At 38.4% G+C, this 55,222-nt stretch overlaps 4 protein-coding genes across 9 annotated transcripts; 1 reads left to right on the forward strand and 3 right to left on the reverse strand.

The window, feature by feature from the left end:
- Nucleotides 1–716: 716 nt before the first annotated feature.
- On the reverse strand, nt 717–5,886 carry LOC137605308 (UDP-glucuronosyltransferase-like). The gene is made up of 5 exons (XM_068329878.1): nt 4,811–5,886; nt 4,000–4,131; nt 3,828–3,915; nt 3,119–3,338; nt 717–2,090 (listed from the first exon to the last, which is right to left on the reverse strand). Exons 1-5 carry the CDS (start codon nt 5,669–5,671, stop codon nt 1,808–1,810), a joined length of 1,584 nt encoding a protein of 527 aa, XP_068185979.1. The 5' UTR covers nt 5,672–5,886; the 3' UTR covers nt 717–1,807.
- Nucleotides 5,887–10,913: 5,027 nt separating this feature from the next.
- Nucleotides 10,914–15,035, reverse strand: LOC137605382 (UDP-glucuronosyltransferase-like). 2 transcript variants are annotated; one of them, XM_068330038.1, is made up of 5 exons: nt 14,772–15,035; nt 13,607–13,738; nt 12,555–12,642; nt 12,235–12,454; nt 10,914–11,759 (listed from the first exon to the last, which is right to left on the reverse strand). In XM_068330038.1, exons 1-5 carry the CDS (start codon nt 15,006–15,008, stop codon nt 11,477–11,479), a joined length of 960 nt encoding a protein of 319 aa, XP_068186139.1. In that variant the 5' UTR covers nt 15,009–15,035; the 3' UTR covers nt 10,914–11,476. The 2 variants fall into 2 exon arrangements, with proteins under 2 accessions (XP_068186139.1, XP_068186138.1); XM_068330037.1 differs by having other exon boundaries at nt 10,915–11,759; nt 14,148–15,035.
- A 2,169-nt stretch (nt 15,036–17,204) lies between these two features.
- On the forward strand, nt 17,205–36,637 carry nxph2a (neurexophilin 2a). Of its 3 annotated transcripts, XM_068330040.1 has the most exons (4): nt 17,205–17,683; nt 17,811–17,960; nt 33,637–34,394; nt 36,615–36,637. In XM_068330040.1, exons 2-3 carry the CDS (start codon nt 17,916–17,918, stop codon nt 34,381–34,383), a joined length of 792 nt encoding a protein of 263 aa, XP_068186141.1. In that variant the 5' UTR covers nt 17,205–17,683; nt 17,811–17,915; the 3' UTR covers nt 34,384–34,394; nt 36,615–36,637. The 3 variants fall into 3 exon arrangements, with proteins under 3 accessions (XP_068186141.1, XP_068186140.1, XP_068186142.1); XM_068330039.1 differs by lacking the exon at nt 36,615–36,637 and having other exon boundaries at nt 33,637–36,379; XM_068330041.1 differs by lacking the exon at nt 36,615–36,637 and having other exon boundaries at nt 17,205–17,659; nt 33,637–36,379.
- A 1,315-nt stretch (nt 36,638–37,952) lies between these two features.
- spopla (speckle type BTB/POZ protein like a) lies at nt 37,953–49,270 on the reverse strand. Of its 3 annotated transcripts, none has more exons than XM_068330145.1 (12): nt 49,243–49,270; nt 47,835–47,917; nt 44,635–44,752; nt 44,110–44,231; nt 43,690–43,841; nt 43,432–43,559; nt 42,268–42,445; nt 41,750–41,805; nt 41,470–41,592; nt 40,159–40,301; nt 39,997–40,050; nt 37,953–39,493 (listed from the first exon to the last, which is right to left on the reverse strand). In XM_068330145.1, the coding sequence occupies exons 3-12, from the start codon at nt 44,710–44,712 to the stop codon at nt 39,349–39,351; spliced, it is 1,179 nt and encodes a 392-aa protein (XP_068186246.1). In that variant the 5' UTR covers nt 44,713–44,752; nt 47,835–47,917; nt 49,243–49,270; the 3' UTR covers nt 37,953–39,348. The 3 variants fall into 3 exon arrangements, with proteins under 3 accessions (XP_068186246.1, XP_068186243.1, XP_068186245.1); XM_068330142.1 differs by having other exon boundaries at nt 49,095–49,260; XM_068330144.1 differs by lacking the exon at nt 49,243–49,270 and adding an exon at nt 48,564–49,082.
- Between the last annotated feature and the right edge of the window lie 5,952 nt (nt 49,271–55,222).

Genomic DNA, 55,222 nt, shown 5'->3' on the forward strand with positions numbered 1-55,222 from the left:
CAAAGACCTTTTGCTGCGCTGCATTTATTTCCACTACTGCTGCATTGTGGGGAATGTAATGTAAACACCAGCAGGTGGATGTGGCCTGTGGGCCGTTCTAATAGTAATTAAAAATCATCCAGGGGGCCATAAATGAATCATCACGGGCCAGATCTGGCCCACGGGCCTTGACTTTGACATTTGTGCTTTAGACTCTAGAGTCTAGCGGTTAGGACTTGTGCCATGCTCCTACTTGGACTGTATATACTTATATGTATGTACTATATGGACTGCTTCACGCTTGTCCTGCTCTGTAAAGAGATCTGACTCATTCAGCACACTGGCAGAAATTATACTGTACATTTTGGCAGTGTGTGGCACACAGGATGTCACAGCTCTATCAACTTTTTCAATCTGGTGAATCAAGTGAAGTTGCATCTTTATTAGAAATGCCTCGTCCAATATAGGCATCTTTAAAGAGCATATATATTATAAAAATAAAATGAAAATTTAACGACCCTTCATTTCTTAAAGCTTAAACTGCTTTATTCAAGTAGAGTTTAGACATTAGAGTTATCTTACCAAGCACATACACATTCAGCCATATGCTGGAGATCTAAGTTGGAGTCACTTCCTGATGAGAAAAAGAATCAGCTGTTGAACTCATTCTGGACAGACAAACAAAAAAGATAATGCTCTGCTGTCATCTAGTGGTGAAAAGGACCAAACAGGTCAACTGAGATAAACTAAACTTCTGTTTTATTACAGATGCATCACACCATCGATTCAAACATATTTTGTTTTTGTTTTTTTCAATTATTATTATTATCAATCTGCGGGACAGAAAGGAAATTCATGTCAAAAAAGTCCCTTACACAACTATCTAGGTAGTATTGACACAGAACAAAACTTCACCAAGGCAGCTCAGTTTTACCACTGCACCTAAAAGCAGAGGTCACGTCATCATCTGATCATGGTGGTATCGTTATTACTTTTTCAGTTATTTAAGAGAAACACTAAGATGAACTAAACTCATTCAACTGCTGTCATAAAAACATAGATTTAAAAGGAAACAAAACAAGGAAGATGGGCCCAGTCCTTCAGGTTGGTCAATAAGTGGAGCCATCTCGCTGTGTGTGTGTGTGTGTGTGTGTGTGTGTGTGTGTGTGTGTGTGTGTGTGTGTGTGTGTGTGTGTGTGTGTGTGTGTGTGTGTGTGTGTGTGTGTGTGTGTGTGTGTGTGTGTGTCTGTGTGTGTGTCTGTGTGTCTGTGTGCATGTGTGTGTGTGTCCAATTGTCATGTCCTCTTGTGTGATTTACATACATAAAGAAATACATGATACATGAGTTCTGTGTTGTGAATTATGTACATTATTTATCATTCTTTATGGCTTTACTTTAAAGTGTTTCCAGACATACATCACATATTTTGTTTATTCTCATGAATTATATTGTTTACTATTATTGATTCAGGTACAAACCAAACAAATACACGCGTCCATCTCCAGGGAAAAGTTTAACATTACTTGACATCAGAGTTTAGTACCCAGACATCTACTCTTACTCTGGAGACTTTACAGTTACAAGGAATTACAGTTGTTTGTGTGCTTTTTTTAATAACCTTAAGGCATTTTAAGGTACGGTACTGTCTCATTGGTAAGTAGTTGTCACGCAATGGAACAAAAACTAGTAGGGCAAGCACTGACCTGCAAAACACCTGCAAAAGAAATAAATGCTAATATTTTCACTGAGATTATATAGGTCTCAGTATTTGTTTCGAACCAGCACAAAAACCACTTTTGCATTGTGGTGAATAGTGCAGTAGGATCACTACTCTCTCTTTTTCTTTGTAGTCTCCTTTCTATAACACCTTCGCTTGCAGAACAAAAAACACTTGAGTGTCAGCCACAGGACAGTTAGGAGAATGATGAATAAAAAGCCGAGGACATCCAGGGAATGGTACTGAACCCAGTTTAACTCATGTGCAGCTACTCGTAAGTGTGCCGCTCCTTTGTGTCTCATGACAAACTCAGTCCAGAAAACAGCCAGGTCCAAAGGCTCAACGGGACGGTCCAGGTGTTTCTGAGACAGCTCCAACATCTTCTCTTTGTAACTGGGAGTAAAAGTATTGTGATACACGATGAGTTGAAAAACTGATCAGACTACATTAATAAAACGGTTATGCTAATGAAATTAGTTTCTATAATGTGAAACGTTCATATCAGTATAAAAATAGATTAAACTGCAAAAGAAGAGTTATCCTGTCTTTAAGCAACAGCTTTCACATATTGTTAAACCTTCAAGTACAAGATACCCCATTAACAACTAAATGAGAATCGTTTGCCAATACAATGCAAGTAAATATCCAGAATCCAGTTCATATGGGTACAGCAACTGTTACATAACACATATAGAAAAATAAAGTATAAATTTTATTTTGCCTAACTTTGACATATTTTAGACTAAAAAACAATGCTATGTGTGCAGTCCAAAATTCAAATTAAAAGCCATTCTGTGGTGCAAACTGTTTTTCCACTGTAAATCTCAAAATTAGTCTACTACAGTCCATAATGGGCCGGTGTAGAAAATCTGAGTCTCATATTCTTTAGTTAGCTGCAAGATTTATAACACAACTAGCAATATACAGTAGATAACATTGACTATGTGGGTTACACTATTGGTTGTGCAGGACTGTGTGCAAGGATACGATCGCCATCTGCTGGCTGAACTCAAAATGTAATTATTAAAAAAAAAAGAAAAGAGTTGAGTCTGTCTATACAACTGAACACAACAGTAGCTAATGTTGCTTTTATTTTGCTAGAAATTTCCTCTGTCTATGATCCACAGACATTCTCACAGTCGCATCAGATACAGTCAGGCCTATAAAGGACTTGATAGATAAATAAGTACTGAAGACAAAACATTGCCTCATTTAAGCTATTGGTTTTTCTTTTTGTAGGTTTCTTGGATTTTATAAAATGATTTTTTCTCATATTGTTTATCAGGCATAAACATTTAACTGACATAACTTGAAATGTTAGAATGTGCTATCAAAAATAGGGAAGTATACATAAAAGCTAACTAAACATGAATGGATGAAAAAAGGAGAAAAAAGAAAGAATTCTATGATTTTCATCTTACCTTTTGTCATGGATGATTTTTTTTAGTGCATCTAGTAGCTTTTCAGTCGTCACATGATAAATATTAAGTTTCTCTGCAACACCGCGGGACACCATGCGATGCACGTTGTCCCCTTGATCCCCAAACAGTGGGAACATCAACATGGGAACAGCATTACAGATACTCTCATAGATGCCATGTGTACCTCCATGAGTGATGAAGACTTTAGCTTTGGGGTGAGCTGAGAAACATAAAAATCATAGTTACTTTCATTTTTTTAGATACTATATTAATCTCCGAAGGGAAATTATTTAGTTGCACACTCTTTCACACTGTTAGCTATGTCAGGCATATACAGTATATAGTGTGCAGGCCTGTAACACAAACACTTAGGGGGCCTGTGGACATGCAGTGTGGGGTAGGTGGAGTGGTGAGCCGCTCCTGCGTGGTGCCCCCTAATGAGCAACTTGTAAGGGGGATGACACCTTGCTCAAGGGCGCCTTGGCAGTGCTCGGGAGGTGAGCTGACACCTCCAACAGTCAGCTCTCAGTCCGAGGTTGCTGGGTGGGCGCGGGAATTGACCCGCCGATCTTGGCAACATTGGATGACCTGATCTACTGTTAAGCCATTGCTACCCAGGTCAAAGTGATTGTTAGCTGTATCATTAGAATACATTCTGAGTGATGAGGATGGTAATATTGCACCTCATACGTTTTCTGGATAAACCCACCTAGGAGGTCGTTCTGAGGTAACCATTCCATTAGTCTGACATTCTTGGGTGGTTCTTCAGGTGGGACTCCGGTGTACCTCCACACAACCTGACACACAAACCTCTTCATTTTTACTCCCTAATGTATAATGTATTGATTGATGAAATGAAGGTTTGCTAGGATTACTGTTACCCTCTGGGGCATTTGTCGAAAGGCATCAAAAAACTGTTTAGTCGTCTCTGCTGGCATATCGGGAACCACTGAACCAAAAGTTAAGACAATAAAGCCATAATCGCCTGACTCATTCACAAACTTCTCCAAATCCTGTAGAAAGAAGAGAAAAGACAAAAATGTAAGAAAGATTTATAATCCTGATTGACATTTACATCTGTAGTTATAGCTACCATATACTGGTCTAATAACAATGTGTAATATGTAACAGATGATAGATTTTAAAGTGGAATCACTGTCAATTCCTGTATATCAGGAAACTGTTACACACTACTTTACATGTAATGGGCAGATATCATTAAGCACAGATACTCAAAATGTTGTAATGCTACAAGCATGATACAGGTATATTAGCTTTTACAGATAATAGCACCAGGTTCCTTGTTTGAATTCTTATAGACTCTGCTGGTCAAAGTCCAAAAATATTTCTTGCTTATAGTTCACACCCCATCTCCGGGCAACTAAGTAAATGTAAGTCCCGTTTTCATTCTCCTTTGTTCGTCTGATTTGCTGCTAGATGATCCGCTGCTTGTGGTGGAATGTTTGCTGCTAGCTGTACAATCAAATGAGCTTGAGAACAAAAGCAATTGGAAGTTCTTACAACTAGATGAAAATTAATATACGGTCATTACAGTGAATACAAAACTAATGCTTAGGGTTTCTTTTATAGGATGCAGTATACTTTTTATTATTATTATTATTGTAACACAATTTAAATGGCCTCAGTGCAAAAAGAAGTATTTAGTTTGACATACTTTCTTTGAATACTTACCATAGGCAGAGGAGATTTCTTCGCACAGTTGATTCCTCCAATAAAAGCTGTGTTTGGCATGACTGGTTTGGGCCACTCAAAAACAAAATCATGTCTAAGCAGCCAGAAAGCACCATGACTGAGAAGTTCCTTGTATGTTAAAATGTCCCCTAAATACCTACTGACTAAATCATCAAAATGGTAATACATTAACCTGCACATGTAGGACTCCACAATAGACATAACCAAGTTTTTGACTCTCTGTGGGAAAGTCATGACATCTGTATTACTAGAAAAGAACACAGGAACATAGGAAGGAGGAGATGGACACTGGTTAGCTTTTGACACCAGGTCACATGGAAGTCCATGCAAGAAATAAACAGCTGGGATAGAAAACATTTGAGCCACAACTGGGCCACAAGGAAGGAAGGGGTCTGTAAGCACAATATCAAAGCCCTCCCCCCTCAGTCGACTCATTACAGGCTGGTTGTTCAGCAAACTCTCACAACCTTTCAGCTGCAGCGAAGTATAGTTCACCAAACGCTCCAAATCGACAAACATGTCTGTAATTCCTGGTGGTTTAAGGAACAATCCATTCATCATTGTTTTCATATTTCCACCCAGATCAGCTTTAGTGAACGGCACTTTGTAGATCTCAATCTTGTAGCTTCTGGAGCTTTTCATCAACATACTGTTTTCAGGCGCCAGCACCAACACTTCATGGCCCCTGTGGCTGAGCTCTTCAACCAGTATCTTCATGCTGAGCCAGTGGCTCCCGTCCACAGGCAGAACCAGTACCTTTCCACCCTGAACGGACCCCAGGCTACAGCAAAACAGCCACACCACCAGCCAGAGGATAGGAAAACACACCCTCCTGTTCATGTTTCCTGCCTGTGTTGTCAGTAGGGTTGCTGTAAAAGCCAGTTGCAGCTCCTGTTACACTGTGCCTTTAAGTCTAGCATGTGTGTTTAAATGTTGAGGTTGCGTGTGGGCGTAGTCTTCAAACATAACCAGAAGGGAGAGAGAGGGTGAAGCAGTCCAATGGAGCACCAGGAGACCTCCTATTCAGGGTTTGCTTCCAATCAATTATTTTCTCATCACACTTCCCCCTTATGTAATTTCTACTATATTTTGATTGAGATATTTTTTTTAAAAAAATGCAAGTGATGTCATGCAAATTTTAATTTTTGCAAGCAAAAAAAACAAAAATTTTGCAGGCAAAAAAAAATCATTGCTGGCAACATTTCTGTATGAGTGTTGTGTATATGATAATAAAGCCTGGATTGACTGATTGATGACTGATTAAAAAATAAGAAGATAAAAGAAATCCAACCAGTGTTTGCTGTAAATCCTTTCAAATATTATCTTGTGAACTAGACAATCAACACTTTTAGGCCCTGGTTGTGTTTGTGGCTTGTACTGTATATAGTTGAATTACAATGAGCAAAAAAGAAGCTGCCTTCATATGAGTCATTCATCGTGTTAGCTGTAAATTGTTACATCTGAAATCATTTTCTTAAGCAGTTAACAGTCATGGCAGCCCTGCCAATTTGTTTCGTGATGATAGGTATGAATTTTTCTGTTCAACCCGGGTGTTTATTTTGCCAACACCCTCCCTTTTACCATTGTTTTGATTTTAGGGTCTTAAGTGACACGCACACATGTACCAGTTCTCATTGTCAAGAGACCAGTGGCGTGCAAAGCCAAGATCAACACATTCCTCTATATAGATAACTTGAAACAGGTTTTGGTCGATGGATCAGGGTGCCTACTATGTTTTTTATGCAAACTCTTGCGTGACTAAAATTTTGCGCAGGTTCAGTTTGGTTTATCACTGTAAACTTGTTTTCTAACTCAATCTCAAGGACCTGGTAGATGCAAATCTATCAGGAATATATTTTTTTCATCTGGCTGATAACACATTTTTGCCAGTCCTCTGTTCCCGAGGTAGCTGATGGCTGGTCAGCTGTTGCGTACATTCTTGTGTGTTTGTCGCTCCCTGTTTCCTGCTTTCCAGAGAGCCAGTTTGACAGAATCAGTGCAAGGGGTCACACAGTGTATCATCCTTTTTTTCCCTTTCAAAGAACACTCATATTTGTTTGGTAAAGTTCTTTACACCGAATACCCTTCTTGCTGTAGCCTCCTGTTTATCCAGGCTTTGGACCAGCCTACTGCTGGCACTGGCTTATGCACCCATAGAGCTGCAGATGCCTGGAATTGAACCCTGGGCCTCATACATGCAAACCATGCACTCTAAATTTAATGACTGAGTGGAATACTTTATGCAATTTGCCATCATATCATGTTATTGCTGTCTGAAATTTTTGAAATACATACAGAAACAATGAAAGTATGACAATGGCACAAGAGGAGCAGTTCAACTTCAAAGTTTTAATCTACAAGTCCAGGAAGTTAGAACATCAGACAAATAAATCAAATAGGAAACAAGCAAATTTTTTACACGGAAACACAACAACAGGAATGATGAGGAAGAGACAAGTTACTGAGGATTCAGCAGAGTATGTGTAGGGCGAGACCTTTTGGGAGATGGGTTCCAGGTGGCTGCAGCAACACAGGTGACGGGAATGAACTGATTGAGTGGGAGCAAAGAGAAACAACACTGAGGCCCTCAGTGAGGGCAGGAGGGAGAATTGCATTTGAAAATTCAATGGGCCCGTTTCATAAAGGCAGAGTTAACAAACCCTGAGGTAAACCTGTGGTTCTGGGTTGACTTACCCTGAACTTGGAAAACCAGGGATTTCGATTTCACAAACAATGTTCAGGGTTAGTTTTGTTAACCCAGAGTAAGTTGACCTGCAGTTTAACAGGCGCCACAACTCGAAAAAAAACAAAAAAAAACATCCTCAATGGAGCACCGATTCAATGATAAACCATGATGACGGACGAGACGTGCACCGCATCGTTTACGGTAGTCGGAGTACAGATTTTAATTTATGCATATAAAGACCTTCAGGACATTTTCAGAACAAAGAGCAACAGCGATGCAGCTTTAAAGAAGAAGGAGATGTCGTGGGAGTGAATTACTGCTCGGGTTAATGCGTACGTTTAATCGTACAGTAGTCTTTTGCACTCACGGTAAAATTGCGTAGGTTAACGGCTTGAATAATAGTTTGTAAAAAATTTTAGGTGCAATCCAGTGCGTTGGAGAAGATCACATGTCAGCAGCTGAGAACAAAGTATAAAAAAATTATTCACACAGGTCAGACTTCTGCATCATCTCATTACTACTTCTGTTGGGTTTTAATCTCGGGCGATGCACCTAGTGCAAGTTTAAACTAAAATCTTCACTGGACTTTCCTGTATTGATACCTTTCCTCTGGTACCCAGAGGTGAGTAGAACCATTCATAGACTGTTCTTCCTAGTCACACTACATAGTTTTACATTGTTAAAGGTTTTTTGGGTTATTGAATTTCAATTTGCTATCACTTCCCCAGTTACTCTACTGTGAGGGGAAAAAATGATTTTTTTTTACATCTCTGAGGGAGCATCCGTGCCCCAGTGAATGCCTGTTTGTCCAAGTTTTATCTTGTTTGCAGGTCCAGCAATGAGGTCACTCATCCCACTTGGCATGTCAACATGGTGTGAGGCAAAACCCTGGCTTTGTGGTAGCATTTCATCCTCCATGGCGGAGGATGTAAAGAGTTTGTTAATGCTTGCCTCATCTATTTGCAATACAACAGCTCACACGTAGCGCCCTCTGGCCTCCTTCAACCGCTGCCTGTACCTCATTGCCCATAGCCCCACACGGTCCTGGACTTTGCCACTGGGTTGCTTATCTCTGAAAGTTATATGGTCATTCCCACGGTGACTGACTCGTTCTGGAAGCTGCTCACTCATACGGTGCATAAATTACCCTCAACTCAGGAAACTGCTTCCATGTAATTTTCCTGCATGGGCTCCCCTATGATGTGGCGTCTGATCAGGGGACCCAATTCATCTCACATTTTGTCCTGAGTTTTGTAGCCTCCTTGGAGCTAAGGTCAACTTGTCATCTGGTTTCCACCCACAATCTAATGAACGAGCTGAGAGAATAAACCAGGAGCTGAAGATGGGTTTTTATTTCTCTCAGCCCATCTTCCTGATCCAAACACCTTCTGTTTCATTTTTTTATATAGAGAAACAATTAGTTGGTGTTAAATAAGAGGATGCAGAAGACAGGGTTAGATGGAGGAAACTGTTTCGTTGTGGCGACCCCTGAAGGGAAAAGCCGAAAGGAGAAGATGATGAAGAAGAGAAACAATTATGTACAGTGACAGTAATGAATATTGTGAAATGTAAAATGTAATGTGAAAAAAAAAATCCCTTGATGTGTAGATTAAAGACATTGCAATTCATGACACACTTGACATATGCTGTGATTTTACCTGACATGTTAATATAATTTATGAATGCAAAAATGTGGGGTGGCTGTGGTAAGAATGTCATCCACTTGTCAGTGGTTCAAACCCCAACGTGCCTCCCAAGTGCTTGAAATGGTCTATTCACTGCTCCTCGGGGATGCTTCAAATGCAGAGAAAATGTTCTCTTCAGGGATCAATAAAAGTACTCAATTTTTTTTTTTTTAAAAATGATTGAATGTTGCAGCAAGCCAGTGACTCAAATAGTGGAGCGGTGAAATGCCAGGTGGACACGTGTGACCTGGGGGTACATGCAAACTACTGTTTACTTTTTCATTGTGGTACCAGAATAAACTGTAATTGCACATTTGCTTCAGTAGGTAGCAAGCTACATATGTGTGTTAACTTGAATTATTAGAGTGCTGAGGAATTATTAGCTCCTCTGCTATGGTGTGAGGTTTCTTGCAGTGACCACACACACACACACACACACACACACACACACACACACACACACATCAAAGAACATGCAAAGAATGGGAGGTGCAACATATTTTCTTCTTTCTGGGGAGGTTTAACAGGGAACATTTGAGAAGCACTGCAGTAACATCATTACTTTCTTTGTAGTCTTTTTTCTAAAGCACTTTTGTGTGCACAACAAGCAACATTTGAGTGTCAGCCACAGGACAGTAGGGAGAATGATGAACAAAAAGCCGAGGACATCCAGGGAATGGTACTGAACCCAGTTTAACTCATGTGCAGCTACTCTTAAGTGTGTTGCTCCTTTGTGTCTCACGACAAACTCAGTCCAGAAAACAGCCAGGTCCAAAGGCTCAACGAAAAGGCCCAGGTGTTTCTGAGACAGCTCCAACATCGTTTCTTTGTAACTGGGGAGCAGAAACATCGAGAAATTAATAGATGAAGAACTCAATGTATCCCCACAAATGGCTCCACCTTCTCTTTGTAACTCAGAGTACAAATATCAAGTAGTTGTAAAACTGTTTTCAAGGTAGTCTATTTGCTCAGAGAACAGCACATATAACATAGCCCCCCCTCCCGATTACATATTTACAATGACATTTGTCTGTGCACACATCAGGAGTCTCAGGTGCATCCACTGGCCAACAGATAGGCTGGATTAACACTGTGGCCCACTGGGACAGGTTGACTGATGACTGCTGCGTGCACACATCTGAAGATCATTTCAGCCATTAATAGCCTGTAACCTTTTGACATAGGGTATACTTTGGCAGATTTGTGTCCCTGGAGGGAAAGTCTTCTTTTCTCTGTAAACCATCATCTTGAAAATCAGGGGTTGGAGTGTTAGAATCCCACATAGAGCAATGTTACCTTAATCTTCCCCCAAAGTGACAGATAAAAGAAGTTGAGGAATAGTCAGGGGGAAAAGAATAATCACCCATTGAAGTTAAAACTGAACTTGTGTGCTGAAAACTGTATGTTGTAATGTACCTGGACTGAACCTTAGTTGTGCTTATACACCTTGTACTTGTACAATTATGATTTTTACAAATGACCTTATTCTTTTTTGCTTGTAATTCCTTTTCATAACAGCATGCACAGGTTGAGTTTACTTTGCATGATTTCAATAACTTTAAATAATATTTTTAAATGTTATACAGAAGGAAACTTATGTTGTATGATTTCTGTGTTACCTTTGGTCACAGATGATTTTATTGAGTGACCCTAATGACAGTTGTTCATTAGGATAGCCATGCCACTGAAGTACATACAGTGAGACATTTTATTTCACATAATTTCACATATTTCACATAAATCTACAAGCAGCAGTATTTGCTGACATACTATATCATCAGATATTTCTTTTTTAGCAAGACTAACTTGGAATTTATCTAAGGATTGCAAAATGACCATTCACAGTGATAAAAGGCCACAGGTTCCCTGGGACAGTTGGGATGGCTGTGATATTGACAAACTTCACTTTCCACTGCATTAATGATCTAAAGTGAGTTTGCTTGAGAGATGTGAAAAGCATGAGAAACAAGATATCTGAACAAAGATTTAGTCCTCCTGACTTAACTTCTGCTAAAGCTTAATTATGTTTTGCCCCATGTACTGTACATAATGGATAAAATGCATTTGAAACAAAGAATCTTCATATGAGCAAGACTAGCAAAGCATCTACTTTTTGAAATAATATCACAATAAGGAAGTATCTCAAGTCTATTTAAGATTTTTATGATTTATTTATTGTTAGTGAAATATTCACACAAGCACGCACAATCAGTGAAAAGTTAAAAAAAAAGTTTGCTGTTCACACATTAAACAGTCAATAGTGCTGTAGGATCACTACTCTCTCTTTTTCTTTGTAATATTCTCTCTAAAACATTTGTGTTTACAGAACAAACAGCATTTGGTTGTCAGCCACAGGACAGTGAGGAGAATGATGAACAAAAAGCCGAGGACATCCAGGGAATGGTACTGAACCCAGTTTAACTCATGTGCAGCTGCTCTGAGGTGTGCTGCTCCTTTGTGTCTCATGACAAACTCAGTCCAGAAAACAGCCAGGTCCAAAGGCTCAACGGGACGGTCCAGGTGTTTCTGAGACAGCTCCACCATCTTCTCTTTGTAACTGGGGACCAGAAACATCTTGAGAAATTAGGAGATTAAGAACTCAATGTATTCCCACAAACAACATTGGTAAAACTGTGAAACAGACCATAGATTTCTAAGATATAATGTGAATTACTTAACTGAGTTTAACGCATAGGGTAAACTAGCAAATACATACAGTGACCTGGGGCCTATACTACCGAGTAAGCTCTAACAAACACATACTTAAAATAAAGCATAGCCTGATATATAGCTCAGATATGTAAAGTCATTGAATTTCTTTTTCAATGTGCATGATGGAGATTTTACACCTAGAAACACACAGATGTGGCTCCAAACATTTATTTGTTGCAGGAATACAAGGAAAACAGGTTCGTCTTGACATCACAAATGAAGCAATGTGCCGGCAGAATCAGCATTTGACTATTCATATAAAAACCCATGAACCACCTTTACTTTAATATCAATGGAGTATTTCATAATTTCCCTGTTACCTTTGGTCATGGGTGATTTTATTTAATGAAGCCAGCAGTTTTTCAGTTGTCACGTCATAAATACTGAGTTTTTCGGCAACACCGCGGGACACCATTCGTTGTGCGTTATGCCTCTGATCCCCAAACAGTGGAAACATCAACATGGGAACAGCGTTACAGATACTTTCATAGATGCCATGGTTCCCTCCGTGAGTGATGAAGACTTTAGCTTTCGGGTGAGCTGAGAAACATAACAGCCACAATAAGAAGTTCAGTTGCTAGTGAATGGTATAATAAGTAGATAATACCAGCCAATCATTCATTTGTCTGGATAAACATACCTAGGAGGTCATTCTGAGGTAACCATTTCATAAGTTTTACATTTTTGGGTGTATCTCCAGGTCTTACTTCGGTGTATCTCCACACCACCTGAAACACAAACCTCTCAATTTTTATTTGTAATGTATTCATCAATGAAATGAAGGTATGGCATGTTTACAACAAGGTAAGGTAGGGATCGAAGTCCACTTGGTTCAAGGTGATTATAGATTTTACAGATATGCAGAGGTAGAAAATCTTTGGAAAATATTGTTAATGATTGTCGTACTTGTATATGTAGCATAGAAATTAAAGAATTGTATGTTTCACCTGAAGAGAAGAAAATATACTGAACAAGTAGTCCATAGAGTCCTTTGTAAAGTCTTGATGTACTGTATGTTATAGGATTGTGCCAGTGAATACATTTAGGACCATATGTCTTGCCCTGTGCCAAGCAATACGTATGGCGCTACTGCTATTTTCATGCAGAACCATTTCTGACCCCTGTCTGACCATGATCATGTTAATCTTAAAATGAGATGTGGTCATTGATTGACCAAAATCTGTCATAATGTAATGTCATAATGTAATGCCTGAGCAGTGGATATGTAGAATTTCCTCCGGGATTTATAACGTATTTATCTATCGGTCGGTCGGTCGGTCGGTCGGTCGGTCGGTGGGTGGGTGGGTCTGTCTGTCTGTCTGTCTGTCTGTCTGTCTGTCTGTCTGTCTGTCTGTCTGTCTGTCTGTCTGTCTGTCTGTCTGTCTGTCCGTCTGTCTATCTATAACATGGCATTTTCCCCAATATCTTAGATAAAGATTACTCTGAGGATGCACCTACAAACTGTATGTCCACAAACGTATGTACAGTTCATGGGGGCTTGTTAGCATGATGTCGTTTATGTCACTACAGCAAATATTGCTCAACATTTAAACAGCAAAACTAAAGCTGTAATAAATGTGACAGGACAGAGAAAGGTCTCTGATATATGTCCAGAGGGAGTTGGACGCAACATTTAAAATATGGACTGCATATCATTCCGACTAAGCCCTCAAACTGATAATATATTGTTACCCTTTGAGGTATTTGGTGAAAGGCATCAAAGAACTGCTTGGTCATCTTCTCAGGCATGTTGGGCACCATTGACCCCAGGGTAAAGACAATGAAGCCATCATCCCCTGAGCCATCTACAAACTCCTGCAAGTCCTGCAGGCAGGTTAGAAAAGATATGAAACATTACTCAACAATTACCGGTATGTGATGAAGATCTTCTTGCAGATTCTTTGTATTTTAGGATACTAATCATCATATCACTTTCATCTGGAGATAGTTGTTGTGGTCAAATTATTTCCAAGGATAATGAAGGGAATTCTTTTGATCAAAATTGTTTTCAGTCCAACTTTTGTTTACTAGTATGTTTGTCTAAATGATCTTTTAGAAAAAAAAATGCTAGCTGTTTTTCTGGTTTCTGGTTTTCAGTGCTGGGTTTTTATCAAATCAGTTTAAGGGGCGCCAAAACAAAGCAAGTGTGTATGATTGGGCTGAAGTATATTATGAAGTATATATGGAGTATACTGTATATTTTTATGGTGAGTCTGCATACTTTCTCACTCACTGTTGGCAGAGGAGATTTCTTTGCACAGTTGATTCCTCCAATAAAGGCAGTGTTTGGCATGACTGGTCTGGGCCACTCAAAAGCAAAGTCAAATTTGATCATCCAGAAAGCACCATGACTGAGAAGCTCCTTATATGTTAAAATGTCCCCTAAATACCTACTGACTAAATCATCAAAATGGAAATATGTTAACCTGCACATGTAAGATTCCACCATAAACATGACCGTGTTTCTGACTCTCTGGAAGAAATTCATGACATTTGGATAGTCAGAGTAGAACACAGGAACATAGGAAGGAGGAGATGGACACTGGTTAGCTTTTGAATCAAAGTCACATGGAAGTCCATGTGAGAAATAGATAGCTGGGATAGAAAACATGTGAGCCACAATTGAACCACAAGGAAGGAAGGGGTCTGTAAGCACAACATCAAAGCCCACCCCCCTCAGTCGACTCATTACAGGCTGGTTGTTCAGCAAACTCTCACAACCTTTCACCTGCAGAGAAGTATAGTTTACCAAACGCTCTGCTTCGATAAATATATCCCTGATTACTCGTGGCTTGACAAACAGTCCAACCTTCATCGTATTGAAAACCTTATCCAGTTCAGCTTTAGTGAACGGCACTTGGTAGATCTCCGTCTTGTAGTTTTGGGAGCCTTTCATCAACAGGCTGTTTTCAGGCACCAGAACCAACACCTCATGGCCCCTGTGGCTGAGCTCTTCGACCAGTATCTTCATGCTGAGCCAGTGGCTCCCGTCCACAGGCAGAACCAGTACCTTTCCACCCTGAACGGACACCAGGCTACAGCATAGCAGCCACATTACCCCCCCCAGAATAGGAAAACACAACCTCCTCTTCATGCTTCCTGTCTTTGCTGCAAGCTGGGTTGTTGTAAGAGCGGGTGGTGAATGAGTAAGTACTTTAATTCTCCCAGGGGTTAATGTTGGGATATTCGATAACCACAGTAAGAGTGTGTAACAAGTCCCAGTTGTCAGACTTTGTTCCCAGTTTGTCATGTGACTTAACTGAGTTTGTCTTTTCTTTGTTAATTTATTTATGTTCCTATTATTTCTTTCATCATGCAGTGGAAGTATAAATACTGTATGTTCATCCAGTGAACATACAGCAGTTAAATATTTTCTTGTGTCATTTATCTATTATGTTAGTGGAAATATTTTGTTTGATCTGAAAATTATTTCCTCCAGCAACACATGATGAGTAAATCAATTTTCTTTGTTTAATTTTACTTTTGAAAATGAGACACATGGTTAATGATTTAATGGATTCAACCTCTCTTTGGCTCATGGACTGTAAAGGGTTACCTCCTTCTCCAATCAGTTTGATTGATCAATACCAGAGAAGTAGGGGGCTCGATAGAGATTTAAAAAAAAACGGCCCAGGAAAGACTGTGAAGTAATGTGTAGGAAAAGAGGGATGATGTCAGTTTAGTGACATAGAAAAACAAGCTTTAGGACAGGACAGTCATGTGAGAAAGGACACAAACTAAAGGAATCCTCACATTGGGAACACTGTCAATTTATTTTCTATATATCTTTTTCCATTCAACTCTCATTGGACTTCGGAACACCACTTCATTTTTATTATTTGATGTGTAATGTATTCATATAATTAACTGAGGATTTGGCATGTTTACTATAAGATAAGGTAGGTAATAAAGTCCCATAGTTCAAACTGATTATTTCTTTATGCACTGCATGTGGAGAGTTTGGAAAGCTGTGGCTAATGTAACACATAGGTGTCATGTTTATAAGTAAACAGTAGAGATTTTATATGATTAATGTAGGTCGCATACTCAATCCTGGACAGGTTGGTTTGAAAATGAGAAGTGATTATGCATCAACGTCAGATAGCATTGGACAATTAAACAGCTGTTAACCGAAAACAGACAGAAAGCAACAAAATATTGCAATCTAAGAGTAAATCTGTTGTGTGAACAGCCCCTCTGACTGTTCACCTGTTTTTATTTTGACAATTGAATAATAATGCAACTGTCTGTAGTTTGACCTGTTCAGTCAGTTATTATAGATAGTAAAGCATTAATATTTGCTCTTTTTTTAATGTAAGTATAAACCTTCAAATGAAGTCAGAATAGAGTATCAAAATAGCAAGTTATTTCACAGAATAAGAGTCCTGTAAAAACATAAAGTGAAATGCTGTGTTTTTACTCCATCTTCAGGCTAAATGTAATCATTTCTAACTACCATGAATGCATCAAAGTTGACATGGTTGTGTTATGTGTAAGGATAAACAGTCAGACACATGTCTCTAAATAGTTGCTCTGATTACAGCATGTGAGAAGAATAAAGATTTGTACTGTCAAGCACAGCTAAGAAAGAAAGCAATAATAATAATAATAATAATAATAATAATAATAATGCATATTTAATTGAAAATGAATTTATATATATATATATATATATATATATATATATATATATATATATATATATATATATATATATATATATATATACATATATGCATATACATGAACGAGTGAAAAGATAATTCCCCTACTGAATGATCAATAAAGTGAATTTAATATTTAATGATTAATCTTAACCACACGATGGCGCCAAAGACCGATGGATCCAACTTCAGCGTCGTTCACCGCAGAAAATGTTGGCACCTCTGTGGAACCATCACCAAAACGCGTGACGGGTGGCTGTGTGCACTGTGGTCAGGACTGCAATTTACAATGAAAACTCACCGTGGAGTTTTTATTTTGCGACACAAACAGATAAACTTATTTCAAAAGTAAGTGTGTGTGTGTGTGTGTGTGCGTGTGTGTGTGTGTGCGTGTGTACATTCTTCAGACCATAAAGAACGTCTTACAGAGCATCCATAGCTACGATAAGTAATGAGACTGAATGAATTATCTATACCAAAAAGAAAAAAACAGTCAACCCATTTGCTGATAGAATGAGATCATGCTTGCAAACCCATGAAGGGTTAATCACGTGCACGTTTTGCTGAACAAAACCTGGTATCAGTGACATCAAGCCACTTACTTGTCTCAGACAGTGAGAGTAAGACATCAGAAGAAGACATTTAGTCCGTCGACGCAGATGCGCGCCGACTTTGGAGTCTCCAGACGAACAGCGGAGGATTTTGCGCACAGAAACAAGTCGAGCCGATCAGCGAGCGGACTGCTTGACTGACTGACTGACTGACTGACTGACTGACTGCAGTCCTGCCTCTGGGATACGGGATCATTTTGCGGTGCTTTACCACGCATATCAGCGTCGTGTAGTGCTGCTCGGGATCAAGTGGGGGAATTATTGCGCGCGGTTCGCAACTTACAGGAGCGTCGCTTCAAGTGAGCCACTGAATTTAGTCGTTTCAGTTTAGAGCAAAAAATCCAAGCATCTCAGCTGCAAAAGGAAAATTCACTCAATATCCACAAAGACGGAGACGTTTGAGAGGATTTTACTACTCTTTCTCTAAAGTGGATTGAACACGGATGATTCCAACCATTTTAGCAAATTAAGTGAGTTATTACATTTGCAGAACGGTAAGGGAAAGTTTTTTTCCCCCCTGCTTGAGACAATATTTCAATGTGTTTTACCGTTGAAGTCCCCTCAAATTTAATATACCGGGGTTTAAGTGATTTGCACCGTATGTGTCTACTTTTCGCGCAGGTGAACAAAGCAATGCTTCAACTGCATGTGCGTCTGTCCCTCTCCAAATCTTCAAGAGAGGATTTAAGCGCAGCTCAATTTGAATAAGTCGAGAAGTCTGTGAAGATGAGAGCTCTGCAAACACTCCTGTTCCTCCTCTTCCTCCACCAGGTGAGATATGAGACCAATAAATTAAAAAGTCTTAATGTATTGATATTTATCTGTCATTAAGGCTGTTAAGTGAAAGTTTTCGTGAGTGTGTCATTTTGACTGTTTTTTTATTGATGAATTTCAAGATTTTCATTTCTATCCTTATATATAGTTGTCTTTTTATTTATGTAACCTATTTCGTGCACTTCCTGTAACTTACATTATATCCTGCCAAATGATGAACACATTACGTTTGCGCGTGGGAATGCAAACCAACTATTAAGAAAATACCAAATAATAATGATGATATTTTTATTAAAGTTCGGACGATCTCGACAAATATGATGATACATTTATTTTTTGAACCCATTGAAAAATGTTAGAATTATAAATAGCCAAGTTGATTTGGTTTATCTCTACTCAAGTGAAGTCAGTTCTAAGTATGTCCATATCCATATTTCTTTGAAGTACTGAATATTAGTTCTCATTATACTACAGAGGATTTCGATTTTAAATTCTTGTGAACACAATTCTCATTAGTTTATAATAAATGATAGGGAAGTTTCATAATTTTGAAGCAGTGCTGTCAGCATTACTTCAAAATCCTACATCATATATATATATACATACATACATAAATCATATATATATATATATATATATATATATATATATATATATATATATATATATATATATATATATATATATCGGTCGAGGCCATAATATTATATATGAATGGTCCAACCGTTCCCATGGCGTAAAATGATGAAACTGATGTGTGTGTGTATATGTTTCATCAACAGATATATCTATATCTAACTATATCTGTATTCATAAATCTATCTATCTATCTGTCTGTCTGTCTGTCTGTCTGTCTGTCTGTCTGTCTGTGTGTGTGTGTGTGTGTGTGTGTGTGTGTGTGTGTGTGTGTGTGTGTGTGTGTGTGTGTGTGTGTGTGTGTGTGTGTGTGTATATGTAAATGTATATGTATATATATATGAATGTCATCATTTTACGCCATGGGGACGTTGGACCATTCATATATAACATTCTGGCCTTGGCGTCCTGTTCATGTCTCATGTGACTCAACAAACTCGAGAATACAAGCAGCCTCGTCATTTATTCAGCTATATCACGTGGATGCTAGTGTTTAGCAGTAATTATTATTCATTTTGCTTTCAGGCGTGAACAATGTTTGACCTCTGTTTTCATCTCTCATCTTCCTTATTGTGTCTTATTGTGTGAAAATGGAGGCCAGAGCTTGAAAAAGAGAAGGCAACGAATGACACTGAAAATTAGTTTTAAAGCTTGTAAAGTTCTTTCTTGGTTATCAAACAAAGCAATTTTATAATTCAGGACGCTGATTATCTTGATCTACTTCACATAATCTTTTCGAAGTATAAATCTGTTTTCATTGCAGGAATAAGCTCTTCAAAGAAAGATCGTAAGCTTCAGGGAAATATAAAGGTCTTCTGCTTTTTTTCTTTCGGCGTCTGCTCATATACATTTGAATAAAGTGTGAGTTTTATCATGATCGTCTTCACTTTATGGAATCTTTTGGTGATCACACCTGAAAAGAAAATGCCATTTGATTGAAGTAGTTTCTTACATCTGTGCTATCCTTAAAGAGGGTTTTTTAAAGATAGCCTTGAACTGTGCAGATGCAGCAGCAAAGTGCTGTCTGCTCTGGCTGCTTTTGTAATCATCCTTGAGCTTCCAGAGGGAGAGGGGGGGGGGGGTCCCTCGAGAGGCTTTCTTTACATGCCTCAATGGTTTTCCTCCCAGCAGACCCACCACTGTCTGACTGGGGACACAGTTCCCCTTATCAATATCCCCATCCTTCCAAAGGATGAAATTGGGTAATTTACTGGCTGGTGCTCATTGAAGACTTTAAAATTGAACCAAAACTTAAAAACTTTCCCCTCCTCTTTTTTCAAAGACATTTGGTAGACAGAGATACTATATAGATCTGATATGGACAAGCCTCAAAGTAAAACACTAGTTTTCCACACAGATCATCATCTGCAGCTTGAGCAGACTATGATATTGAAGGATTGTTCTATTTTAGTTTCATGTCTTTAGTTCTATATTCTTGTGAACCGATCATCTTTTTCACAAAGTCTTCTTCTGGTTTCCTCATACAGAAAACACCCAGAACATGAATCAAATGTTAAAACTGTAACCCCAGCCCTAGCATCTGTGCCATACCCCAGGGACGTATAAAAGGGTCAAAGCCATCCAGGGAGAATCAATTCTTTCCCTTGACATCTGCTGCAGTTATCCTCTGTGCAATGACAGCAGAACAATGTAGATGAAGATAAAACATACTTGAGAGACCTTGCTCTCTGCAACCCCCCCTTTTGGTTGTCCTGCCATGCATCTATTTCACAGACTGCATGGAAGAAATTTGTGTTTTTTTCATCACTGCTTGGGAATAAGTGTGAGAAGATGCTGACAAAGGCTATCAAGCCTTTCCATCTCATTGCCAGGGTGAGACCTCTTTGGTATTATCATGTCATGACAAAGCATGTACGAGATCCACGGCAAGTGGATCAACGATAGTGTTTAAAGTATGACTGCCCCTGTTACCATAAATGCTGCCCTGGGTCGGGCACAGCAGGATAGCATGAGCATCGTGATAGAAGGGTGTGACGCATTAAGGAGACAAAGCTTAGCTGGTTACGAGGAAGCTGAAGATGTCTTGTCCTCTGGATCCGATACATGTGTGAAGCTCATCCCTGCAACTTTGATTTGCATTGATTGAAGGGCTTACAAGTCATTCCTGAAAGGATTTAGCATTAATTTCAACAGTTATGTATTCATCTATTAACATCCAGTGGCTTGATTATTTGTCTGCTTACCCAACACTGAAGGTGGAAGATTATTAGACGAGGAACGTTAGAATTTGAAACAGATTTGGCCAAGTTTTAGCTGCGAAAATTAATGTTTCATCCAATGAGATTTTTTTCTCTGCAGTGCCAGAGCAATACGTTATTTGAAGTTTCAAAAAACAGTCTCTTGCAAGGTCAACAGTTTTATCCTCATCTTCATAACAAAACACAAATTCTACATAAATTCCTTCTCTGAGGGCTCTTTAACCCTTTTCCCCTTCCTCATGCTCAATTAGGTTTGGTTTTATTATTTATTTATTGTATATTTAAAGGCAACCAACACTGAGAAGTGTAATAAAATGTACAGTGAGGGGATTAGGAGCAGCTCTTTAATCTCACGCTTCTGATAATACTGCATGGGCTGATTGATTAGTTTTTCAGGAAGCTTATGTCAGAAAAACCTAATCCGCCTTTGGATTGTGCCAGCCTTGTAAGGTTTTCCGCGCTGCCACTTTATCATGGCAGTGAATTACAGAGCTGCTGGGCTGTGATAAGGTCCTCGTCTCTTTACGGACCCCGCCATCCAGTCCCATGCACCCCACCCCCAACGCACCCAACCCTCTCTCTGGACAATAAAAAAAAAAGTGTTTATATTCTTCACAACCCTGCTCTGCCTGGTCTTCACATCAACTTCTCTCAGGATTTGCCTTTTAACAAAAAGAAGAAAAAAAATGCTGGAACTTAAGTCTTTAAAAAAAAAAAAAACTAACAGAGAAACTGGATGGTGAGCGGAAAAAATATAACAGAAAATGGCAGGAAGGCCAGCAGAAATGTATGTAAGAGTGATAGAACACGGGCTGACGGAGTGAAAGGTCCTCGCATGCATGTGATGCATTCCAGGAATCATTTTGGAGCTTATGTGGTCCTGATGTGTATCTGTTCTCATATTGGGGTCACAAACATTTCTATCCGGAGGGCTTGACTAGATAATCCCCCATAAACAACACCGTCTGTGGCATTTGCAGTCCTCAGCCCTTCTGAGGTCGTGGTTCTTCAGCCTGAATCCTTCCACTGCTGCCAGCAGATGCCACAGCTCACATCGACTGTCATGAGCACTGCAATTTTTCCAATTATTAATCATAAGTCTGTGTTTACCGTCAATAAATCTGTAATAAAGGTCCTGAAATGAAGATAGAGAAGTTCCAAATAACCAATCTGGTCTGACATGTTTGCCCTTCGCATTTATGATAATAATCTTGCTGCTGGGTGGACCATTAAAGACTGAAGTCACACAATTATGAGCAACTCATTTACTTTCCTCACACCATCTCTCTCGACGTGAAATGTCCAGATGAAGTGATATTTCTAAAGCAACTCACACCCACTGTGCAAGAAACATTATGTTTAATAAGATTTTTGTTCCCTGGTCCTGGTCCACACCTATGAATTTTTATGGGCGATGTGCTGCCTGAGGCAGTGTTCGAACTGGGGGCTCTGCTACCTCATACTGTAGCACAGCCATTACTGCTCTACAGAGTCAGAAACATCCAGCATCCTCTGATGCACAGCCTCACCGTTTAGCAGCTCTTTTACTCACTGTGTGGCTTTTTGCTGCAGCAACAAAATAAAAGGAGGATATGTGTCTAACTACATGTGTAACCCAGTGACAATAAAGGGTTAAAAATACAGTGAGATGATAAGTCACTCATTACACATTTTTGGTTAAGTCTCGCATACCGGTGGACATGATTGACAGATCACGACTTACCTGCGTGATCGGATGAGAGAAAGGAGACATGCTTGTGACAAGCAGAGATTGATGCATTATTAAAAAAAACAAACAAACCCAAACTTAAAGTTTTGCAAGCTTACTGAACAAATTGCAAGATATTTGAACAATCTAGAAGACACCTTGAGTTGGGAAGTCCCTGTGATTTGCTGCTCTCGTTTTAATGAGCAATGCTACGCAGTTTATTGTTACCAAGTTTAACAATTTTAACAAATTGGTTAGAGCAGCGGTCCCCTACCTTTTTTGCACCATGGACAGGTTTCATCAGGCAGTGTTTTTACTGACCAGTCTTCATTTGCTTGATAATCGTTAATGACGCCAGGACAGCTGCAGTCTAATAATAAATCAGCAGCAGTGGTTTTATGTAACATGCAGACATCAACAGACAATAAAAAATCTTTTTTTTAAATAAATTGATAACCAACATCTCTATAAACAAAATAATTGTAAGAAATAATTATATTAAAAACTCGATTGAAGTAACTGCACTGATGAGGTTAACTTTGAAATATAGCGACCTGCATTCAGCGTAGGAGAAATACTGATCATATCCAATGAAAGGGTGAACAAGTCAATCAAATAATAATTAAAATAATGAGAATTAGTGGTTGGGGACCGCTGATCTAGGGTTAACAGGAGACAATGACACCTGAAGTGTGTTCCGGAAGTGCGGTCTACTCCTCAGTTTGGTTTTCTTTATGGTCACTGCAGAAAATCCCGCTTCACAAAGACAGGATGTTGGAAATGGAAGCAGGGTTTTCGATACTTTTTGGGCAATCTCAGGATAATCTGCCTTGACTTTAATCCAGAACACTGGCGCGGTTGTGAGCGCTTAATTTAGGGGTAGCGGCTGGTAACCTGTCACGTGACTGAGACCTGTCAAGCGGGACAGATATATGCATTTGTCTGTGAGTCATTCCGCACAGATGAAAATAAAACATCTTTCAGACTCCAAAGTTCATAAAATGGAAGTGATATAAATCATTTATTCTTTCTGTGCATCCTGGTATCAAATGACCCACGGACTGGTACCGGTCCGCTGCCCCGGGGTCGGGGACCACTGGGTTAGAGTACATTTTAAAGTCCTGTTTGAAAAAAAAACGGGTCAGGTCTTAGGGACAGAGTGAGGACTACTTCTGGATCCAGTCTTATTGATGGCGAGCCTTCCAGCATGATTCGACCTGAACACAATGGACTCATTGAATACTCCACATGGGGTAGGGGTGGTGCCAGTCACCTGGACTGTCACCAACAATTGTAAAAGTGCACTCTATTTCACGAACAATTAAAAACAGTTAAAATTCTACGGGGAGTCGATGTGAAAGGTGATCACAAACGAAAAAGGATTTATTATTTTGAAGGGCCCAATTTTTGTTTTATTAATATGTATTTTAATAAGTAATTTTCTGTTGTTATTAATTATTTGTTTTAGTAAAAATAATCCGTTTGAAATTTATTTTGTTTGTAGACTTTCATGTATGCTTGTTACAGTTCACTCCCTCAGCTCCTTACGAGCCTGGATTAGAGGTGTATTCTCTAGGAGTGGGTTACACGTGGATGATGGGATGTGATCTCTGCAGTGACAGAGTCACTTTGGGTTTCATTAGGTCAATAAGTCAAATGCTACACATTTGACAGTTCTCCATTTATGTCGGAGCTGCAGAACTTTGTCACTTCGTAAAACTACGTCTCCAGTATCACACTTTCATATTTCCCAAACACTCTGACATATAAAGTTGTTAATTACCAGCCAGTTTGATACTGTCGAAAAGGTAATCACCATTCATGTCAGAGCTCAGGAGGATGATTGACCTTTTTAATTAAAACAGCATTGCTTTTCTGTGAAAGGGAAAGTGTGACAGCTGTAAGAACCATAAATCTTCCCTCTGATTATTCTCATTTTTGCATTTGTTCTCCTGCCTGCGGGTTTTGAGGCCGTTTTTTTCCCCCAGCTTGTCATTTCCAACCCTAACAAAGAACTGTCAGCTCCCCTCTGTCTTTGTATATTTCTTTCAAGTACCTGTCTTCAGAGCAACTCACAGAGAAAAGAAACAACGTCTTTCTCACACTTCATTCCTCTTCAAAGGGAGCCGTTAATGCGAAATCGGCCGAGGCGCAATATACTTGGAGAACAGAAACATTTGCTCTGTCAAATTTAGTGGACGTTTGTTTGAGAAAATTTTGGAATAAAACACATGTATCATGTGCTGCATGGATTTGAAGTTTGAACACACACACATAAACACACACACACACACCATGCAAAAAAACTCCTCCTGAAAAGGAAGTGGAATATCAAAAATTAGAATCCTGAAGTCGTGTTTTCAGAATACCACACCTCCACAAGAATTAACTGGAGGTTTACAACAGTGATTTCTGCTGTCGTAAAGAAGGAGCTGTTAGAAATTGGTCAAGAGAAGTATAATTACACTGAGTCCAACATGCTTTGTGGAATTATCCCCGTGAATCCCTGCTATCAGACATACAGAGGTGGGATGCAGGTGTCAGGAGCCGGCGCAGGAGTTGATGCTTTGACCATGTAAGGGGATTATGAAACTGATGATGCGTTGAAAGGTAACACCTGCCTAAAAGTGAAGTGTTTAGGGCTTTGCTGTTGTCACATGTGACAGGTGCTGAGATAACATAAGTATCCAGATTACCTGGAGGGTCTTTGGGGATTTTTGCTTACTCTTTCTGAACACCTGATTTTGCCGCTGTATTTTAAATTCCACACAATTAATGTTTCTCACTTACGTCTTTCTTTTCACCTCTCTTCACACTTGTGAACACAGGTAAACTATGTGAAATTCAGAGTGGCAATGAAAGTTTAACATTCATTAATTTTCATGCAGGGAAAACATGAAATTGCTATTCACAAGTAACAAAAATTATTAACGTTTTTTTCTTCCATTAGTAGGCACTGTGATTGAGTAAGATTTTAATATTTGTATTTTACTGCAGTATTTTCATCTTAAATGGGCAAATTTGAGCAGTTTATAGATTTAGTATTAATTCTTTGTTATTAATATGCATGGACACAACTACATTGAATTTCTTAGTAAGTAAACAAGTATTTCCACTTTTAAATAATTTACTATTTCCCTTAAAGACCGTCTGTCCCAAAACAATTTAATCACTATTCGGTAGGGACAGGACTTTCAGGTGACATTTTCAGCATCTCACAGATGCTTGCTGTTTTTGTTTTCCATCACGATAAGGATACCTCGGGACAAACGCTTTGGGACTGTGTGAATTCTCAAATAGATGCTAAGAACTCAGCAAAACAGCCACTGAGAGGTCAAATATAAAAAGTCATTATATTTATCAAAAATATAAAAATATTTTAAAAATTTGCTGCTGCCTTAGTTGCATCTGAGCTGCTTTCTTCTAACACAGAAACAGGACTGAAACGTGTTGCCTGTGAGGAGGGACATATTGACATAAGCTGTGTGCGATATTCCTTCGTACTGTTTTAAGAAGCTGTTGGTTTACTTGAGGGATGTTTTTGCATCTTTACAGGATGGCATTTTAGACACCTGGTTGGCTGGCACTGATTCAAATGTCAAATTAGATTCATGTCGACTCCGATTGTAATCATCAGAAAACAATGATGAAGTAGACTTCAGGTTAGTGGATTTATTACTTTTGGTAGAGACACTTCAACGGGAAAATGCTGAGATTCAGCCTTTGTCAGTGAGGTCAGCAGTAAATGTGACAAAATGTTCTCCTTTGATGGGGGAGCACTGAAGCATGGGTTTGCACTTGTGTGTTAACAGCTGTCACATGTGCAACAAACAGGGTTTTGTTTTGTTTTTTGTTTTTATCTGTACAGTTTAGTGTAATGCTTTGCTATGGATTCATCAAGATGAAAAACATCAATATAAATAAGAAAATAAAAAAAAGATGACACATCATTTGAGTCAATGTCATTAGCTGCAAGGAGAGGATATTACTCAAAGTAATTCATATTTTATCATTTATGCTAACCACAGCAGGGATATGTCTTGTACTCTCATTTATGCAAATCATAGGAGGTGATGAGTTCTGAGTGACACAAAGAGCGATCAGAGTATATTTAGCCCCATTTGCAAAAACAGGCTAAAAAACCTCAGACTGAGTGCTTTTCTTTGTTTTGTTGTATTGAGACTGAATTTAAAAGATGATAACATCTTGACAAAAGAAAGTGCTGTAATTAGTGGTCTTATTCCTATCGTAGGATGTGTTGTTGTATAAGCTTTGCTCACACTTGCATTTGAATGTTGCAAAGCTCATGAATCCCAGAGTCTTTGTTTATGTCTTTTCTGTGTGGTTGGATATAATTGGAGCGGGTTGATGCAGCCGTCCTGTTCTTTGGCATTTATGTTTGTCTCATCATTTCTAACAGTACCTGAACACTCATACATGTTTGTAATGCTGTAGTTGTTAACACTGACAAACACGGGAAAAGCAGACCGGGCAGACGTAGCCAAGTGCAGCAGCATGTTATTACAATTGGTACAGTCAGCGACCATAGTGGGTAGGGGGTTTTTTTCACTGTTTTTTTTTTTTTCACATCTTCTGTGAAGAAATCAAATTTGCATAATTATTATTCAGTGCTGCAAAACCAAAGTTGTGAGCAGTGTTTGCTGCTGACAGCTTGTGTGTTTTTTTTGTTTTTTTTATCACTGGGGACGCTTCCTCACCTACAAACCAGAACTTTAACTTGTCACATTTTATGTTATCATAAGTTTTAAGCATGTCTGTCAATGCTGTTATGTAGCTGTAAAGAATGATGCTGGTGTTAAAATTGTAATTAAACATAAGTGCAACTTCTCTTCGGGCTTACTGGTCGCTCTCCTTTAAGGTTATTGCGAGAAAATGTGCAGAGATACTCAGAGGATCCATTTTTACATCAGCACGACTGTTGAGTTGTGTACGCGAATTTGAATTTGCATTTTGCAAAAAGTGCATCTCACCCTTAGCAGTTGTGTTGACAAAGCTATTTTTAAGTTTTAAGTTTGCAAACTGCAGATTTCTTTACACTGTCAGAAGTTGAACAACATCTCAGCTACCCTCAGGAGAAATTCAGTTTGGTAAAAGGAGAAGGAGGTTCAAACTACTTCATGAAAAAAGTGATGAATTGACAATGTAAACATGTTATGACAGCATAACAAAACATAGCACTCTTGATTTTATTGCAAAATATACCCACCTGTTCACAGGTCGTGCATAAAATAAAGACACAAACAGAAATATACCCCACCATACTGCAAGAAGTGTTTGTGGGATTTCATTAGTCAGACAGACGGTCCAGGAGGTGATAGAGTAACATGCCAAGTTATCTAGCTAATGAGGTAACTACAGAAATTTCACAGCAAAAACTTCACAGTTCACTCACAGATAAATACTAATAATTAACACCATACATACACTAAATAAATAAATCTGAATATTAAAAATTCTGATTCAAAAAGACAAGTATTGATTTCAATTTCAGATAACCCAATAAATATATCTCCTCAGGATGTGATTAAGACATTAATCCATGCTAGGGGTGTTGCCGTGTGAACACGGAGCGCCGCCTGTTCTTCTGGACACACACTACAGTACAAAAGAAAGGTAGATATCTCATGAATTACTGTGGCATATGGTAACCTGCTTTCACAAATGTCAGGATATATTAAATCACAATCAGTGAATCACGCTGATTGTACAGCAGAAAAAAACAAAAAATGCAGAAAGTCATAGTTATTTAAACCCTAAATTGCTTCCATATGCAAATATAGATAAGTTTACTCAAATAAAATTCCTAGTTTAGTGACAGGTAGTTCACTACTCCCCACTGCTGCCTACTCATCATTTATAACAAGTCCTTGCTCTCAATATTCACCTCAAAGAATCCTGATAATGAATTTATCTGAAAATTCAGTATTGGATTTATAGCATCTTAAACATGAGTGTTATCATATTAGAGGCTTTGCTCTGTCATTGTCACAGAAGTCAGGTTCTAATGGCCTAAAGAGCCATACTGAAGGAGAGGAGACAGGTTACATGCACACACACACACGCACGCACGCACACACACACACACACACACACTAACTAGCTTCTGTGATTGGTAAGGTGCCCCTGGTGTGGATTTGCTGTTGCGATCCACCACAGCATTGAAGCACCTGCCATGTGTTTCCCTGGACGGACTCTGATTAAAGTGATGGCTCTGGAGCGTGAGGCTGTTCCGGCGATCAGGCCCCCAATCTATTCTTCAGCAGCGTGTAGACTCTCGGTCTGTGCTGCTTAAGCGCCTCCGGGGTCTTCTCCCCTGGAACCGGTTCTGGGTTTGAATCATTACAAATTATATGCCCTGCAGCATCAGGAGGAAGATGGCTGGGGAAGGACGTGAGGCAGGGGATTTCGGGCTGAGAATGGTTTTAATGTGAGTGAAGTCACTCATCATGTTGGATGCTTGAATGCAAGGGGCTGCAGTCAATCTAGCTAGCTCTGCAGACTAACCATTTGAGCAGCTCTAATATGGCAGGTGTTGCAATAATGCTGGGAGAATATTATGGTAGGCTGTGGTGAAGCAGATGTAATTTGCGTGGAATGTCCAGATTTTTACTACGCAGAAGTGCATCAAATTAATGAAGCTTCAGACATGGAAAATTAGCAGAGAAATGAATTGCACCACCAAAGCGAGGTCAATTTGCACGGATAAATCCATGAAGAACAGTGGAGTGCATCATTGGAACAGCTCTGTTTGCACCGATGAGCAGGTTAATTGCCCATTTTGTTTATTGTGAGAAAAATGCCTGAAACCATTTTACCCCAGACACATATCCAAACCTTATGTACTGTAAAGAAATAAATGGAGAACTCAAAAACAGATTATTTTAACTCCATGGTAAAAAATAAAATTATATATATATATATATATATATATATATATATATATATATATATATATATATATATATATATATATATATATATATATATATATATATATATATATATAATGAAGATGCAGTACAGGCTATCACACTGAAAAGTCCATCTGAGATATTAATGGCGGCCACGTTGTCAGATCGGGCACTTTGAGAGCCATCCGATCGTTGCCATCAAAACAGTGCCGTAGCCTCGCCTGCGGCCCAGAACCCATCACAGTCCAGCACAATGTTGCCGGCTGCCCGCTGAAAATGCATTTTAACAGCATCGCTTCAGATGATCCAGAAGCCAGATGTCACTGGCTTCTTAATAACTTTCTAGAGGCTAGTTCTAGTCACTCTGGCAATTACCTTTATGTCAGGCCTCTAAAAGATATGTCTACCCACGGGACAAGCAGACAGCCAACGCCGTAATGCTCATTGCCGATGAACATCAAGGCTGATTCATCCTGAACACGTGTGGTTCCCTGCTGCACGGCCCATTGTCTGTATTTAAGTTCCACCATTGTTAGTGTTACTAGTACACCGAAGATGCATCATACAGTATTTGAGACACAAATGGAGCCTTTGGATCACTTCGCTAAAATCTTTTATTTTACTAAGAAGTACATAGAAAAAAATACAACTATAATTTTGAAGAGAAACATACAGTTAATGCCATTCAATGTGAATGTCATTACTTCAGCTTAGAATAAATGAAAATGTTGTTTGTAATTAGACAAAGGTGTCTTAACTTCTCTGTCTGTTCATGTCTAATTATTTTGTACGGATTTGTAAAATTTTATTGAAACAATAATTATCTCTGACAATTTCATGAGACCCTGGAGACAAAATGTCTGTACAGTAAATGTGGGCTTTTCCACATTCCCAATACCTTGATAATTACTTGATAAGTTATTTTTTAACTTTGATATTAATAGTTTGAGTCAATGTATTTTGACAAAAGTCTATTTATATTTTAGAAGCAGATGACCCACAGTTGATTCTTCTAGCAGTAGTGCTTTTTATGTAGAATTGTGTTCGAATAGAAATGTTTTATATATATATATGTGTGTGTGTGTGTGTGTGTGTGTGTGTATGTATATATATATATATATATGTGTGTGTGTGTGTGTGTGTGTGTGTGTGTGTATGTATGTGTATATATATATATATATATATATATATATATATATATATATATATATATATATATATATATATATATATATATATATATAGACACACACACATGTATCTGTTCTCTAATGTTTAAATGTCAAGACCCGTCTGTATTTGTGTTTGCAAAAAGAAGTATAACCACACAGGCAGATATCTGCAGCCTTTGCCCCTAGTCAATTTGTCTTGTGCTGTTAAAATGAGGTCTGGTGTTTTCAGCTCCATAAGTCTGCAGTTATTATCATAATAATGCCTTGTTTCAAGTTGCCTCAAACTGCCTCTAGCACGGCAGCGCCGATTAAGAAATCTTAATTAAGCTTTTGTAGATTCTCCTTCATCAGACCTTGCCTAGTTTTTTCGTCTGCAGCATCTTGTACAAAAACTTGGTCTGTTTTTAAGAGACGACACACAACTTGCCTAAATGAATGAGGTGTGTTACTGTGTGTTTTGGCATTCCATGTGCACAGGGAGACAGTAAGAGAGAAAGGAACCAAAGCCTATGTGTCAGTGCAAGCTTTCAAGTTCCCAGAGCCTCATCTCTCTCGGGGCAGTTAGGTATTAGATATTCCTCTGCTGATCCCCTTGTTGTCACAGCAATTTCTCCAGTTGCTCATCATCCTTAAACTCCTCTCTCATTTGCATTATAATCACCCAGTACAAAGCTCACCTGAGATTTTCACTGAAAGACAAAATTTTGTTTCACCTCTGAAGCCGAGCAGCACGACTCCCAGTGTGTAACAGATATAACGGCCCAGGTTTGTGTCACAACGTCTTTGTTCACAGCAGTGAAGAAATGTTCCTGTTGGGAGTCCCATGGACTTTATGAGCAGCATGGCCTGTTATAGTGATGTTGCGAGAGTCAAATATAATTAACAGCTGAGCTCACATGAGACATGACTACGTGGCACTGCCACGGCAATGCTGCCACTGGAATTGGTTGATTAAATGACAATGGATGTGATGAGCGGTGTAAAGGGGCATTACGTATAGAGGGAACAGCAGACTTAATTAAGTATTGTTAGGACTGATAAATGGGCCATAGCTGCGGTCTATGTGAGACGCATTGATCTCGCAGTATAAATCCAGATAGCCATTGCATCCTGTCTGCTACATTAAGGTGTTACTAGTGACTGTGACATTAGCGACATAGTAAAGAAAGGATTTAAGATGTTTGAGGACTTTTAACAGGAGAGGTTTATAGGAATGTAAGGGTGAGAAAATAAATTACAGCAGACAGACCCAGTTTGTTAGCTTTGTACACATATGCCTCAGTTAGGCTTACAGCAAAATTATAATTAGTCTTGAAGTAGTGCACGGCAACTCAGTGAGAATCCTAACAGCCGCTGTTTGGTGCTTTTAACATCTGCTTCTCTCAGTGATCCCTACAACCAGGCCCGGGGAAAGTCGGCACTACTAATTACTAATAAAACTAGTTAAGCTTATTGCCGAGAATTATTAAAGCGTTATCTGAAGTGGACCAGGAATCGCTCCTGAAGCTAAAAGGCTTTGAGGTATGATGGAGGGATCACAGTTCATTGCGGATTCTGGATTAGCACGTAGGCCATGCTTCACGGAGTCTGTTTTATTGTTGGGAACCATTTTCGGGTTTAAGCTCATATGCATGGGGTATCTAAAAATAGCATTAGTGATCTGAAACCAGCTCACACACTAAGTCCCAAGGATTTCTGTTGTCATGTCATTTGACAAATTGTCCTAAAATATTAGCAGTTCCATGCTAGCATGAACCCAGCTTGAGTTAATCAGTGCATTCCTAATGATATTCTTGCATTGGGTGGTGTGATCCTCATATTTTCTTGTGTATTTTATTGCTTTTTGTTAAAATTTTAAGTCACAAAAATGTTGAAATTGTTCAGACCGATTATGTGGTCCTAGGATACATCTAATACTTGGCCACAAAACATGGTCACTCTGAAATCCCAGCGCATTTTTGCATACAGCATGCGCTGAGCACTGTTGTCATCAACCACCACCAGTAGAGTGGCTAACCAGAAAACCAGAGAAGAAAAATGACAAAAACAACACGCACAGCAGTCCTCTAGTCATGCACACAGGCACTGCTAACACATTCCTTTTCGTTCAAATTGCTTGAATCGTCTCATAGCCATGGTAATAGTTTGTTTGGTTGTTGTTGATGAAGCAAATGACTCATGTGAATACGCATTAATCTGCGCGTGCCTGCTGTGTGAAGAGGTAAGATGTGTTCACATCAGAGCTAGATGCCAGTGAACTATGAAGATAATCAAATGAAATGATTTGCGCTACAAATCGAGTTTGAGTTTTGTGGCTTATCAAGCAAATGTAGGTCAAATATATCAATATGTCATCACAAGGACTTACATTTAGATAAAGATAGTACTTCACTTTTTACTATATTTCTTCGTTATATTCCCTGTTAATTAAGATTTTAATGTGTGTGTGTGTGTGTGTGTGTATCTATATTTCAAAAAAAATTTTATTAACAGGCAGTTAAATGCTCCTCATGTTCAATGTAATTAATGACTCTCCACTGTAGTGTATTGTTTTTCTTAGATTCCATTTTTATGACATATTTAGGAATCCAACTTCCTTTATTATTATGTTATGTAATTCAATTAAATATCGTACTCATCAACATCCAAGACCTATACCAGCGTGATTACAGTTACAGTGCTGCCTCATTTAGCATTTTCATTGCAGCCAACAGAGGTACAAATTGGAAATATAACATTATACATTTTGTATTATAATTATTATAATTATTATTATTATTATTATTGTTATTATTATTATTATTATTGTTATTATTATTATTATTATTATTATTTATTTTGCATGTTAAGATCAACAGCAAAGTCTACAATGTCTAAATAATAATTGTTTGGATATAGTTATGCTTAACTGCTGTGTCATATTAATCTGTAACCAAACATTGCAAAAATTATATTTCCAAAAGGTTTCATCCACTTAAATGCTTTTTTCTTTGCTTTTTTCTTAAGGTCACATGCAGGAAAGCGCATGTTGGAGCCACGGAGCTCATCGAGTGGGGCGAGAGTGATAATGAACAGAGGATTTCTCCCACAGGAGCAAGTCCACGGATCCTCAACCCCCTGCGTCTGTTTGCCAAGGGTTCCCCTGGGTTCAAGAGCAACATGAGGGAAATTACATATTTACAGAACATGGAGGACTTCTGGGACTGGTTATCTAACCAGACAGATGTTCAGGGTGCACAGGCCAGAACTAAACGCAGACCCATCGTAAAGACTGGCAAGTTCAAAAAGATGTTTGGATGGGGAGACTTTCATTCCAACATCAAGACTGTCAAACTCAACCTGCTGATCACAGGGAAGATTGTGGACCATGGGAATGGCACTTTTAGCGTTTACTTCCGCCACAATTCAACAGGTCTGGGGAATGTTTCTGTCAGCCTGGTGCCACCCTCCAAGGTGGTGGAGTTTGAGATCGCCCAGCAGTCCACACTGGAGACCAAAGACACCAAATCATTCAACTGTCGCATTGAGTATGAGAAGACAGACCGAAACAAGAAAACTGCCCTGTGCAGCTTTGACCCCTCGAAGGTGTGCTATCAGGAGCAGACACAAAGTCATGTGTCCTGGCTGTGCTCGAAACCCTTCAAAGTCATATGCATCTATATAGCCTTTTACAGTGTAGACTATAAACTGGTGCAGAAGGTATGTCCTGACTACAACTACCATAGTGACACACCCTACTCCTCCACAGGATGATCTAGCTGTTGGTATGCATCAATCATTTGTTTGTGAAGGTCAACCTCTAAGCTCCTTTGTCTGAAATACCTAAATATCCAAGACATGTGGCGTGAAATCCAGTTTACAACAGAAGGAATTTGATGCATTGTTACAAATCCTTAACATATAGTTCAGACACGTATGCAAATTTTACACTTGGAGTTAGGTGTCAAGGGAATGGGTTTTAGGGGTTGATTTGAAATTCCAAGCTAGCTACCACCGCGCCATAATAGCAGCAAATGTTTCCTGTCATCTGCTGGTATAATTAGCATGTGATCCAGATGTTTTCTTCAAGGCTAGACCATAAGCAAGCAGCCTCCCAGTTTGAAATACATATTGACTTCTGCACCAGTGGCTGCATTGATGCTAAAACTCTTAAACAATTATTTCATCTCAGCCAGTTATGGGATGAAATATGACTATAGTTTAAATCATGTAAATTACTATCAAACAAGACATTTGTGTTGCTATTCAATAGGGCATAAAACTAGTTTATTCACATTTTAGACGTCACTGTATTTTGAGTTTAAACGATCAGTTCATTGTATTTGAGATACAGCTACCATCCATTTGTACCTGTCAATAGAAACACAACCAGAGCAGTGTATAATATCTTAGATTAGTTTGCTGGATGAACATTCTTTCAAGTAGCTCTGAATAATGAATATGGCCTTACTGTCTAAGTTTTATCTCTTATAGCAAGTGGTATAAAATGAATTGAGTGATTTTTGCGCCCATGACCAAATAAATCGATCCAACGCATCTGAAAGTGAGTCGAGAACATAATCATAAATCTTTGCATGTGTAAGTACCCATCCGTATATAACCTGGCTGCTGCCTCGTGCAATACTTAAAATATGCTGGATTTCTGCTGCTCTCATCATAAGGCTAGACCAGTCTGAAATGCAACATCTGTGTTTGCAGGATGCACTTTGAGGCATCAGCCTGCAGAACTGGCTCTGCTGTGGATTAATGTGTTAGGAGAGATGGGGGTGGGTGGGAGTGGGGGGAGAGATAATTGCAGGACAGGTGGATTTAGTGAGTCTGGCAGACAATTATCAGCACTTTGTCATGGTCCCGCCACCAGCCCTGACATTACCTGTCTTTAATAGACTTAAATTAGCCAGGGAAATTTAATTTATTTAAGACCAGGAGTGGAGAAAGCAAAAGCCCCAAAAATAATTAAATAAATAAAAAGATGAAAAAAAAAAATCTGTCTGGAATTTTAATGAGAAGTGTGACTACATTTGAAAATGTCAGACATTTCCCACTTGTACAGCAGGCTTAATTTGACTGACTTTTTTGTTAAAAGTGGATAACATCCAGTCTCCTTGTAAATGGTGTAATGTGCTTTGACTTAGCGATCACTAACATGGTTTGAAAAGCTTCCGTTGTAAACCTTCAGCACATTTAATGTCATCCATCGTGTCAATCCGTCTATATCCAGGGATTTTAGGGTGAGGCGTACGCCACTGATTTATCATGTAGCAATTGTTGTGGAAGATTACTTGATCAGCTGTATCTTGTGTCTTTTTCTATCAGCTGTAAATGATCCTGTCACACTATACACATGAGATGTGTAAATAAAAAGACTAAATCCGAGAGAATCTATGTTGATATTTTAGTTCCACACCTTTGTGCAATGCTGTGTATTAACATGTAACCGGATCTAAATGTTTACTCTGAAAGTAAACAATGTCAGTTTATTCTCATTCATTTCCCAAAGAATTAGAACAAGAAGTATGCTGTTCCTTATTTTTGGTGTTAAGCAATATCATGTAGATGATGTAGATGTCACATTTATTGCTCATAGTTATGGATTGCTTTGATTTTTTTTCCCCTTTATAATCCTTGTAGATTACATTTGTTTCCTGCTTGCTTAATCTTGTTCAAAGTTTCCTCTGTCAAATATGAAATAAGGACACTACTGTGTGTATAATGTACGTAAAAATGTTTTTGGAATATTTCATTTCACCTGGGGTTCATTTTGTTTTAATGAAATTGTAAAGATCAAGCTTAGGTTTTTATGGCATTAAACCTTACTTGAACTTGGCTTGCAGCATACTGTCACACTGACCCACCCCCGGTCTGTTGATGCTCCAAGTTGTTTCGTTTTATTCCTACAAGGACTTCTCAGCAGGATAAACACACCATTTTAAGAGGTACATTTCAGTGTCGCTTTTTAATGGGCAATAAATCTGTGTCCACAGGCGTGGATGATACCAGAGGTACACCTTAGGGAGCACATCCATTTTGCTGCGGCCATCAGGGACAGGGGTCTTTTCATTCGCTTCCATTACTCTTATCTGATCAGGGTGAGGCACCTTCTCTTTAAGGATCAAGTCACACCCGGCTCTCCTGCTGCACGCATCCAAACGCTTGGCAAATTCAGAGGAATGCAAACACACATTTTACTTCATTTTATCTAATGGTAATATCATATAGAAGTGACTTGATTCTCTTTGCTCATTATCATACACAGAAATATGGCTAATCATTTAACTCCTATGTGTTATTTTATAAAACCTCATAACTTCAGTTTTAACGTGTTCAAATCCACAATAAATGAAGTGACCTTTATTTCAAGGAAACTTTTTTCATCACCAGAGGCAAGGCAGATTTTGCTGCTTTTTTGAATTGATTGGGAAACTTGAAAAGGCAGAGATGCACCTATTCATCCAAGAGTGTAACGCAACTGCAAGATGTTCCACATTTAAGTATCAGCTTTTACTTGCAAGAGCTCATTTGACATGTTCTTGGCTCTGACTCATTTTGTCAAAACACATTCAGGGAAGCAAAGGAAACCACATTCGTGAGCGAACGAGAGGCAAATCACCTTTGAGTTCATCGTAACAAACAGTACTTCCTGTAAGGCACTGAGCACCGTAGATAATCAGCAGCATCCTGTCTTTTTTTACGGTATAAGTTAGCAGCACTTTACTATAGCCTCATTTTGATGCAGACAATTGACAATAAAGTTGATTTTTTAAAACTTTCCAATATATTTACCGAAGTGCTTTCAAGTTTTGGCCTCATACCAATGCTCCATGCATCTTTAGCAAGTTCATTTTCTGCGATGCAAAAAAGGCAGAACAACCCTTCAACTGTGACAATGCTCCGCAGTCATCTGCTCTTTCAAGCATTCCAGTTAGTGGAGGAAAATGAAAGAGGAAGAGATTGCGGAGGCATCCTAAAGCATAGATGCTATCGGGCCTGTTGTGAGGATCTGTGCTGAGAGGGGTGGACGAGGATCAGCGAGCCACAGATGAAGACGTCTGTGGTCCAGTAGGATAGACCGGCCGTGTGTTCTCTTTAATTAGGGCCAAACATTCATACATGAAGCATAAGGAAAGTCTTTGATGTGCTGTAGACCATGTTATGATGGTAAGCCGTTCTAGCTTTTGATTACCACATAGGTGTTGTTTCCAAATAAATCACTGGTGAGATAGAGGGAAAAGTGACCTCAGCCCAGAGTCTGTATTCATTACAATTTAAAAGACAGTGTGTGCATCATTAATTTAAAAAACAAACAAATCCCATCTCATTGATTAACAAAATAAGGGCCAATTCTGACTGCTGGAAAATGGTTTAATGGGTTAATGCAGGCATTCTTGCGGACAACAACTTCATGTTTTTTTCTCCCCAACAAAACAGGCTTCAACATCTCAAACATGACACTGAATGATGAGTAATATCATGTAAAAATGATTCATTGTTTCATTTACAAAATCCTCTGAAGTGTCTGCCACACAACACTACATACAAGACTGACTGGATAAACATGACAACCCCCCCCAGTCAAACACAGAAATAACATTGCCAGTAGAAGTGATGCTCAGCATCCTACAAATATCCAAGCATGTTAGAGGATTTTTTTTTTCTTTTGTACATACTCAATTAATTTAATTTTCCACAAATGTCAGATAACTGCAGAAAAATAAATGGTTAAAAATGAAACTGGTACTTGGACACTTTCTTTGACAATAACATGACCATGCATTAGTCTCTCCACTTTTAGTTGACCACGATATATTGTGAATATATATTTGTAAGTTGGCAATACTAAGGACAGAAATTCTCATAATTTTATCTATAACGGTTCACAGATGTATGATCTGGAATATGTCATTTAAAAAAATGGGAGATTGAGTAAATACTTCAATATACGTCCAATGGTTTAATATATTAGGGCCAAAGTATAGACACTTTTCAGTCTTATATGCATTATACGGATTGACACTGGGTCTTCATAATGGCAGATTACATGGTTCCTCACAAATATGCAATAGACTCTCTTGTACACTGGTCTTCTGAAGATGTTCAACTGTCATTTACATAGAAATGGTGCCATCAATATGGGGCATACACATCTTTTAAAAAGTGTAAAGAACTGACCTTGCACTGAAAGTGTTCATGCTTTTTAATGTCTAGTCACAAAACGGGCTAAACATTACAAATATATAATATTTCCCACTTAGTTAAACCTTTGTTACGTTCCTATAGAACTCCATATCAAAATGACTACACATGAGAACTAGTGCAACCTGGAGGAGGCCTAGTCTTTGTGACAAGGCAGGCACAGAGTAAAATAGACAAAGTACTCTGGAGCAGCTCCAGAGCAATGGCAGATATGTTAAGGCCATTTTCAAAATTAGAGGAAAAAAAACAGTAGCACAGAGCTCGACTTACTGCCCAGGCTGAACAAAATTCAGTTGGCCCAGCAAAGCAAGCAAGCAACATCAATTTTACCATTTTTTTTTCCCAATCCGCTGATGTTCATCATCCACCTGCCAGCCTCCCCACATCCCTGGCCAGAGAGCTCCACTCTTCTTTATTCAAGTGTGTTCAGTTTTGGTGGAAAAAAAGAGTAGTACCCTTGCTAGTCCTTCCTTTGTAAACCCATGCTTCACACCTCCAGTAAAGTCCTGGGGCACAGTCAAGCAGTCAGGACTGTTTTAGACGCTTCCTGGGAAGACCAAAAGGCGGGCACTGTGCTGAAGCCAAGGCACGAAAGGCCTCGGCTACCAAGTGAGGATGGGATTGGATCATTGACTTCCAGCCTGCAGTCTCCATTATATCTGTAGCATGGCTGTAAGCACAGGCAAAATGAAGTTAACACTCAGGCAATAGAATGTGCACATTAAAAATCAATAAACGTAAATGAGATCATAATGACAAAGCTAAGATGGGGAATTTGATTTGTGAGTTGTATGGTAAAGTTTAAAAAGGGCCATTAGTACTTCTGAGCATAGGTGGAAACGACTGCAGGATTAGAAGTCTTCACATGTTGAATGTAAGAAATAAGTTTAACATTTCAAGGTCTACAATGACAACACACTACATCATCTAAAAGAAAATCTTCAAACACAGACCATATCCTTTCTTTTAAGGCTGCAAATATTCCATTTCCAGGGTTTACTCAGGTATGAGTCTATTAATAACATGGATACAAAGATATGGAGCTTCAAACTGAAAAGGCAAATAGTACTCAGTCTGCCTGGGCTAAAACAATGAATTCTAATGCATCTGGTAGAGGAAAGAGATAAGAGCGCGTTATTAATCTTGTGTCACATATATCAGCTAATTACATACTTGCTATTCCAGTTCTTTCCATCTTTACAGCCCAGCTGTCTCAGGACACTGCACCTATGGCAAGGAGATAAAAAGGTAAGCATTCAGGGCTGGTAAACAGAAATGGCAGCAGGAATTTATCACTTCAGTTTTTTTTCCTTTTTTTTTTTTTGCAATACTTGCCTGTTGATAAAATCTATGGCTTGTGCTTTGAGCTGCTCGGCACTGTGCAAGTCTGCTAGGATGAGGGTGTCAGCCACATTCTCTACTGAGAGGCTGTTGCACAAGGCCTCTTCACACATGACCTTTAAACGCTCAAGAGCATACTGGGGGTGGGGAGTGGGGTGGAAGGGATGAGCGGGAAAACAAAACAAAAAAAAAAAGAAGTGGTTACACCCGTGATTCACTGTGGCTCTCATGATTTGAGGTTTCGTCTCAACTACTCCAAATACATTTTAAAAAAAGGTGCAGATGGAATCAGTTAATAACATTTGATAAATACGACTTTACTGGGAACTGAGAAAAAACCTCAATCAAAAAATATCCAAACAACAGCAGGCATCTGGAAAAGAAGCGTCAACGCCAAACACAGATATTACCCAAATGCAATGCATACTGTGGGATTCAATGGGGTAACACATTACAGTCCATCTTGATAAAAATTGCTTTACACATATGTAGCTGAATTTATTATAAAATGCAACATGATATGAGCTACAATATGTCAGCATAGTGACAAATGGAATCCAATCCAATCATGGGATTGAACAAAAACACTTTTCTCTCAACCATATGTGATAGACAAAAGTGTATCAATATATAAAAGGAATTGAATCACATTACAATAATACGATGATTATATACCATAATAGACATTAAATTACTGACATGCTTCAATAAGTAACTGCATTTCTAATATGTACTTGATTAATGCTGAATTAGAGGTTTCACAAACACACACTGATATGTGTTGGACAGCTGCTGCACTAGATTCACTCTTACTGTTTTGCAGAGATAGCAGCGTGATGACTGCTGCTAAAAATGTAAAATAAATGTCAAATAAATGTAAAATTGTAGTGAAAATTTGAGATAAAACCTAAAAATTCAACTTAATTATGCTAATAAATTACTGATAGGTCTACAAGGGTCTGCTGGTATTGCAAATTGTGCAGTGAGCTATAGATAGCCCATGTAGAAAAAGGGGTTTGTGCAAACAATTTCACTTTCTTAAATGACCTAGATTGACCAAGCAGTGTATTTCGATCAAGGATAGTGACAGATTAAATATTGTGATGTTGTCATCATGCAACTGACTAGTTAAAAAGATCCACTTAGTTCATATTTGATGACACCTGTTGTATCCCAAGGTAATTTCAAGGGAACCACATCTGTAGAGTTCAAACAAATTCAGGACTTTCTCCTGTCATTTGACATAAAAACTGAAAATCACAGCGGTAGAGGTTAAATCTTTGCTTCTATTATTTCAGGAATTACTTTGTCTGCAGCTGCCAGCAAATTGTCTGCCATCTTCTCCAGGTTTGGTGCTTTTCCTGTATATATGAAGCCCATCATTTCCTTAAAGACATCTGGCTCTACATCACTGATGTCAACGCGGTTCTGGAAGAGAAAGCGAAGTTTTGGTTAAACTTATTGGAAAACACTTTTGACGGAAGACTCATTACAACACCATTCAGGAGGGCTATACAGAAATGTACTGCATATGTGAAAGTACAGCAGGATTTAATTATCCAAGAATGGCATGTGGCATTCTTACCTTCTTACTTTCCTCCATTTCATGTTCAAACATAGCATTAAAAACCGGCGACCTTGCTGTTGAGGAAAAGAATATAACATTTACAATTACAAGTCTAGATAGTCTAGCAAACCAATAGCAATTCGGCTTGTGACAAATATGCTCTTCATTTAAAAGCATGAGGCAAGTTTTTCTTACAAATGACAAAAAGGTACAAAACATCAGTATTGAACTAAACTCTAAAATCTGTAAAGCTGCTACTTTGTCAGCATTTCTCCTCGACCAGCAGAGCACCATTTCTAATGGACACAATCTGAAAGAGGATCCTAAAGTCTTCTGGGTCAAAAGGGGCCAGGCAGGGGTGGTCGGCTGGATTAGCACCTACAGCAAAACTAAGCCACTATAAATTTAACCAGCAACAAAAACCTTCAAGAGTGTTTTAGGGTTCTTATGGCTCTCCATGAGAGGTAAATAGCAGTAAAGAGCCATTGAGACGATTAGCTCTTTACTACAGTTATGGGTGACGTGAAAAGTCTTACCTGCAAGGATGGATTTATGGGCTTTAAACTCCTGTCCTCTGACATAGAGGCTGCAGTCTGTGAAACGGGAACACTCCCACAGGTTCCCCAGGTCGTCAGAAAGCTGACACTCTGGTACCTTTAGCATGTTCATGTTCGACTGGCCAGAAATATTAACGGAGTCCTGGACAACGCTTACCTGAACATGATAAACAACACACAGAAAACATGTTAGAACTAATTGAAAGGCTAACAATCCTTGAAAAAAAATTAAAAATGTAAAAAAAATTTTAAAAAAATCCAACAGCAAATGTATCGCATTGATTTGAATAAAAGTTTAATATATGATGTTCTCCATTTAAAGTTGATTTTTGAGACTGAGGGAACTTACAACTAGAAAGAATCTTGCTTGCAAAAGCAAAATAACATGAAAGCCAAGTTAATTAACTTTGCTGAAGCATCTAATTGATGACAAAAGGCACTTAATCTTAAATTTATCACAATGCAAATTTCTCCGAAATTACTGAATCCGTTTGGAGCTGTTGTCTGGAAGAGCGTCTGTTCCTGGCAGTATTCAAGCAGCTGCATTCAAATAAAAATTCACTGACACTTTATTTAACTCGTCCCATTGAAAGAACCTTTCAGAAGACGTTTATTCTTCTCGACACATTTAATAGAATTACTTCCAAAAAAGCAGGCATCATTGTAAATGATTTGAGATGGAGGAAGCATTCCACTTTCTTAGACGTTAATGTCATTTGAAGCAAATGTCAACAGCATGTTTGTAGTTAAATGGCACTAGAGCTTAAAGTGGCTCTGACAAGAATCAAACTGTTGCCAAGATTCTAAGAAACAACAATGGACAACAGAAGCTGAACATTAACACTTTCAATATGTCTTTCTTAAGTGCAACATTGTCTCTACAAAGCAACTGTGAAATTTAATTTAATTCTCTCCAGAACTTAGAAATGTGGACAACCCACACGCTCCACCAAACATGTTCTGTACATTTGGACATAGGTATTTTAGTATCTCACACCAACTTTGACAGTCATTACAAGCAGAAATGAAGAAAAATGTGTAGCTGTGTGTTACAATGTGCACAAAAAAAAAATGGAAGCATTCATCAAACAGCACAAGACTGGAACTCCTGAATCGAAGGATAAAGAAGAAAACAGTGCTTACCTCACAGAACAGGGTGAGTTTGTCATCTGGTAAGAGTCCATTGGCTTCATCAAGGAGAAAATCTCTCCGTATAAATTTTTTGAAGCCCCAGTCTTTACCTTGGACAAATCTATATGCTCTTTGGCTTTCTGCAGCAACAATAAAACAATGACAAGTTCTGGTGTCGCCTTTTCTTTTGCAAGTTAGAAAACAAACAAAAGCAAAGGTACACAAGGGAAACCATGATACAGCATAACTGGATGTGTTGTTCATACTCACCCATTGCTTTCGTTTCCTCTCTTTTAGCGTTCAACAAAGAAAACTTGAACTTTGCTCTGACTTCACTTTTTGGACAACTAACCAGGAGTAAATACAATGACAGATAATCTTTGCTTTCATCATCAAGTCCCTTTGGATTGACTCGCAGACACCTAACAAAAGAATAGACAATAGCACATCAGTAACATTATAAAGCAATCAGTCATAACTCTATTTGTCAAAACGTAGAAATACAAGGAGTCTGGAGGAGTAAGTCTCCTCTGATTTGAATGTTTTTAATTATTTTGTTACTGAAAAGGTCCAAATCAATAACATCTTTGTTTTTTCATGATGTGACAAACTAAAATTAATTTTCCAAAACTCTGAGGGATAACAATCAAATAAATGAACTGCACTCAAAAGCCCAACTTGAGTACAAACCATTTCATCTTGTCGTTTGGACCAGAAGAGAATGTTGAGCTTTTCAACACCTCTCCCATTTCTTCTCTGCAAAAACTGAAGTTGTTAATGGTCCACATGTAGGAAAACTTCACAACTTTAACCTTGGAATCAGAAGAAACATGTGTCATCATCACTCTAAAGCTCTTTTAGTTTTGATTGTATTAAAAAAAGTAAAGGAAATGCTGTCGCTGCGTGACAACTCGACTTCCTCATATTACAAAAAGATCAATACCAATTCTGTCGACATTCTGACCACCAGCACTTTGACAAGTCAGAAAAAAAAAACACGTTTCAAAATTAAATTAATGGTGGATGAGCTGCACTTGGCTGCTTTTTAGTTACATGTTGACATATATGAATTATGTAGTGAAAATGAAATACAGTATGCTGTATATACTCAGAGTCTAGTAGGATTTACAGAGAGACATGACAGCATCTGAAGCTAGCTAAGAAACGTTAAGCTCAACAGATTCTATTACTCATTAAAAGTAGTTATGCCCGTACCTGTGTATAACACCAGCTCTCTGCCACAGGTCCACTTGACATCTCCCCAGGGGGAGGAGGGGTGGGAACCCGTGACATCACCAGCTTCGAGATACCACTCGATCTCACCCTTAAAGCACTAATTAGAGGAAGACAGTTTACAGTGTGAATAACAGTTATGAAATCTTTTTATTCCAACGACTTATGACTGTGACAATTGTAACAAAGGTGCAATGGGGACCCACTTTAACACCACTGTGCCAACAGCAGAGATAGTAACTGTTAAACTGACATCTGTGTCAACGCGCAAGCTGGTTAGGTGACAGAACAAGACGCTTTGACGACATGTTTGGTGCACAACTGTGAAACTTCAAACTGGCAGCTAGTCGCAGTGACCTGCTGCAGTAAGACAGATTGTACAAATCAATTTGATATTCTATTCAATTTTGAATGCTCATCAAAAGTAATCCATCTAGAGTGAGCCCGAAACCCTTTCTTGAGGTGAAGGTGACAACATAGTATGATAATACTCATAAGAAGAAAATAGATAATTACATTAATTGCTCATAAAAAGGGCTATGGAATTTCTTCAATCTGGTCAGTTCTAGAGTTCTAGAAAGATACATTTCTATCTTATCATTAGACAAAGCAGACATTAGACTCTGTCTACTTTGGTACACAAAAACAGTGTGTAGTATACTCAGGAAATTTCAGATACTACAGCTAATATCTTAATTCACCCTGAATAATGTAGTAGCTAAAACAGTACTACATGTTTATGATTATGGGGGGAACTGTCTCTTTAAGTATGATTTTACTGAATGCATTAAGATGCTCTGTTTTACTTAATTCTCAATTTGTGTAATCATGTCCTCAGTCACAAAATGTGAGTCTCTTTAACCATTATGTTTGAGAAGGGGGGGGTGGGGGTGGTTGCAAGTTGCCTGCCCTCCTGTTATGGTGACCGGTGAACTGATTTACAGTGGTGCTTAGTCACCCAGAAATGTTTAGTCATTTCCAGAGAAGACGATTGCCAGGGATTATGGGCAGATAATGGACATTACGGCAAATGTGACCAATTGCATATTGTCTTTAGTCAAACGACAGCCATCTTTCACATTACATTCACATTACAATAAAATTCCCTTCCCCTTAAGAAGCACAAATGTCAAAACAACAGCATACCAAAGCCAAGACAAAGAAACATGTGCTGTAGTTGAATAACTTTTACAAATGTTTTCCATTCCCTCCTCACCTTAGACATCCTCTTTCAGTGCATCAGCACATTTCGTTTACTCTCTCAAAGCTCCTATTAAAGCCTTTTTAAAACACTGTTCCTCCTCTTATTAATCTATCTCCAAAAAAAACAATTTCTTTGTGTCAACTTCCAAGACTATCTTAAAATGATGTCTTACTTACTATAGAGAAACTTAACATACTACCTACAAACACATAAAAAGACATGAGGGCAAAGGAGGAATGATGATAAAGTACTATAACCATGTCTACCCTCTGGAGTCAACTTTCTTTTTGAGTGTCCCACTGTGTTTTATTTATTTATATATATTACATCCCACAATCCCTGGTTCTCTGAGTATAACTGCTGTACACAAATGTGACACATGTTCATTGCCACATATCTAGACTTATTTGGACACACCTTCACATTCAAATGTTTCTTTATTTTTTTTACTTTCAACATTGCAGGCTCATCCTGAAGACTTCCAAAAATATGAAAAAAGATGTTGGGAATCATTTAGTAAATACATTGCGAAAAATTATAAATATCTTTTGCATTTTAAATTCAATAAAGAAGCTACCCTTTGCTTTGATGACAGCTTCTGCAAATTTTTTGCCTTCAATGAGTTTCATGAGGCAGTCACCTGAAACGGTTTCCGCTTCACAGGTGTTACTTGTCAAGGTTCATTTGGGGATTTTCTTGCCTTTTTTAATGGGGTTAGGAACATCAGTTGTGTTGTAGAAGTCAAGTTGATTAAACAGTTGACAGTCCTGTTAGAATGCATATTATGGCAAGAACCTATCAGCGAAGTGAAATGACAATCTATCATCACTTTAAGAACTGAAGGTTAGTCACTCTGGTTAAACTTTGAATGTACACCCCAGTGCCATTTCAAGAACAATAAAACGCTACAACACAAGGACCGCTTCAGGAACGGAAGACCAAGGGTCACCTCTGCTCCGAGTCACCAGCCTCAGCAATTATAAGTTAACAGCGCCTCAGATTAGTCCAGATAAATGCCACACAGAGTTCTATTAGCAGACACATCTGTACTTCAACTGTTCAGAGGAGACTGTGCAAATCAGGCCTTAATGTTCCAACCGCTGATAAGAAACCACAACTAAGGAAAACCAACAAGCAGAAGAGATTTATTTGGGCCAAGAAACACAAGGAATGGACATTAGACCAGTGGAAATCTGCACTTCAGTCTGATAAGTCCATGTTTGACATTTTCGGTTCCACTCACCATGTCTTTTCATGACACAGAGGTGACTGGATGTTCTCTGAATTCATGTTTTCCACCATGAAGCATGGAAAAAGACATGTTATGATGTGGGGTGGGGGGCTTTGCTGGTGACACTGTTGGGGATTTATTTAAATTTGAAGGCACGCAGAACCAACATGGCTACCACAGCATCCTGCAGCCACATGCCATCCCATCCGGGTGGCGTTTATTTGGACCATTTCAAGTGGCTACACAATGAAACTCATGGAGAGCATGCCAAGGGAGTGCAAAGCAGTAATCAAAGGGTGGCTATTTTGAAAAATCTAAAATGTTATTTCTGGATTGTTGTTTTTTTTGTTTGCTGTGTTGATTCATTCTGTTTTGATGCCTTCAGTGAGGATCTACAATATAAATAGCCATCAAAATAAAGAAAGCTATGAGAAGTTTTGTCCAAACTTTTGGATGGTAGTCTATATTCATTCTCTTTGTTCTTTCCTTTCCCAAAGGTCTTATTAAAGGTTAAAAAAAACTGAAATAAGTTTGACTATAAATAGACATTTAGTGTTGTTGCTTATAAACCTCATGAAGCAATACAAGATAAACCTAACTTGAGAATACAGATATTTGATTACAGTGAAAAGTACAGGACAGTTTGTACAGTGCACTGCCACAAGTGAACCATCGTCAGCAATAAAAGTTAAAGAAATTTGAATCATGCAACATCAGCAAATACATTCAAACCTCAAACCACATCACCTCTGTAATGGTTGAAATATACACAGATGCAGTTTTTCTAAGTTATCACTGGATCCTTCATGGCCCAATCTTCATGTTCCATTCTAAGAAGAAGAAAAAAAAGGACATAATCAGCCTATCAGAAGTGAAATCAGCCACCAAAACTGAGGCATCTGGCATTAATGATCCTGCTCGCACATCATACATGTAAAATCTCTCTAAGAGATACAATTTCAACTCACCACTATTGATTAAGTGACATTGCAAATGTTAATATTTGAAACTAGTCAGGAATGCCACGTTTTTGAAAATAGAGGGCAATTGTTAGCATCAAAATACTGTAACAGATTGTTAGCCCGCATTGGTAGTGTAGGCCTGAAACACCTCGCTATGTAAAATGTTGACACAATCGGGATTTCTTTTTCATAGACCGATGCTGTTTAGTGACTACTCGACTTTTCGATCGTTACACTTGCCAACTCAAGATTCACCTGCAACTTTGTTTGGCTAACTCATTAGCTTAAGTCATGCTATCTCGCCTTAAACAACAGATGCCGCCCGAGGAGGCAGCAAGTTTACCTTAGTTGAAAACCAAACAGATCTCATCTTCACTGAGCGATAGATCTCAGTTTAGACTGTATGCTACTTGAAATGTAAACGGATGTGACTAACCTTAATGATAAAAATTGTGATCAAATGCAACAGCTCAATGCTAGCGTAATATCATTCCAGAATAAATTTCCAACACACCAGTATCTCTTCACGAATCACTCCACCTGACTTTTCTTCCTTTCAAAGTTCAGCTTTGATACTCCAACAATTATTTATTTAAAAGAAAACAAAAACACGCGAATCGGTCAATTCTGTGTGACATACGCATTTAGCTAACTCCAGCTAACATTAATATTTTCACTAGCCAGATTAATTCCACATTAGCCTTAGATGCAGTTAACATCGATCAGCTAGCTAAACACAGAACATGTTAACACGTCTGTCTATAAGCTGACTTTACAACAGTTTGCCATATTCCTACCTATCATAAAACTAACTAAGCGTAGCGCATGCTAAATTAGTAATATGCTGTTTATACCCCACAATAACCGGTATTAAACAAAGGGCCTTCGCTGATATCGGTGACAGGATGCTAACCAAGCTAAAACTCTCACGTTTAGATACAACCCGCTTGTTGGAAAACAACGGCGGCTAACTAGCCTGCTAGCCAAAGCTAATCTCTGCTATATCTGCTCACAAAAAGTTTAAAAAGACACAGTGACGGCGTACCTTTCGATTTCATACTTCAATATATCACGAACAACGCATTTAGCTTTGTGTCACTGTGACCCCTTGCACCATCCGATACTTAAAGTAATTTTTTCACTCAGTCTCTTCACAAGGTTTCTTTGTCTAATTTATATCTGTGCTAGCTTACATCTGTCTAGCTGTCTGGTAGCTTCCCTGGATGGAAATTATATCTATTGCGCATGTGCGAAAATTGGACAGCATCCCGATCTACTTCATGCAATGAACTGATCCAAACCATATAATAAAAATTATAATAACAATTACAAAAAGAAATAAAGTAAAATTAACGGGATGAGTTAAAGTTCTCTTTTCAATTCATTCTGACTTTATAGATAACATGATCGCGCGTACTTTACAGCCAAATATCATCCTATAATAAATGTATTTCATTAAATTATTCCACAAACTTCTGCAGATTTTTCAGGATGAATACAAGTTACCTTTTTACAAACCCCTCGCTTCCTTAGAGGACCACTTGAAATCAGAGTCTGCATAAAGAAAATCAAAGCGTTTGAGGATAGACTGATTGTGATGAAACTGGGGTTAACACTAGAACTCCCAAGGCAGTCATTTTGACTGCTTTCAAAAATTTGAAATGTCATAATTTTGTTTTAAATAAACATATGTACCAATAGGACCCTGACTTTTCCTAAATGTGTGTATATTTCATTCTAACATTGTTTGATCATTAAAATTTCAAAACACAAGAGAGATCTGAGTGTTTCTATCTAGAACTCCCATAGGCAGTCATTTTGACTGATTGTACATTATTTGTATAGAATTTAGATTATCATTAAAATATTAATTGTGAATATTGTCCACCAAATAATGATTTAAAAAAACCCAAAACAAAGTCTATACATTAATTTGCTTTTGGTTTTGGTACTAGAAAGGCAGCAGCAAAATGTCACATTCTGTTGCCTACATCCAACATCTTTAATATCAAAGTCATAGTACTCTGACTCATCTTAAAGTAGAAGGGATTAATAATAAGATAGAGAAATACAGGGATGCTTATGAGAAATTTAAAGCTGTTAAATATAAGGGCAAGGAATAAAGTCTTACTGAGTGTGTCCACAGAAAATACAGCCCAACTGTTCAAGAACAGGAGGACTAATTAATGATAATCAAATAGCACTCATCTGCTATTGCATTATTTATATTCAGAAGTTTTGGAGGACAGCATGAATGCATAATGGTAAAATTATTAAACATTTACTTTATTTCCAATCAGTCACATTTCCATTCTGTCTTTCTTTAGCTTCAAATGGAGCAGTACTGAACAACTGTCTTTTGTTTCATATGTTCATAACCATCTCCATGAGTACCTCCTTACACAATGGCTCTGACAGCCCCCCACCTCCAATCTACAATAGCGATCTAATTAAGAGGATCTCAAAATACTGTACTCTTGATATTGTTCCTGACAAGCACTGGATACGGGTGCTAATGAAGACTGATCCTACGAACAAGAAGAAAAAAGGGTGCACTGAGATGATGACCCCCAGTGGCCTCATCAGAACAAAGCCATATATATGAGAAGAATCGAGTCTCACGTTAGTCAAACTTTTTTGGGGCCTTGGAAGGAAAGTCATAATACTGAACAAAGGAGGTGGCAGAAAATTCCAAAGAGTTTAATTTTATCTAAATTGATTACATCTAAGTAATAAAGCATATGTTAATATCCAAATGCTTGCTGAATGGATATGAAAAATAGAAATTAGTTGACCAGTTTATCAGAAATTATTCATTGAATTGATTTCAGTGTAGACAAGGAAATAATTCATCATACAATATGGATGTATAGTAGCCTTTGGAGTTTGAGGAGAGACTTAAATGACAAAATACAATAGTCACTGATGATTTTTCAGACATGCAGAGATCTTGTGAATACCCATCCCATTTTATTTTTTAAAATAGAAACACCAGAGTACAAAATTGTCCCTGAAATGCTTCAAAATGAATATATATTTTTTGTATAAATATAATCCTGAAACTTGGTGAATGCAATCCCAACTACATGAAATTCCAAAAAGTCTGGATGTAGTTAAAATGATCTATGGCAGCACCTTGAACCCCCCTGCTGAATCAATCACTTGACAAGGAATACAGGGACCATTTAATAGGAACATATGCAAAGAGGGGTATTGGGTCTTTTTCTTTAACATAGAAGAACAATTTCAATTCTGCATCACCTAATGTTTCCTTTACTTCGGTTCAGTAAGCTTCAGAATTTTGTTTGGAGCACACTGTTTTAAATAAAAGTATTGCCTGTATTAACAAGACTGAATTATATCTGACATTTTATTTCTGACATTTGTTTTCATAAGAATCTAGAAGATGCTTTAGGGTTCAGCATTATCATCAGAGAGATGACGATTCTCTCATGATTTCAGTGACATTTTATCACGCAGTACTGGGGTGTTGTTGTTTTTTTCTTTGAATTCTAGACATGGTAGATATTTTTATGCTTACCATGACAGTGCATGATGATTTCCATAGCATTGCTTATATATTAAAAAAAAATTGCAGTGCCCCATGGTATTCCAGTTATTACTTCATGACAATCACACAATCTTAATGCACAACAAAGAACCAAAGGAGCACTGTTTTGAAAGCCATGCTTGCAGGAAGGCTGTAGCCATGGATTCAACATCATCCGATATGGAATCCTCTGGGTTGTCACCCCAATGGTCATTTGCTAAACCCACTATTGAAAGATTACATTCCTCAGAATAGGCAAGCATTTGTTTAACATTTTCATGTACATTTTGAATACAGGCACAATAGTAGGATGCATCCCCAAAATAAACAAACAAATAACCCTGATTTGCATTAGTATCATTTTCACGCGCTGGTAGTCAGTCAAACAAAGAAGTGGTCATGATTCTGATTAAGTACATGTACAATTAGCTTGATCCACAGTAATTATTTTCTTCACCCACCATACTGGCGTGGGACTCTTGAGCTGTTTTCACATTTTGCACAATGTCAAACTGATGATTACCATGCATTGAAGGTTCGTCTTTAGACATTACATCCAGACCTTCAATAACAACATGTTGAGCTTTAAAAAAGGAAAATAAAGAAGAAAAAATTAAATGAGAATTGGTAAAAAAGTCACTTGTATTCATGCAACATAGGAAATTCATTCTTGCTGAACACCACTGTTGGTCTGCATTTGAATTTTGTTAAAATGATTGAAAAACTTAAATTTATAGCACGATACCAATCTCAGTGCCCATTATTCAGACTGTACAGCTCTTCTGAGCCTGGGAACTAGGGATGAGCCCAGACTCAGCCTATCTGTATTTGTATCTGTTCAACCATCTAAATTATCTGTATCTGTCCTTAGAATGGGCGAGTATTAAACAGGAAGTGGGTGTGGTTTGACTGGAAATGGGTGGGGCTTAAATCAGTACATTATTTTAAGTCTGAAATGTATATAGATTGATCAGAAGTTGCTATATTCATTGTTTACTTCAAAACTATTTACAAAACAGCCTCGAAATTGAGATTCAAATCAAAGTTTCTGATCCCTACAGATGTGCATCTATATGGAGAGGCGGGCACTGTGTGTGACTGGCCAATCACAGAGCGTGAAGACAATCAGCTCTGAGAATTTTCCTTCAGTTATGCCAGCTGGGATAGGCTCCAGCTCCCCGTGACCCGCACAAGTGGATGAAGCAGTCAGGAAAATGAATGAATGAATGAATGAATGAATGAATGAATGAATGAATGAATGAATGAATGAATGAATGAGCACCAGTACCGGCGAGTTTTACTTGCATCTTGCTCATACTCGTCAAAAATATTATCTGTACCGGATACTCGTCTGAAACGAGTACCCGGCTCAACCCCACTGGACACTAAACCCAGACATCTCCACCTGCAAGTATTCACTGAATAAACTGCTTTTCCTCTTATGAGAGACCTGCCCTCTAATGAAAATAAATCTTGTCTCTGTCGGTAATCTCACACGAAACCTGAACTTTGTGAAACAAACCAATTGCTTCCTGTTATTTCTCTCTCACGATATGCAGTTACATTTTAAGTTACTGATGGTCTTAATGACAGCTTTAGGGAAAATATAACTGAAAATAAACTATGAGGGGAGAAAATGATTTTAGAGAGAATATAATTTTACAGAATAATAAAAGAATGAAAGTTTCACTCCCCCCTTTTTTTAATTAAACTCTTTTCATCTTTCCTTACCAGCAATCCTTGAACCTGTTCAGGATTTTGACAGGGCTGACTATGTACTGTACTATGAAGCAGATGCTTTGTTGCTAAAATGTCCATTGACAATTATTGCTGTTCTTCATAGATCATTTCCTACTGAGCAGTGAGAGGCATTGTTCACTGGCTGCATGTTATTAATAGTGACACATGGTGAGGAAATGAGGGACTTTTTAACCCAAATGCACCATTTTTATTCTAATTTGATTATCAAATGATCTATGCCATTCTTGAAAAAACTGATTAAAAACTATATTACAGCTATTGTTTCTTATAGATTTCAGGTACATTACAGTAGTTCAAATTTTAATTGCTTAAAGAGAGCATGTGAGTCCATGATTGCCTATATGGCTTTAATCACACCCATATAGACTGAGTTGCTACAAATTTTTCCCTCCCAGTATAGTTCATATACTGTAGTATTTGGAAGACACAATGTTTTCTGTGTTAGCTCTGTGTGTCAGGAATTGCAGTTGCTCCTTCTCCATCTCCCCTCGTCTATGTCACACCCAGGTCCCACCTACTTGGATGTGGCCACTCCTGGCAGCAGAGCAGCACACCTATCTTCCATTTTCCAAACCCTAGACTTTCATGAGGACCAGCTTCCCATCATTCATCACCAGTTCATTTGTACTGCTAGTCAGTATCAGCACCGTGGCTCTCGTTACTCAACCCTTGACTTTTGGTAATTCTATTCTCTCCATGTTACCAGTTCCGGTCTGCCGCCTGTTGCCCGATCACCTTCCATCCCACCTGCCTGCCTTGACTACTTAACTCCTGCCAACTCACCTGCTCAGCCTGGTCATCTGGTCCACCATCTCACCACATTATTTTGTTAAATAAATATTTTTTTCCCTTACCTGACGTGCTTCGCATTTGGGTCCTACAGTAAACCTTGACACTGTGCTACTAGCTCATTAGTTCCGAATTAAAAAATGATAATGAAGTGCCTGATCACAGCCTCATTTTGGGGTGGTCTCCAATCATATGAAATAAAAATACATCATTGGACTACATATTTCCTTCAGACCTTCATTATTGTGTTTTTCAATTGAGCAAAAATAAAGAATATGAACGATAAACACCAAAATCTGTTCACATCTCATTAAGTTACAAAATCAGTGAAATAAATAAATTTGTCCAAGGAAAGGACAGGTCAAAAGTCAAAAACTAAAACATTTGCTGAATGTTGTAGCCACAGCAACAGAAGCAAAGAGGAAGAAGCTAAATTTCAGCACCATTGTACTTTTGGCATCTCATGTTAGTAAACACCATGCTGTCTGTCACATCAGACGTAAGGATGATGGGGTGTAACAGTTGAGAAAAGAAAAGCACATCACGGCATGAAGACGACGTGTCTCATTCCTCAAGCAGGGAGCTGATGATAACCTGCCGTTCTTCTGGTCTGCTACACCTGTAGACTAACTGGCAGCTGGGACCAACTTCTTCCTGACAAGCTCCCGTCTTTCCTGCTCTTTCATGTCTTCGCTCCACAAAAGAGTCTGAGAGTCTTTTATCTCTGCCTGAGGCCACACTTGTCTGCCAAGAGAAAATTTCAACCAATTAAGTGGTACTATTCATATGAACCACGCATCACAGGAGGGTCTCAATAAATGTTTTTCAGCATTTCAGGCTGTATAATTGGCAAGCTTCTTTTGAACCACCAGAAAACTTGAATAGTAATATTTAACAGCACATGTTGTTTTACTGTATATAATGGAGAGTAAATCACCTCATAGTCTTACAGTCTTAATTAAGCTGTCTCATAGAGAGATCTCTCACAGTTGAGGTTAGTATTTGTCCTTATTTTTTTATTAAAAAAAATAAGGAGTTAAATCTTGGAAGAATAGATACATCAAAAAGCCTTT

This window comes from Antennarius striatus, chromosome 12 (genome assembly GCF_040054535.1).
Source record: "Antennarius striatus isolate MH-2024 chromosome 12, ASM4005453v1, whole genome shotgun sequence".
NCBI classification, from domain to species: Eukaryota; Metazoa; Chordata; class Actinopteri; order Lophiiformes; family Antennariidae; genus Antennarius; species Antennarius striatus.

What these genes read in the sequence shown, in the direction of transcription:
- LOC137605308 (XM_068329878.1), bottom strand. Translation starts at nt 5,671, where the DNA reads ATGAACAGGAGGGTGTGTTTTCCTATCCTCTGGCTGGTGGTGTGGCTG. An exon ending in ACCTCAGAACGACCTCCTAG is followed by an intron (nt 3,339 to 3,827) that starts GTGGGTTTATCC and finishes TATGTTTCTCAG; the next exon opens with CTCACCCCAAAGCTAAAGTC. An exon ending in AAAATCATCCATGACAAAAG is followed by an intron (nt 2,091 to 3,118) that starts GTAAGATGAAAA and finishes TTTTACTCCCAG; the next exon opens with TTACAAAGAGAAGATGTTGG.
- LOC137605382 (XM_068330037.1), bottom strand. Translation starts at nt 15,008, where the DNA reads ATGAAGAGGAGGTTGTGTTTTCCTATTCTGGGGGGGGTAATGTGGCTG. An exon ending in AGAAATCTCCTCTGCCAACA is followed by an intron (nt 13,739 to 14,147) that starts GTGAGTGAGAAA and finishes ACCTGCCTGCAG; the next exon opens with GACTTGCAGGAGTTTGTAGA. An exon ending in ACCTCAGAATGACCTCCTAG is followed by an intron (nt 12,455 to 12,554) that starts GTATGTTTATCC and finishes TATGTTTCTCAG; the next exon opens with CTCACCCGAAAGCTAAAGTC.
- nxph2a (XM_068330040.1), top strand. Translation starts at nt 17,916, where the DNA reads ATGAGAGCTCTGCAAACACTCCTGTTCCTCCTCTTCCTCCACCAG. An exon ending in TCCTCCTCTTCCTCCACCAG is followed by an intron (nt 17,961 to 33,636) that starts GTGAGATATGAG and finishes TTTTTTCTTAAG; the next exon opens with GTCACATGCAGGAAAGCGCA.
- spopla (XM_068330145.1), bottom strand. Translation starts at nt 44,712, where the DNA reads ATGTCACGGGTTCCCACCCCTCCTCCCCCTGGGGAGATGTCAAGTGGA. An exon ending in AGAGCTGGTGTTATACACAG is followed by an intron (nt 44,232 to 44,634) that starts GTACGGGCATAA and finishes TCTGATTCCAAG; the next exon opens with GTTAAAGTTGTGAAGTTTTC. An exon ending in TGCTGGCAGCTGCAGACAAA is followed by an intron (nt 40,302 to 41,469) that starts GTAATTCCTGAA and finishes CCCCACCCCCAG; the next exon opens with TATGCTCTTGAGCGTTTAAA.